General features: G+C 43.5%; 4 protein-coding genes across 4 annotated transcripts in view; 2 read left to right on the top strand and 2 right to left on the bottom strand.

Moving 5' to 3' along the window:
- The window catches only part of txnrd3 (thioredoxin reductase 3), an 18,088-nt gene extending 15,347 nt beyond the window's left edge, over positions 1-2,741 (bottom strand). Inside the window, exons 1-3 of the mRNA XM_079242311.1 lie at positions 2,421-2,741; positions 1,444-1,504; positions 275-384 (exon numbers count right to left, since the gene is read on the bottom strand). Of these exons, the coding sequence (XP_079098437.1) occupies positions 275-384; positions 1,444-1,504; positions 2,421-2,531 (282 nt within the window). The 5' untranslated portion in view covers positions 2,532-2,741. The remainder of the gene's footprint in view (positions 1-274; positions 385-1,443; positions 1,505-2,420) is intronic.
- Positions 2,742-18,591: 15,850 nt separating this feature from the next.
- bin2b (bridging integrator 2b) lies at positions 18,592-35,427 on the top strand. The gene is made up of 11 exons (XM_079241898.1): positions 18,592-18,701; positions 23,774-23,854; positions 27,619-27,673; positions 28,008-28,102; positions 31,732-31,827; positions 31,925-32,032; positions 32,114-32,199; positions 32,278-32,353; positions 32,447-32,529; positions 33,380-33,983; positions 35,049-35,427. The coding sequence occupies exons 1-11, from the start codon at positions 18,609-18,611 to the stop codon at positions 35,160-35,162; spliced, it is 1,491 nt and encodes a 496-aa protein (XP_079098024.1). The 5' UTR covers positions 18,592-18,608; the 3' UTR covers positions 35,163-35,427.
- Positions 35,428-38,223: 2,796 nt separating this feature from the next.
- On the top strand, positions 38,224-40,042 carry svbp (small vasohibin binding protein). Its single transcript, XM_079242820.1, has 3 exons — positions 38,224-38,354; positions 39,064-39,201; positions 39,287-40,042. Exons 2-3 carry the CDS (start codon positions 39,088-39,090, stop codon positions 39,371-39,373), a joined length of 201 nt encoding a protein of 66 aa, XP_079098946.1. The 5' UTR covers positions 38,224-38,354; positions 39,064-39,087; the 3' UTR covers positions 39,374-40,042.
- A 1,724-nt stretch (positions 40,043-41,766) lies between these two features.
- On the bottom strand, positions 41,767-52,475 carry fbxo2 (F-box protein 2). Its single transcript, XM_079242721.1, has 6 exons — positions 52,363-52,475; positions 49,980-50,039; positions 43,459-43,585; positions 42,621-42,713; positions 42,409-42,547; positions 41,767-42,296 (listed from the first exon to the last, which is right to left on the bottom strand). The coding sequence occupies exons 2-6, from the start codon at positions 50,014-50,016 to the stop codon at positions 42,162-42,164; spliced, it is 531 nt and encodes a 176-aa protein (XP_079098847.1). The 5' UTR covers positions 50,017-50,039; positions 52,363-52,475; the 3' UTR covers positions 41,767-42,161.
- Positions 52,476-71,199: the final 18,724 nt, after the last annotated feature.

Below are 71,199 nucleotides of genomic sequence, written 5' to 3'. Positions count from 1 at the left end.
TCCGTCCACCGTAACAACCCGACGCGGCGTCTAGCGCAGGTCCGTCCACCGTAACAACCCGACGCGGCGTCTAGCGCAGGTCCGTCCACCGTAACAACCCGACGCGGCGTCTAGCGCAGGTCCGTCCACCGTAACAACCCGACGCGGCGTCTAGCGCAGGTCCGTCCACCGTAACAACCCGACGCAGCGTCCGTTTCACCGTAACAGCACTGGGGCGTTTCATCGCATGGTTCTGGGTCAAATGCTGAAAGAAAAAACGAGGTTTCATTGTCACCTGCAACGTTTTGTCACAGCCACCCAGATGCATCTTGTTGATGAAGACGTTAGGAACGGTTTTCTGCCCGGTCATCTCCAGCAGCATCTCCTGGTAGGTTGTTCCATTCTCTGGACAGCAACGCACAGTTTCAACCACAGACTTTCTTTTCAGTACACACCAACTAAACAACAATACTAGGACGCATTTAATCCACTTAGAAGAGGAGGGGGGCTCAAAAAGTCAAATCAGAATTTATCCTGTAGCTAAATGTGCTCAGCTAGTGCAGCTACCTGCACGGTGGTGTTTTGCTCACATACCGCCTCTAGAAAAGAAAACCTGTACAAATACAGCTCTATTTTATTTTCAGAGCTCAGCCAGTCTGACTAAATAAGCAATCGGATCGGATCAATAGTAACCTGTTCAACATTTACGGAGCAACGGGTGGCAAACAGCTGTTTTCAGATGCAGCATCATGGCCGGCTAGAAGGTTTAACTATAAACCAAGCAGGAAGATAAGTCCGTTTTCATTTAACAGAGCGAGTCTGTTAGTGATCGATCACAAAGCGGCATCAGATCGAGTCACACCGTCACCAAGACAACAATATTCTGCCATCAAGCTAAATCCTCTCAAGTTCCCATGTCAAAGCCACGGTTTAAAGAAACAAAGCCGAACGGTGATGTTTGTGGAAGCACATTAAGCTCTTTCCTTATCTGATATTTCCTGGTCGGTATAAGTTACAGTTTCATACTTTGTATTACCGTCCATCACTGTTTAACCAACACGCAACCTTGAAGGAAACATCTGACATCAGAGATACAGAGATATGTGTTGCTGCAAGGGAAGGCTAAACAACAAAACAAGCCTGAATATATGCACACTGCACCATAAAAACATTAACAATAACGTCCAGATTTACTTAATATTAAAATTCACACCCAAACAAACAAACAAAAGCAAAAGAAATGCAAAATGAGGGAAAAGGAGGAAAGAACTGCCAGTAACAGGAAGAATGACTCATCGAAATTCACATAACCTCTAAGGAGCTGGATAAACTGACAGCAGCTTAATGCAATTCATCTGAATTGCCTGGATAACTAGGTATTTCTCCACCTCATCAGCCAACACTGGTCAGACATGAACTGTGTCTTTTAGTTGACATAAGATATAAACATGATGTCTGTCTTACCCATGAGATCCAGCTCCACCACATTACAGTCGACTTGCAGCTCTCTGAACAAGTCTTTCACCTGCAGACAACACAATTTAACCAGTTAGTTAACATCTTGGCTGTAGAATTTAACCATATAAAGTTATTTAATCTCCTAGACGGCTGCACGGTGGCGCAGTGGTTAGCACTGTGGCCTCACAGCAAGGTCGCTGGTTCGATCCTTGGCTGGTTTGGTCAGTGCCCTTTCTGTGTGGAGTTTGCATGTTCTCCCCGTGTATGCGTGGGTTCTCTCCGGGTACTCCGGCTTCCTCCCACCATCCAAAAGACATGCATGATAGGTTAATTGGTCACTCTAAATCCCCCCTAGGAGTGAGTGTGAGCGTGAGTGTGGTTGTTTGTCTCTCTGTGTGGCCCTGCGGTGGACTGGCGAGCTGTCCAGGGTGTACCCTGCCTGTCGCCCGGGGCCAGCTGGGATGGGCTCCAGGTTCGGAAAATGAATGAATAATCTCCTAGACATGCAGATTGTAGACATGCAGACTATGGGTTAGGGTTATAGTCAGACTATTCCCTGCTGCTGCTAACAAAACATTTTAACATGTTTTCTCCCACAGATAATCCCTCCGTGACTAATGATGTGCAGGACATGAATAATGGAACCTTAATATAGTAAAATACTGTGTATTTTAACCAGTTTTATCAGAATAATGTCTCGGTATGTAATAAAATAAAGTTTAAGTTAGCAACTGGTAAGCTAACTTTTTACACAGCTTCAGGTTTGCCTCCTAAATACAGCACAGGGTCTATAAACAGACTGTGGTTTTATATAATGAAACTTATGATTGAATTAAATGTGTATTTCGGCTTAAATGACGAGGCTAGATGGAGTTTAGCGAGGACGGACTAGAAAATAGTCGGGCTGTTCACTTGGCGGAAGGAGACTAGTTTCCACCCCGCTAAAGGAAGGCCTGACGTGCTCAGCAGAACCAACACCTCACCTTAATGCAGTACGGACAGTAGCTTTTGCTGAAAACAATCACTTGATTGGAGTCAATAAGCTGCTGAATCTGGGATTTCAGCTCAGTCTTCCCGGTGTCGATGGGAGGCATTTTAAGCGCTCCAGTTTGCCTGCGCGGAGCGAACGCAGATCCACGGCTCTCCAAAGAGAAGAAAACTAATAACTTCACCAGCACAGACTTTTCCTTCTTGTCTAGTGAAACTTAAGAGAAACCCTTGGCTGTTTGTTCAGAAGGAAATAACAACACAGACGTGCTCTGCGCTCCGCTGTAGCCTCCTGCAGTCTGAAACGCGCCAAACGCCTCCCGTCCTTTTCTTGTCTGGGTGCGCTCGATATGTTCACAGACTTCACCGTAGAACCATAGCGTAGTAGAACCTATCGCGAACAACCATGATCAGGATAGGCCCCGCCCACACGGCAAGCGTCGTATCACAAAATTTGCCAACCAGTGCCATACGTAGCAAGCGTAGGATGCACGTAAAAAGACGCGTTTTATAAAGTCTGTGGTAAAAAAAAAAAAAAGTCGCGTTTTATAAACAGTCTGTGGTAAAAAGTCGCGTTTTGCAAACAGTCTGAGGTAACAAAAAAAAATTGCGTTTTATAAACAGTCTGTGGTTAAAAAAAATCGCGTTCATAAACAGTCTGTGGTAAAAATTCGCGTTTTATAAAGAGTCTGTGGTAAAAAAAAAAAAAAAAAAAAAAAAGTTACATTTTATAAACAGTCTGTGGAAAAAAAGTCGCGTTTTACAAACAGTGTGGTAAAAAAACAAACAAACAAACAAAAAAAAGTTGCATTTTATAAACAGTCTGTGGGAAAAAAAAGTCGCGTTTTACAAACAGTCTGTGGTAAAAAAAAAAAAAAAAAAAAGTCGCATTTTATAAACAGTCTGTGGAAAAAAGTCGCGTTTTATAAACAGTCTGTGGTAAAAAAAAAAAAAACAAAAAAAAAAAAAACCAAACAAACAAAAAAAAGTTGCTTTTATAAACAGTCTGGTTAAAAAAAAAAAAAAAGTCGTGTTTTCTAAACAGTCTGTGGTTAAAAAAATAAAACGTCGCGTTTTATAAATAGTCTGTGGTAAAAAAAAAAAATTAAAAAAAAAAAGTTGCGTTTTATAAATAGCCTGGTAAAAAAAAAAGCGTTTTATAAACAGTCTGTGGTAAAAAAAAGAAAAAAGTTGCATTTTATAAACAGTCTGTGGAAAAAAAGTCGCGTTTTACAAACAGTCTGTGGTAAAAAGTCGCGTTTTATAAACAGTCTGTGGTAAAAAAAAAAAAAAAAAAAAAAAAAAAAAAAAATTCGCGTTTTATAAGCAGTTTGTGGTTAAAAAATAATTGCTTTCATAAACAGTCTGTGGTAAAAATTTGCGTTTTATTATGGAAGCCCATTCCGCCGCTTGAAATAAAAGAAATCTTACAAACAATCTCATAATTATGAGATTGAAAGTCATTATTATGAGATTGAATGTCATAATTATGAGATATAAAGTCATAATTACGAAATGAAAACTCATTATTATAGGATAAAAAGTCATAATTATGAGATAAAAAGTCATTATTATGAGATCCCTTAGCACTTGGACACAGTCCCCTTCAGAGGCCCTAGTGTGCTGTTGCTCTTGGACGATCTTGAAGTGTTTTCGAAAAGGTCAGTATTATAATGAAGTGTAATAACATATTGTACAGATTATGATTGAGCGATTCAGTTTGCATTAGAGGTGACATTTCCCAGTTCGGCTTCCGTACATGTGAATAAGTATCCAGGTGTCTTGGTTAACTAGCTTCATCAATTAGCATGTGACTTGTGAGTATAATAACAGCATTTGGAGGTTCTTGGGCTTTTTGTATTCATATTCATATTCTGAGGAAAACGCCTGATTAAAGAGCAGTGATTTGTAAAAGCTAACGTGAGCTGGATGCTTGTCATCAAGCTCGTTTTATTCTTCTACAATTTGCGGAGGATTTATAGATGTATAAACCGTTGTCTGTGTCAGTGTGAATTTATATCGTTTTAAAACTAAATAAAAAGATTAGGGGCCGTGTCCATCAAGTGTCTCAGGGGGACATTTTACTCGTAAGTGCTGAGAATTTGTGGATTTTAGTCTTTTTTTTCCCAACTCAAGAATAAAAGCTATTCATCATAGTTCCCAAACCTACGTATTACTTCTCCTCCTTCTAATGTTTAGTGTTTAGTGGTGATGAGTTCCTGTAGAGGATGGAACTGAATATCTGTTAAATATCAAACATGAAAGTTTACCTCGGTGAACGGAGGAAAGCGAGATCTGCGCTGATGTTCCGGAATCTTTTGGCTTTATGTCATGACAAGCAGCTGATCAAGCTGTATTGTTTGAACAATGCGGATATCAGGTATGTTAGAGGTTTTAGGGACCAGGAAGGAACCGTAGAGAGTTCCTCTCATAAGATCCGGGACCTTATCTCCTCATAGCGTCATCATTTATTGTAAAAACGTGAAACGTATCGCGTTCTTATTCCGATCAATTTTATTTTAAAAACATGAAGTTCTGGATGTTTCGACCCAGAAGTATCGGATCAACATAATTTGTCTGGGATTAGTATTCCACTCTGGAATACTAATCAGGAATGTGGATAAATCTGAGCAACAGGTCACCTGTGGGGAATGACTTTAAGGTGCCTTACCTACACCATGATTATGGTCAGCAGGAGTGGGAAAGCATTGGTGGAATGGTTGCCTTTGGTTGGCAGAAAGAGAAGGACTTGTCCCTGTAATCCTGGAGCCAGCAGTTCTGTATTCAGAGTCCTCTTGTTACCAGCTTTCTCAAGTACACGGTCAGATCCAATGGTCTTTGAAGCTTGCTGTTCAGATGTTGCGAGCGTGGACCATGAAGAACTGCTGGAAGTCATGGATCTTCACAGCTGCAGAAGAATTCCAACAGCTGATAACATCAAACTAATGTTGGAGGAGCTCGCCCACCAACAGCTGCTTCAGGAACCTGCCTTTGTTACTGAGCAGTGGAGCAAAGTTCTCAGAACTGGAAGGCGTTACAGCTGCATATGGAAACCTACGGCCAACTTTAAGAAAGGTCATGAAATCAGTTATATATCCTGATACTCAGCAGAAACACATTAGCAAGTATCTGGGCTCATATCTCAGGGAATGTGAGGCAGCAGTCCCTTTTCCTGCCGTTTTGCACTGGATCTGATCTGTTTCTTGGAAAGAGCATCAGCGTCAGCTTCACACAGCGACGTCCAGTTGCCCACATGTGGCTGCTTCTTGGAGTTGCCAGTTAACTGTGAAAACTGCCCTGACTTCCAGCATGAAATGAAGAACGTTTTGGAAAGCAGTGTTTGGGTGATGGACATAGTGTAGCAAGCTTCATCTGGAGGAAGAGATCGTGCCAGTTCTGGGTTAACAGTGAAACGTTTCTTTAGTCTAAATACTAGACCTTAGATGATTTTTATTAGACATGCTAAACATGTCTGCAGTTTTCTTCTCCTATATCAGTACTACATTACTTGACACAACATATTGGTCTGTACAGCATCAGCAGTAGGTGTTCTGCTGTTCCTGTTTCCTCCAAATCAACATACAAGTACAAATACTCTTGGGAAAAGTTCATATTTGGTATGATAAATATGATAGTAAATATGATTAATTTTGTTCAAAGTTACAGAAAAATAAAACCTTCTCATGTCTTTGTGGCTGATATGAAGAAAAGTGCAGGTAACAAATATTTAATTGTAAATTTTGGTTCTGATTTTGTTCAGAGTTTTGTCATATTGTTGTGACTATAAGGCAGTGTAGCTCAGATATGTTCTGGGTGCTGTTGTCCGTACAAACCTTTAGTTTTTTCACTGCTATTTCTCTTTAAGCTTTGCTTTGCTTTGAGCTCCAACTCCTTAATTGTGTTCAACTTAGTGTCAGCAAACAAAATGAAAATACAAAGACTTGATGTAAACAACATTATGTGGAAAGGCAGTGATAACGCGGCTCATTTAATTATAATTTAGACTCATAATTAGATCTGAGGAAGAATTCAGTGTTTTTGCTTTGGAGTGCATCAAGCACCTCATTTTCATGCTGTTTCTTCAAATAATTGTTTTGGCTCCTTCCATAATGGTTTTACATATACTTTGGAGAAAATGCTTGAACATTCATCACAGTTTATGATTTATGTTACATGAAGCTACTGAAGCACTTTAATTCTCACTTTATACTTGTTTCAAGAAACTGTTCAAGACTTGTTGAGTTTGAGTGTAAAGACTGCATTAAAGTCAGAAAATAATAAAACACCTGTTGAATTAATCAGATTTTCTTTCTTCATAAGCCATGAATCAACATTACAACTTATTGATCAAAAGGTAGCTTTTTGTATTGGTGACCTAACATAACCTAGTTAAAATAAATCATACTTTAATACTTTACAAGTATGACAAAAAACAAATGTTTTGTTGATTGCTTAGAAATCCGATGATTTTGTCTCCCTAACAATGTTTCCTTCAACCAGTAAGACTCTGGCTTTGCCACAAGTTTAAAGTTCATTCAGTTAGTTTAAAGAAAAGATGCAAAGCTCAGTTTGGGTGAAAATTATCCACTGCTGCAACCAGTCACTCCAAAATACAAATGTTAAACAGTTTGTCAATCTAACAGGAACTCAAATGTTTGACTTTAAGGCTCCAGCTGACTGGTAATAAGATTTCTAAGTCTTATGGAAAGATCAACCTTTGCATACACATCATCTGTTACCTGCAGATTATGCTCTGAAATGAGGTCCACACACATGCTAAACATCTTCATCACATGGGAAGTCTTTAAATCCACAGTGTTCCAAGCAGATTCCAACCTTCTTCACATCGACACCATGCAGATATTCTCTGGATCCATACTGAGCTGTATGGATCCATGCATGATAAATGGACGGCCATGAGGGCTTCGTGAGTTGTGCGCTGGGCGTATCCTGTGCTTATTCCATGCTGAAGCAACCTCGTTTAGATTTTCCTAGAAAGCAAGAAATACTCAAACTTAATGTAGACAAAAAATGAAAAGATTGAATAAAACCTGCATATAAAAGCTAAACAAAAAAAGCGAGGTGCAAACTAGCTCACAGGTTATGTCCAATCACATCATAGGTATTCATGTATAAAAAATTAAAACGCTATCAGATATTACAGTGAATGCAAATGCTAAATGGATCCATCTGATAATCATTTTGAAACTCACCTAAACTCGGTTCATATCAAATTAATTTCAGAAAGATTCAGATTCATTTCAGCTTGAACATTTTGCGTTTTAATAAACCATGGGAAAACCAGAAAAGTGCTGGGAGAACCGACCTGGTATGGCCCAAAGGATAAAGCTATTTAGTACTAAAGAGTTAAAAGTTATAAAAACATTTTACATTTTAATTAGTTCTGTGAACTGTTTGCTATTCAGGAATGTATTCTGAAAATCATATGATCACACACCATTTTGTGGCATTTATACTTTAAAGAAATGTACAACCTTAAAAATTCTGCTGTGATTTCAATAAAAGGAAGAAATTCCATGTAAGTCAAATTACCCAAGCAGTTATGCTTACCTGTATTGTGTGAAGAAAACAGAACTGGACCAGTGCTTTGTCTAAGAAGGTGTCAGAGAAGTAGCCGTCCGCTTTCAGTTTATCAAACAGGTCCATCCATAATTGGATACATTCACTTCGAAGGATCAGCCACCATCTTTCAATTCGCTGATTTCCAGTGCTTGGACCAAAGGTTACACGTCCGTTTCAGGTGGATTATCTGAAATATGCAGAAATCTTTGCATGTCAGCTACGTGAACATTTTCTGTCCCAAAATCCAGTCTTAATCTTTGAGGGCAACCCTCAGCCTTAATAACTGCATCCATGAAGTAGCCAGCAATAATTCTCGGATCATTATTTGTTTTGTAAGCCTCAAGCCATAAAATGCTCCGAGAAAAGCCATCAATACAACCGTTAATTCCAGTTCCAAATGGCTTCAGCTTATCATAGCCATCAATGTGCCAAATGTAGTTGGGACCGCAGCTGTAATAAATTCCTTGACCTCAGGTCAACTCCCTCACCATCTGCGAGACGTAGCAGAACCCTAACAGTTTCCCTGTCTGTTCCAAAACCATCCATCCAGCATTTTTGGTGCATCCACCGATATCCGTGACACTGTCCAGAGGTTTCAAGTTGCTGTTGTATGAAAGCTGCCACTTCAGCCACATCACTCTTGTTCTTCCTGCGCCAAAGTTTCTTATTTCTTAGAATCCTTTCCAGAGTCCTCTTGCTTAGAACAATCCCATGCACTTCAGCCAGTAAAGCAAAGATTTCATCATTAGTTAAGCCACGTCTGAAATACTCCTCAATGAGTTCACAATCCATTAGAAAGAGAAAAAGGCACAATATTCACGTGTTAAATGAAACCAAACACTTGTTTGTCTTATCCCTAGACATATAAACATGGAACATTTCTCTTTTCTATTTCACAGTTATAACTTTTTATCTCATAATATTGACTTTTTATCTCAGAATAATGACTTTTTTTTATCTCATAATTATGACTTTTCATCACATAATTATGACTTTAAATCTCATAATTATGAGATTTTATCATAATTATGAGTTTTTATCCCATAATAATGAGTTTTCATTTTGTAATTATGACTTTATATCTCATAATTATGACTTTCAATCTCATAATAATGACTTTTAATCTCATAATTATGATTTTCAATCACATAATTATTAGATTGTTTGTCTTTTTTTTATTTTTTATTTCAAGTGGCGGGAATGGGCTTCCATAACAGTCTGTGGTAAAAAAAAAAAAAAGAAAAAGAAAAGGAAAAGTCACGTTTTATAAACAGTCTGTGGTTTTAAGGAGCCATAAAAAGAGAAAATACTTTACCCACTTTAAATATTCTCATCTAGGCCAACATAGTTTATTATAAAACAAGGGAAATTAACATCTCTCAAAAGTTAGAGCTCCAGGCTTACATTTAAGGCAGAAATAACAGTATGGCATACAGAGGTGTATTAACTCATTTATTTCTGATAGCAATGTGATGTTACGTCATTAACTAATAATCCATACTTGGTTATACTTTAGTTCCCTTAAGTTCGGACTAAATGCTGGTCTTTGGCACAGTGAAGTTCACAGCTTGGTGTCTTCCGCCGTCCTCTGGTGAAAATGGGCCACAACAACTGCAGAATGAAACCCAGAACTATTCATGCTCTCCAATAATCTGTCATTATTCCAACTTCTCCATTCTTTATGTCTTCGTCTTTTGTTCTTGTAAAAGGTCAAGTTTGCAGACAAAAGACTGCGCCTCCAGTTCAGTAACAAATTTTAATTCAGACCTATGGAGCACTTATATATTAAAAATATGTTATTAAAAAAAACTGACTCTCCATTAATTTACTATTACACTTGTCTTGAGTTGTATGATTCACAGTAGACAAGTTATATAGAAAATAAAGCATAGATTTTATTAAACTGACTTTTAAGAAGTATAATCGGATGTCCAGAACAGATGAGAAATATAATTAAATCCATTTCAGATCACGTACCTGAAAACAGCATACAGACAGCATTTCACCTTGTGTTTTAATGTAGCTTTTTAGGCTGCTTCTAAATACTTTAGAAATGACATAAAGTGGTGAAATATTGCTGTGGTTTTCATAAGTAAAGGTGGAGACGAGTTCTGGTCTTAAATACTAGGTAGGCAAATAGGTGTCAATAAGGATTGGGACATAAAGGATCACAACATAAAACTTTGGTTTGTGATTTCATTATATGTGCAACAAAACGTGATTAAAAGATTTAGAGATGTTTTAATGACATTCTGAGTCACATGACCTGTTCCAGTACTGCCTCATTTCCTGGTGGCAGAGATTCATAAGGTGTTGAACCTTTCTTTAGACACTTTGCTCCATTAACAAGAAGAAAAGAAGAAGCACATTTTTCTAATATCCAACACACTCAAAACTAGAGGTACCAGCTTGTACCTAAAAAGGTACAAATGCTTGTCGCTGGGGGTGTACTCTTTTGAGAGACATTTCCGTACCCTTCAGTTCTGGTCTATTTTGTACCTTATCAAGTTCAACTTCACCTTATCAAGTTATGTTTTTTTATGTTTTCCACAGCATTAGACCTGGTCCATGCAACTTTGCAATATTATTTTATCTTTAATCTAGAAATAATCTTCAAAAACTCAAAATACTGACCAGACATACACTTAGTTTGCAGCACCTGACCTTCACTGTCTGGTGTAGGAAATGACTGTTCAGTAGTTCTACTGCCATCACTCAGCTCTGCTCTAGTTGGTAACATTACAGCCATTAACATTTTTCAATGCTGCAGGTACCCTTATGGTCAAAATGGTACAAATTTGTACTTTATGTCACTTTGAACCCTTTTTCATACTCTGAAGGTGCTTCTGGTCTCTTAAAGACCAGTATTGTACTTTTGAGAGAACATTTCTTTAAAATGTACCTATAGGTACAGAAATGTCCTTATCTTGGACCTCTATTTTTGTGAACTGTAGTATTTTTCTAACCAGAAAATATCTGTTCACATATACCATATGTCTATGTTTATCTAGAATGAAGATTTACAGCACCGTCTGATCAGGAAAAAAACAATCAGGAGAAAAAGACGGTACCAGTGGAACAGTAGGTTACGTCTAAATGCTTTGAAATCACTTCAGCCTTTTAAGTTATTCCAGAAATCAACTCTACTATTGAAAGGCTGTGAAGCTTCACCTTTTCATATTGCGCCGTCTGATGGCAGCAAATTGTAGTAGCTCTGACTTGCTATCTTGATTTTTTTTAAGTACAATGTCTTCTTGCATAGATATTACCTCAAATTAGGTATTTTCTTTTCTGAGGATTTCATGCCGGTTCGGAGGGTGTGCTGCAAGGAAGATTTTTCTGCATATTTTTGGCTCTTTCAAGACTTGTTATGATGAGTCTCCATGGCAACGAAAGACTTGTTTACAATCGGGATCAACTAATTAAACTCTCCCAAATCAGGAATATCAGCGAAACAACACATCAAATCCCGATGGAGTTGAAAAGAAAGAGAAGAGGATGCAGAGAGGGAGTCAAACAGAGGAGAAAGCGATGGAGATTTAAACCATTTCTCCCGACCGTCGTCATGGGTAATGTGAGATCACTAGCTAACAAAACGGACGAGCTCGAGATGCTAACAAGGTCTCAGAAAGAATACAGAGAGTGCAGTATTATGTGCTTCACCGAGACATGGCTGCATGAACACATCCCTGACTGTAATGTGTCTGTACCGGGCTTTAAAACGGTCCGTGCAGACCGCAGTAGACAACACAGCGGAAAGCTAAAGGGTGGTGGAATTGCAGTGCTGGTTAACCAGCGTTGGTGTCATCCTGGACATGTTACTGTCAAGGAGAAGATATGCACAAGGGACATGGAACTGTTAGCTGTGAGCTTCCGTCCATATTATTTACCCAGAGAGTTTACCTGTGTTATTCTGGTAGCGGTTTATATAATACCTGGTACCGCACCAGACACAGCCTGTGACGTCATCAGCTCCGTCGTTGCTCGGCTACAAACACAGCATCCAAACTCATTCATGGCGATCTCCGGAGACTTCAACAACGTCTCCCTCTCTGCAACTCTACCAACATTCCAGCAGTTTGTCAGCTGCTCCACCAGAGAAAATAAGATGTTGGACTTATTTTATGCAAATATGAATAATGGATCCAGTTGTTCTGCCCTGCCTCCTTTAGGAAGATCTGACCATAATCTGGTTCTTCTCACCTCCACCTACAAGCCCATCGTTCAGCAGCAACCAGTCATCACAAAGACGATCAAAATCTGGTCTGCTGAAGCTGAAGATGCTCTTAGAGGAGGCTTTGAGGCTACAGACTGGAACGTCCTCTGTGAACCTCATGGAGACGACATCAACGCCATGACTGAGTGTGTGACAGATTACATAAACTTCTGTGTGGACGGCATCGTCCCAACAAGAACAGTGAGGTGCTTCCCCAATAACAAACCCTGGATCACCAGTGATCTGAAAAAGCTGCTGAACATCAAAAAGAAAGCCTTCAGGGATGGAGACAGGGAGTTATTGAGGGCAACACAAAAACAACTTAAAACACAAACTAAGAAGTGCAAGGAGGACTACAGGAAGAAGTTAGAAAGTCAGCTCCAGCAGAATAACCTGAGGGATGTGTGGTCTGGAATGAAGAAGATCACCGGCTTCAAGTTAAAGGGGGACCAGCCTGATGGAGGTCTGGACAGAGCTAATGAGCTGAACATATTCTTCAACAGGTTCAGTTCACCCCCTACCTCCAGCCCAACAGACCACACACCCTCCATAAGCCCACTGCTTTCCTGTCACGCCTCCAATCTGTCACCCTGCAGCTCAGTCATGGACCAGAACACAGCTTCATCTCCCTCCACATCAGGACATCCTGAGACCTCCACCTTGTTTGTCTCCTGCAATCAGGTTAAGAAGCAACTTGAGAAACTGAACCAGAACAAGGCTGCAGGTCCAGATGGTGTCAGTCCCAGAGTTCTCAAGACCTGCTCAGAACAACTATGTCCGATTCTCCAGCACCTTTTCAACACCAGTCTGAGACAAAATAGAGTCCCAGTGCTGTGGAAAACCTCCTGCCTTGTTCCAGTGCCTACAAAAACACAACCAGCTGAACCAAGTGACTACAGACCAGTTGCCCTGACATCTCACATCATGAAAGTCCTGGAGAGACTCTTACTGGCTCACCTCAACAAGCAAGTAAACACCTTTCAGGACCCATTCCAGTTTGCATATCGTAATGGACTTGGGGTTGAAGATGCCATCATATACCTGCTCCAGAGAGCACACTCTCATCTGGACCATTCAGGCAGCACTCTGAGGGTCATGTTCTTTCATTTCTCAGTGCTTTTAATACCATTCAGCCTGCTTTGTTATGTGAGAAGCTCCATAAATTCCAGGTGGATACCTCCACAACCACCTGGATCTATGACTACCTCACAAACAGACCCCAGTTTGTGAGACTGAAAGGTTGTGTGTCTGAGATGGAGGTCAGCAGCACTGGTGCACCACAAGGAACTGTACTCTGGCCATTCCTCTTCACTCTGTACACCTCAGACTTCCAGTACAACTCTGAGTCCTGTCATCTGCAGAAATACTCTGATGACTCTGCAGTTGTGGGGTGTATCAGGGATGGACAAGAAGCAGAGTACAGAGAACTGGTCAGTCAGTTTGTTAAATGGTGCGGTGACAATCATCTCATATTAAATAGCAGCAAAACAAAAGAGATGATTGTTGACTTCAGGAGGAAGAAGAATAAACAAAGCACTGTTTCCATCCTGGGAGAGGAGGTGGAGGTGGTGGAGGAATACAAGTATCTTGGAGTTCAGCTGGACAACAAACTGGACTGGAAATGCAACACTGACTACATCTACAAGAAAGGTCAGAGCAGACTGTACTTCTTAAGGAAGCTGAGATGGTTTAACGTCTGCACCAAGATGTTGCATATCTTCTAGAAGTCTGTTGTGGAGAGTGCAGTCAGCTTTGCAGCATCTGCTGGGGTAGTAGCATCAGAACCAGAGACTTGAAGAGAATCAACAAACTGATCCAGAAAGCTGCTTCTGTGCTTGGAGTAACTCTGGAGCCGCTGGAGCTGATTGTCCAAAGAAGAATGCTGCACAAGCTGATGAAGATGATGGAGGATTCTTCACACCCTCTCCACAACACAGTGATGAAACAACAAAGTGTGTTCAGTGAGAGGCTTCTTCAGGTCCGATGTAAGACTGAAAGATACAGAAGATCATTCCTGCCAGCAGCCATCAGCCTCCGGAACAAGACCTCCTCTAGTTATTATTATTATATACTACAATATTTCCCTTTGGGGATTAATAAAGTATTTTTCATTCATTTCATTTGTTTTTTAAACATGTATAATCTGGCAGAACAAATTCTCTCACCTGAAACAAGCCCTGCTTTTGGTTTCACATTGCTTTTTCTTTTTAAGGGATGAATACTGGATCTGTGTTTACTTCCTGTGTTTCCGCAGTGGGAAGTGTGAAGGAGCATTACGGGGAAGGTAAACAGAGGAGGTTATTGGGTGAGTGTAATCAGAAACCATCGTCAGGAGTTTTTCTAATCTGTGAGTTCTGCAGTGAACACGTCTCCAGATCTGCTTGGTGCCGGATTGTTCTGATCTGATCCAGTTAGATTTCTGCTGGAGCAGGGAGTTCTAACAAAAGCAGATCTGGTTCATATCCAGGCTGGTTTGTCAGGAAGGACTGCTGGATTACAGTTTAAGATCAGGTCCTAACTCCTCCTTTCTGTCTTGCAGTGTTGAATATTTCTGTGAAACCTCTTCCTTTACACACCATTGAGGGATAACTGATGTTAATCTCCTGTTCTCGTAGTTTTATGAATGAATATAAATGAATTTATGCATTTCATATCGAAAAAACAAACATGAAAATAAACATCAACATGACTTAAATAACTGTTTTCCTTCCCAGCAGCAAGTACTTCTTTTACACATGTTTTCCCCGTATCTCCTCTTCATCACTCTGAGGAAGGACACAAGCCATTTCCATGTAATTTATAAAGGGGTGTGTTGTCGCCATTTAAGGTAAACTGAGGACATTTCTGAATGCAAATGACCAGGAACGGCAGGACGATGTTTTATTTGTGTAAAACTAGTTGATGTGTGTTTGATAAACGGGATCTTATTCAAAATGTGGAGGAAAATGAGGACCGTTGTTCCTTCTTGTTGTGCAAACCCCCAGCTGAACTATTCTAAAGTTTTATAAATATAAACTTCAGGGAATTTTTACCAACAATTTCTCATAGTTCCACCACACTAATCTTAAAGTCCCTTTTCTGCAAATATTAATCCATTAAACCCCGAAAAACTCCTGTTTACCTAAAATGGCACATTTGAAAGTTTGTGTCGTGACAAAAACTCAGATTTTTTTAAAAATAAAGGATGAAAAAACACATTTTTAATTCTTAATCACACTACTGTTCAGGTACTTTCTTTGCATGAATAGTTTGAGATAAAGGACTTTGCAGTTTTAGAACAGCTGCATTGGCTTCTCCTGCGTTACAGGGTTGATTCTAACCTTCTTCTAGTGGTTGATAAATATCCTAATGGTCCTGGGCCTTCTTATCTATTTGACCAGCTGATAAATGATGAGCCCTCATGGACCCTCAGGTCACTCTGCAGGTCAGAACTAAAATGTACGGTGAGGCCTCTTTCCATACAACCCTCGACTCTGCAACGTCCTGCCGGAGGGCATGGATGAACTGGGACGCATCATCAGCGATGTATCCTGGCATCATCAGGCATTTCGGGTCTCGCAACTTTACAGAGGCATTACAGAGATTTTACAGAGATTTTAGAGACTTTACAGAGATTTTAGAGACTTTACAGAGACTTTACAGAGATTTTAGAGACTTTACAGAGACATTACAGAGACTTTACAGAGATTTTACAGAGACTTTACAGAGACTTTACTGAGACTTTACAGAGATTTTACAGAGACTTTACAGAGACTTTACTGAGACTTTACAGAGATTTTACAGAGACTTTACAGAGACTTTACTGAGACTTTACTGAGACTTTACAGAGATTTTACAGAGACTTTACAGAGGCATTACAGAGATTTTACAGAGATTTTAGAGACTTTACAGAGACTTTACAGAGACATTACAGAGACTTTACAGAGACATTACAGAGACTTTACTGAGACTTTACAGAGATTTTACAGAGACTTTACAGAGGCATTACAGAGATTTTACAGAGATTTTAGAGACTTTACAGAGACTTTACAGAGACATTACAGAGACTTTACAGAGATTTTACAGAGACTTTACAGAGGCATTACAGAGACTTTACAGAGACTTTACAGAGACTTTACCGAGACTTTACAGAGATTTTACAGAGACATTACAGAGACTTTACACAGACTTTACAGAGATTTTACAGAGACTTTACAGAGACATTACAGAGACTTTACAGAGACTTTACAGAGACTTTACAGAGGCATTACAGAGACTTTACAGAGACTTTACAGAGGCATTACAGAGACTTTACAGAGACTTTACAGAGATTTTACAGAGACATTACAGAGACTTTACACAGACTTTACAGAGACTTTACAGAGACATTACAGAGACTTTACAGAGATTTTACAGAGACATTACAGAGACTTTACAGAGGCATTACAGAGACTTTACAGAGATTTTACAGAGACATTACAGAGACTTTACACAGACTTTACAGAGATTTTACAGAGACTTTACAGAGACATTACAGAGACTTTACAGAGATTTTACAGAGACTTTACAGAGACTTTACAGAGGCATTACAGAGACTTTACAGAGATTTTACAGAGACATTACAGAGACTTTACAGAGGCATTACAGAGACTTTACAGAGATTTTACAGAGACATTACAGAGACTTTACACAGACTTTACAGAGATTTTACAGAGACTTTACAGAGACATTACAGAGACTTTACAGAGACTTTACAGAGACTTTACAGAGGCATTACAGAGACTTTACAGAGACTTTACAGAGGCATTACAGAGACTTTACAGAGACTTTACAGAGATTTTACAGAGACATTACAGAGACTTTACACAGACTTTACAGAGACTTTACAGAGACATTACAGAGACTTTACAGAGATTTTACAGAGACATTACAGAGACTTTACAGAGACATTACAGAGACTTTACAGAGATTTTACAGAGACATTACAGAGACTTTACAGAGGCATTACAGAGACTTTACAGAGATTTTACAGAGACATTACAGAGACTTTACACAGACTTTACAGAGATTTTACAGAGACTTTACAGAGACATTACAGAGACTTTACAGAGGCATTACAGAGACTTTACAGAGATTTTACAGAGGCATTACAGAGACTTTACAGAGATTTTACAGAGACTTTACAGAGCTGTGGTGTCATGTGAGTTGGTGAAAGAGGCTGTAATGAGGATGTTTCTAAATTATTATGTTATCCATTTTGGTGTGTAGAGTCTTGTTTTATTTCTAATATGCATTGATTTTATATTGTAAATTGTATTTATATTGTGTTTTGCTGCTTTGGCATGAAATGTGTTTTTCAGAGCAACATGAACATAAAAGGAATAAAATCAAAGGATTAAAACAACTGAAATAAACACAAAAACAATCAAATGGAAATTACAATAATCAAATAAATGAAGCTTGACTTCCTACCTCAGACCGGTGACCTGTCCAGGGTGTACCCTGTCTCTCCAGCAGGGTACTTGTCCAGGGTGTACCCTGTCTCTCCAGCAGGGTACTTGTCCAGGGTGTACCCTGTCTCTCCAGCAGGGTACTTGTCCAGGGTGTACCCTGTCTCTCCAGCAGGGTACTTGTCCAGGGTGTACCCTGTCTCTCCAGCAGGGTACTTGTCCAGGGTGTACCCTGTCTCTCCAGCGGGGTAACTGTCCAGGGTGTATCTCTCTGGGCACAGACCCAGGAGCCCACGCCCACTTGGGGCCCATGTGTGGCCATTAGGGGCCCATGTGGGGCCCATGTGGGGCCCATGTGGGGCAAACACCAGCAGTTTGGACAAACAAAATGTACAGATATTTATAAAACGCCAGATAGTTCCACCACAGTGTCTACTGTGTTGCTCCTGGTACCACTGGCTGGGAGATGTTAGAAATGTTGTTTAATAGTGTATCATTCACTATTTTCACAATGTTGCGGTGGGGAAGGGGCCCCTGGAACATTCTGGGCCCAGGGACCTGCACACTTTTAACCCCGCCCTGCCAGTGAGCGTCGCGCGCCCTTCAGGGTAGAACATCAGGCTTAATGTTGCGCAATCCTGTCTGAAAGCAGCATCTGCTTCTGATGCACGAGCTGCTGACGTCACGGTAACGTAATTTACGCACATCGTTTTCAGGTGAGTGTTGTTGGCGTGAATGCAGGTGGAGTTTCTCAACACCGTCATGTTCCTAACCAACAGCCGACAAGTTTGAACAGGACGCACACACCCGCTGATGATGATGATGATGATAACGGCCTGCTCTCTCCCTGCGTCTTGCAGACGTTGCTCCACCTCCACGCCTTGAATTGGGGCCACGGGGAGCGCGCGGAGGAAGCAGACGGCGTTTGGCTGAGCGCGCGCAGAGACGCAGTAACGATGGCGGAGAACAAGATGGGTCCGAACCTCCAGGCCGGGGCGGGGTTCCTCGCCAAACGGGTCCAGAAGTCTCTGAATCGAGCCCAGGAGAAGGTGAGTCTGAAACCTCCCGAACTGCCTCCATTTAACTCTTCAGGCGGTGTCATGAGTCTGGTGGCGCACGAGACGGATTTGTTTGCGTCCGGATCAGGTAAACGTCCCATTAGACCCCCCCCCCCCCCCCCCCACACACACAGGGGTCGACAACACCTGAAGAAGAGCTCATGTCAAGCTCAGCAGTTTTATTGAAGCTTTAGGGAAAAGGAGAAAGTTTCTGTCGGTGAATCAGGTCTTCTGCTGCTGCTTCTACCTTCCTGGATGTGGTCCTGCTCTTTAAATCTGGCTCAAGAGGCTGAAAATGATGCAAACCCACTAAGAAGACCTCATAAAAACCCTTTCATTAGTATCATAAGAAGAGACAAAGCTGTGTGTGTCAGCCCGGATCATGAGAGGAACATGTTGATGTGTGTAGGAGCAGTGCTGGTTCTGGGCTGTGCAGAGCCGCCACTTCCTGACTGCTCACTTCCTCTTGTTGCTCTGCTTGTCTCACTAAGTCTGCTTCACTTGTCTGATTTCACTGCACAGCCTTGAACTGGCCAGTTTTCCAACAGGGCTATAATATCAGAAACATAAATTTGACAGCAGCATTTGGACACATTTGTAGTTTTATGTGCTCCAGATATCTGATAGTTGTGATTAATCGCTGTATTTCTATATTATTCTGCTCCAGAAACTGACAAAATGTTGACAAGATCATTTCTTTACTCTGCAAAAAGAGTCAAATGTAAGATTCAGCTGAGTCAGCTGATCGGAGCAGCTCAGAACAAGACAACTTTATATGCAAAGCACTGACTGAACAACATTTTAAAGACCTAAAAACTCATCAGATCAGACCAAAATAAAGTTAAACTTCTGTCTGTCGCTGCTTGTGTTGCTAGATTTGTTCGGTGCTGAAATAAACAGACATTTTATTAACCTCAGAAAGCACAACACATTTCTTAACCCAGCAGCTGCCTACAAAACACTCCAGATTATTAAAAAACTATATTACTAAGTATAACTCACAAAATGTAGATGTTGGTACATAAATCCATGTATTCTTCTATCATGAAATGTTTTCATGTAAACAACTAGTTCAGAGTGAGAGATGATTAAATAAAGACGATATTTTTGACCTCATGCTGCTTCCACCTAATAATTAGAATGTTGTGTAAGAAGTGACAACATCGCTGTTTCATTGCATGTTTAACACATTTATCTTTCCTTCTTCTCTTCCTGAACTGCTCCTGATGCTTTATGTTCCGTCCTTCGTCCAGAACCAGACCCAACCAACAACCTGGTTTCTCTGGCGCCATCGGCGAGCATCTTCTGCATGTTTTACACGTTGCAACGACAATGCAGACAGATTATTACAGAAACATGACGAAGCTGTCACTAGATGTGCTCTAGATCCAATCGAAGGTCAAGTCAGAATAGAGATGTGCCGTGGAAACGCCTCGGTGTATCTGACTTTTCTGTCTGATCGGAGCCACGGCTGCAACCATTTTCCCATCAGTTCAGCAGAGAAAAGGAAGCATGTTTCCAGTCTTTCTGATGGTTTCTGTGGGGGATGTTTGCTCATGCTTGGACCTCAGTGGGATTATGGTGCATTCCAGTTCTGTTTGGAATTCATTTCCCCAAGGAGCTTTTCTTTTTGCTCGAATTGACGAAGTGAAGCTGCGCCCAGTACGACCTGGTCTGTAGTCCATTGTTGTCTCATTAAATGTCTTTCTAGGGGGATATATGTCCACTAAGTTCATGGTGGAAATGTGGTTGAGCCTCTGAGACGTTTCTGAAAAGCTGTCGCCATCCTGGCGGCTTCGCTTGTGCCGTCACTCCCAGAATGGGGGGAGGGGCTTTGAATGGATGATTGACACCTGTCAAACTCGGACCTGCCTGTAAGAACTAAACATACTAACCCGGAGTTAACTAACCCAGAGTTAACTAGAGCTAACCAGCTAACCGAGGCAGGCAGGCTAAAGCTAAGTTGCACTGTTAGCCGGCTACAAACGGCAGTTGCCATAAACTCTGGTTTCTTGTAGCCAGATATCGGGTACCTGTCAATCAAAAGGCATTAATTATGCACAATTTTGAGATTAAATTACTTTCAAATGGAGTTAAACACCCCCCCCCCCCCCCCCCCCCCCCCCCCCCCAGTTAAACCTGACCTGTTAAACCTAAAATGCTAAAAAGAATCAAGCTGCGGCTGTAAACGGGTTTGTTCCTGCGGCTGTAAACGGGTTTGCTGCGGCTGTAAACGGGTTTGTTGCTGCGGCTGTAAACGGGTTTGTTCCGGCTGTAAACGGGTTTGCTGCTGCGGCTGTAAACGGGTTTGCTGCGGCTGTAAACGGGTTTGTTGCTGCGGCTGTAAACGGGTTTGCTGCTGCGGCTGTAAACGGGTTTGTTGCTGCGGCTGTAGACGGGTTTGTTGCTCCGGCTGTAAACGGGTTTGCTGCTCCGGCTGTAAACGGGTTTGTTCCGGCTGTAAACGGGTTTGTTCCTGCGGCTGTAAACGGGTTTGTTCCTGCGGCTGTAAACGGGTTTGCTGCTGCGGCTGTAAACGGGTTTGCTGCTGCGGCTGTAAACGGGTTTGTTCCTGCGGCTGTAAACGGGTTTGTTCCTGCGGCTGTAAACGGGTTTGTTCCTGCGGCTGTAAACGGGTTTGTTCCTGCGGCTGTAAACGGGTTTGTTCCTGCGGCTGTAAACGGGTTTGTTCCTGCGGCTGTAAACGGGTTTGTTCCTGCGGCTGTAAACGGGTTTGTTCCTGCGGCTGTAAACGGGTTTGTTCCTGCGGCTGTAAACGGGTTTGTTCCTGCGGCTGTAAACGGGTTTGTTCCTGCGGCTGTAAACGGGTTTGTTCCTGCGGCTGTAAACGGGTTTGTTCCTCCGGTTGTAAACGGGTTTGTTCCTCCGGCTGTAAACGGGTTTGTTCCTGCGGCGGTAAACGGGTTTGTTCCTGCGGCGGTAAACGGGTTTGTTCCTGCGGCTGTAAACGGGTTTGTTCCTGCGGCTGTAAACGGGTTTGTTCCTGCGGCTGTAAACGGGTTTGTTCCTGCGGCTGTAAACGGGTTTGTTCCTGCGGCGGTAAACGGGTTTGTTCCTGCGGCGGTAAACGGGTTTGTTCCTGCGGCTGTAAACGGGTTTGTTCCTGCGGCTGTAAACGGGTTTGTTCCTGCGGCGGTAAACGGGTTTGTTCCTGCGGCGGTAAACGGGTTTGTTCCTGCGGCTGTAAACGGGTTTGTTCCTGCGGCTGTAAACGGGTTTGTTCCTCCGGCTGTAAACGGGTTTGTTCCTGCGGCTGTAAACGGGTTTGTTCCTGCGGCGGTAAAAGGGTTTGTTCCTGCGGCGGTAAACGGGTTTGTTCCTGCGGCGGTAAACGGGTTTGTTCCTGCGGCGGTAAACGGGTTTGTTCCGGCGGCTGTAAACGGGTTTGTTCCTGCGGCTGTAAACGGGTTTGTTCCTGCGGCTGTAAACGGGTTTGTTCCTGCGGCTGTAAACGGGTTTGTTCCTGCGGCTGTAAACGGGTTTGTTCCTGCGGCTGTAAACGGGTTTGTTCCTGCGGCTGTAAACGGGTTTGTTCCTGCGGCTGTAAACGGGTTTGTTCCTGCGGCTGTAAACGGGTTTGTTCCTGCGGCTGTAAACGGGTTTGTTCCTGCGGCTGTAAACGGGTTTGTTCCTGCGGCTGTAAACGGGTTTGTTCCTGCGGCTGTAAACGGGTTTGCTGCGGCGGCTGTAAACGGGTTTGCTGCGGCGGCTGTAAACGGGTTTGCTGCGGCGGCTGTAAACGGGTTTGTTCCGGCTGTAAACGGGTTTGTTCCGGCTGTAAACGGGTTTGTTCCGGCTGTAAACGGGTTTGTTCCGGCTGTAAACGGGTTTGTTCCGGCTGTAAACGGGTTTGTTCCGGCTGTAAACGGGTTTGTTCCGGCTGTAAACGGGTTTGTTCCTCCGGCTGTAAACGGGTTTGCTGCGGCTGTAAACGGGTTTGTTCCTGCGGCTGTAAACGGGTTTGTTCCTGCGGCTGTAAACGGGTTTGCTCCTGCGGCTGTAAACGGGTTTGCTCCTGCGGCTGTAAACGGGTTTGTTCCTGCGGCTGTAAACGGGTTTGTTCCTGCGGCTGTAAACGGGTTTGTTCCTCCGGCTGTAAACGGGTTTGTTCCTGCGGCTGTAAACGGGTTTGTTCCTGCGGCTGTAAACGGGTTTGCTGCGGCTGTAAACGGGTTTGTTCCTGCGGCTGTAAACGGGTTTGTTCCTCCGGCTGTAAACGGGTTTGTTCCTGCGGCTGTAAACGGGTTTGTTCCTGCGGCTGTAAACGGGTTTGCTCCTGCGGCTGTAAACGGGTTTGTTCCTGCGGCTGTAAACGGGTTTGTTCCTGCGGCTGTAAACGGGTTTGTTCCTGCGGCTGTAAACGGGTTTGTTCCTGCGGCGGTAAACGGGTTTGTTCCTCCGGCTGTAAACGGGTTTGTTCCTGCGGCTGTAAACGGGTTTGTTCCTGCGGCTGTAAACGGGTTTGCTCCTGCGGCTGTAAACGGGTTTGTTCCTGCGGCTGTAAACGGGTTTGTTCCTGCGGCTGTAAACGGGTTTGTTCCTGCGGCTGTAAACGGGTTTGTTCCTGCGGCTGTAAACGGGTTTGTTCCTGCGGCTGTAAACGGGTTTGTTCCTGCGGCTGTAAACGGGTTTGTTCCTGCGGCTGTAAACGGGTTTGTTCCTGCGGCTGTAAACGGGTTTGCTCCTGCGGCTGTAAACGGGTTTGTTCCTGCGGCTGTAAACGGGTTTGTTCCTGCGGCTGTAAACGGGTTTGCTCCTGCGGCTGTAAACGGGTTTGTTCCTGCGGCTGTAAACGGGTTTGTTCCTGCGGCGGTAAACGGGTTTGTTCCTGCGGCGGTAAACGGGTTTGTTCCTGCGGCTGTAAACGGGTTTGTTCCTGCGGCTGTAAACGGGTTTGTTCCGGCGGCTGTAAACGGGTTTGCTGCGGCGGTAAACGGGTTTGTTCCTGCGGCTGTAAACGGGTTTGTTCCGGCTGTGAAGTTGGGGTTGACAAGCTTTTTGTTGAATATAACCTGCGACTCCTCTGCTTGTTTTCCCCTCAGGTCCTGCAGAAACTGGGTAAAACCATGGAGACCAAGGATGAACAGTTTGAGCTCTGTTTCCAGAACCTCAACAAACAGCAGGTACAACAGCAGCTTTAGTCCAACAAGCTCTTCATACTCGGCTTTAATCCACTTTTACAGTGAAACACTTTGCCTTACATCCTGGCACCAGCAGTCTCAACACAATTAGTTCTGTTGAGACGGAGAAAAGTGTTTTGTTTCTGATTGCGTAAGCGAAACGGCAACTCACATGCTGAGAAAATCAGCTCGACCCTGAGATAGGGAAACAAAACTTTATCTTTTATTTGTTCTGCATAAATACTGGTTATTGTGTCTCCAGTGAAGCTCTCTGCCAGCTTTAGCCTGGACTGAGAAAGGAATGAGAGAGGGAGAAAAATATTTAATCTCAGAAACTATGGCTGGGCGATGCGACCGAAACCTCATATCCTGATATTGCTCCTCTTACATTCCCGCAACAATATCCATAACCATATAAACTGTGTAATGTTGTGTCGGTCATCAGTTATGTATCAGGTGTTGCTAGGCAACAGCAGCAGGGATCTCCTTCCATCTGGGGGAACTATGGCCGTATGACGTTCCACAGGTAAATACCTGCTGCAGCGTCTGGAGTTTATTCTGAGCTTTCTCCTCCACTAGACGCTGCTTTTATTGACTCTATTCTTTATTCTGGATTCTTTATCCTGATTCCTGCAGGTGATAAAAGGAGTTAGTTGTGTCGGAGTCCGTTGTTGGGACTGTGAGCTGGTCGGTTGTCGGTTCCATGTCGGTCTTTTTACATCCAAACTGCATCCAGACAGAAATTTCCCTCTTTTAGGAACAAGCTCATCAGTTTGGGTTGGCTGCTCATCTTTTAGTGAATTATCCTCTGAAACACGTCTGCTACCGTCTTCCTCCATGTTTATGTATTGCAGCGTGCCGTAAAGCGGATCTTGACATAAAATACTACAGTAAAGCAGCTTATTGTGGCATAAACGATAGAGCCTCGTATGAAACGATAGATATTTTCTACTCTAGACGATACATATTGTCACATCGCCCAGCCCTATAAGAAACTAGTGCTCTTCATGACTTTTCTCTTTTAAAGGGTTTAAAGACTTTGTAGACAGAAGAAACTAAACAACTGTGGGAGTTTGCAGCTGCTGTCTCATTCAGCATGGTTTCACTGTTAGCTTAATTGCTAATGTTAGCCAGATGATAACGTGTGTACAATTATCCTACCACCATGTTTCTGTTGTGTTTTTAGAGGGCTTATTAAATGCAAATAAGAAAACATGAGTTAAAACTGTTGGAACAGAATAAATATATCAACACAAAGCCGTTCTGCGTCCTGATGCTGGATTTTACCAGTTTGAAAAACTCTGGATGCTCCTTTGGAGGAATGGAAACAGTCTGAAGGGTGATGCGCGTCTTGTCAAAGACAACAGAGGGATGTCATGCACCAGCTGGTTCTGCTTTGGGCTGGCAGCCAATGATCCTAATTAGTTATTCTAGATGTCATTCCAGATTTTCCAGGAGATTAATTCCTGAATAAGGGCTATCTCCATTTTCATGGTGGAGGTCCAACATAACTGCCCTTGTTTAGTTTAGCTGACTAGGATCTGGTCAGATTGTGTAGTGCTGGACTGAAGTCCCTTTCTCCACCAAAACCGCCTCAGTTCATCCCAAAGCTGCTCTGCTGGATGTAGATCTGGTGACTGTGGAGGCCGTTGGAGGACAGTGAACTCATCGTCATGGTGGAGATGATGTGAGCTTTGTGACATGGTGCATCATCCTGCTGGAAGTTTCCATCAGAAGATGCTACACTGTGCTCAGAAAGGGATGGACATGGTCAGCAGCAGGACTCAGGTAGGCTGTGGAGGTTAAACCATGTTGGTGATCCTACCGTGTGGATGTGGAGCTGAACTGGAGACTCATCAGACCAGCAACGTTTCTCCATCTTCTATTGTCCAGTTCTGGTGAGTCTGTGTGAATTGTAGCCTCAGTTTCCTGTTCTTACTGACAGGAGGGAACCCGCTGTGGTCTTCTGCTGCTGGAGACCATCTGCTTCCAGGCTGGACCTGGTGTGTGTTCAGAGATGATGTTCTGGTTGGAACCAGTTCTTACTGGACTTCCTGTTGTCTTTCCATCATCTCCAACCAGTCTGTCCAGTCTCCTCTGACCTCTGACCCCAACCAGACCTTCTGGTCCAGACAACTGCTGCTGCTGGATGTTTTCTCTTCTTCAGACCTTCTCTGGAAACCCTGGAGATGGTTGTGTGTGGAGATCCCAGTAAATCCTCAGACCAGGAAAGTGACGTGTTTAAAGTCACATAAATCTCCTTTCTCCTTCATCCTGATGCTCCGTCTGAACTTCAGCACATCGTCTTCATCATGTCTACATGACTGCAGGTGTTGTTGCTGCCTTGCGATTGGCTGGTTTCAGGTCAAGCTGATAAAGTGGCTGGTGAGTTTAGTCTTCATAACATTTTGATCAGACTCAATCAGATTGAAAAAATCTGATTTTAAAATGCTTTATGTCAGTGATCCTCACTGTTAATTCAACAAGAGCCGGACTCAACACACTCAGACAAGAGGAGAGCTGCCAACCACTAACAAACAGCGTTCCCACGCTACGTGTCCTGCTACGTTGCCAAATCAGTAACATTCAGCTTTTCAGCAAGGAATGGTTATCCTAAATGTTGCACGGAGTAACGGCGTTCTTATGCAGCAGTATGTGGTGAAAATACAACAATGCCTCCAGAATGTGGGCGTTTCTTTTTCATCATACATACGGAGCTACCGACGGAGCAGCTCTTTGGTGGAGTTCACTGCAGCTGAAATCAGCCAGAACTGGCAACTCTGACAGGGTCAGTTAGGACCGTGAGGACAGCAGAGTTTCTGCAAGCAGCCTGCAGCTCTTGCAGCGTTGAGGATCATTATGACTTGTTTAGATGCATCTTCAGAAAGCCGGCGGCTGCTTCACGAGTCAGCGCATTGCATGCGATGAGGAACACGGCTCTGCAGACAGCAGAATGCACGGATCACTCCTTGCATGGAGGAGAGGATGTTCCTGGGATGCTCTTTAGTTTAGGGATCCAAGTAGAACTTATGGAACAAGATCTGAGGCACTGCAGAGGGTGACGATGAAAAAGCCTGTCCTGGAACGTGTCTAGTTTAATAAAAACGTGCCAGTGTGTTTTGTCACGGCGAGGAGCCGCTTCCTGTGGGATATTTATCCAACATCTGCATGTTTCAGTACTTTAAAATGTGCAGCCCAGCAGAAGTCTGGTCAGGTTCTTATTCCAGTGCGGTTTCCTGCTTTTGGTCGTGACAAGCATGTAGGAAAAGACATAAGCAGGTAAATGTTTTTTTTTTTAAAAAAAGCTTCTGCTGATAAATTAACATCAACATTCTGGTGAAATGAACAGTCTAGTCCTTCACTTCACACCAGTTTATTGTAACATTCTGATTTGTTGCTACAACCTCTCTACAAATAACCAGAAGTCTATTTTTAAGCTGCTCAGAGCTCATTTAATGTTCCACCCAGTTTGGTCTTCATGGGAGGGAAAGTGCTGAGGAACCACAGGAAGGAAGTTTCTCTGCTGACAAAACCTTCTTTCACTTCACTGCTGCCACATCAGATGTTCTGCTTTCTGATCTCTGAACAGGTGGTCAGAGAATAACGCAACTTCAGTGAAGTGATGCAGAAAATGTTGCAAAGATAAATTGAACCTGTTGGTCTTCCCTCACCGAGGCACAAAGACTTAATGATCTGTCCTGACGCGAAGCTCAGACCACAGTGATATCTTTAGAAATAACTTTTTTCTCCTGTTTGTTTGTGCACAGATGGATGGAAACAGATTGTTTAAAGATGTCAAAGCCCATTATGCAGCAGTAAAGGGTAAGTGTTGGAAGCACACGAGGCGTTTACAGGGAATGATTCCTGTCTTGGTGAAAATAGGAGAAGTGAGTTTCTTCTTCTGTTGGATGCTGCGTTGTCTTTTGCAATCCTGTCTGTGTTGCCAGGTTTGACAAGCAGTGAAAAGAGCAGACGCAGCATTGGATGTACGATTCATCATTTCTGCATTTTCAGCTGTGTTTGTTCGCTTTAGTCAGGAAACCAGAGTTGTTGGGACCTTTTAGTGCAGCAACAGCATCAACATTCAGTAACAATACCACAACTGGCTGCTACTGATAACCAGATGGAGTCATTTTACTCTTCATTTTCCCTGTAGCTGTGCACGAGACGTCCAAGCGGCTGTCCCAGACTCTGAGAGACCTCTACGAGTCCGACTGGAACGGAGCAGAAGATCTGGCTGTTATTACAGAAGTAAGATTTCCCTCCAAAACCACATTAAGCCAGAATTTAATGGAATTTGGTTTGCGATACAAATCCTGCTTTACCCTGGTCTTCATGAGAACCTTGACTACAAGAATCAGAATGAGATCCTGCAGTGGAGAAGATGTTTGCACACACCAGGAAGCAGCAAATCTAACATGCAGCTTGGCAACGTGGTGGAAAAACGGGCTCAAAGACTCTGCCAAGCAAACTACCCAAACCAAACACAGGAAAAACACTAGGGCCCGACCCATATGGATTTTTTGCTACCGATACAAAGACTTTAGAGCCGATAGCCGATATGATGGCCGATAAATCCATCCACCAGGAAAAAATTTAAAAATATGACTCAAAGCTAAAACACTACATTCTAAGCTCATTCTTAAACTCATGTCTACCTGTTAGACACCATGAACGATCTGAATTATTCACTGATTTAAAAACTGTAAATCCGGTTTTCTTATTCCACAGTGCCGACACACCGTCATGTTTTATCAGCTGACCTCTTTCCTTCTTCATCGTGTCTGACAGGGAAACCAAAGTGTTCCCACACATGAACCGGGCGTTCAAGTTCCTCCGCTCGCCATGACCACGCTGCACTTGTGTGGAACGATTATGCACGCAGCTTTCTTTTATTTTCATATCAATCCGCGGATCCCGTGTGTGCCGAACCGTAGATACTGATCCGAACGGATCGCGGATCAATGATGATCCGTTCCACCACTAATAATAATAAGTATTCAGAAGTTGTGTAAATGGCACGCAGCCACCAACTTTCACACACGTTCACCAGGCTAAACACTAAGCACGGCTTTCCTCGCTGTAAAACATCAAGTTTTCCTCCCTCTGATGACTTTCCTCATGACTACGGGGGTTTTGGGGGCGCCTCTATAACATGTAAAGTCGTCATTTTTAAAGACACTGTTGGAAAAAACAGCCGTCAGATTGTGGCTATTTTTAGAGATGGTGACGATAGTCGCTATTTAACTTCAGCATAGTCTGTCCTGTCTGTCTATCCGTCACAAAACACCAATATCTTTCTGATTGTATATAATATTAATCATGCTTGGGCCTGAAAATGTTGCATGGTGGGATGTACTGCACTACTATTGCAGTAACAGTAGAACCCAGCGTGTGGATGGATGTATTAACACAGCAGGTTGCTACATGTTTTTACGATGACAAAGAGCCGTTTAATGAAGACTAGACTTATTTTAAGAAAGAGAAAGAAACACAATAACTTTATGTCACTAAAAACACTCCAGTTATGATGCTTTTATGCACTTAGACAGCTATGCTTCACATTTTATTTGTACATGCTTAACTTTTAGCAAGGTAAAAATCATCGTAGCTTTAAATGCAGCGCGACCACGAGGCACGCAATGACCAGTCTGTAGAGAATGTAAGAGGGAAAACATAACTGTTTGTTTATTTCAACTTACCAGTGACAAAATATAAAATGCTGGTGAGCAGACTTGACTTTACTTGGCTCAGCGTTTATATAATATCTGTTTCACCGTCCGGTGTGCTCTGTCTCGGCTTCCACGGTAGGCAGCCATGAGCAAGGATGACCCCGCCCCGCTACTTATCCAGCAGATGGCGCCCATGTGTAGCCCAATTACATTTTTAACTGGGCAGTCTCATTAATGGAGATGCAGAAACAAATATATCACTAAAATAAATCAATAAAAAATCGGCAATTTTTTTACCGATAGCCGATATCCTTGACCCCCATATCGGGCGATATCGGCCGATATATCGACCAGGCCCTAAAAACATGACTACATCACTGCAGAGCTTCTGATCTTTTCTCCACACAAACGTCGTTACAAAGACGTCTGCCTCGCCACTGTGGGAACAGAAACTCTGACGGCTCGCAGCCACAATCACACATCAGCTCTTACTTTCGCCGTTTTGTGCCAAAAAGTTTTATTCCTGCTCTAAAAACTCTGTGTCTCCTGACCTTTGCAGTATGAAACAGAGTCAAAGGTCATGTTTTCAACCGTGTGTCTGATGGACAAACTTAACACCTTTGTCAGATAGGAGCTAGTCACTGTTTTGGGAAAAGTAACACGTTAAAAGGACCACAGAAGAAGACAATCCACACGTACACAGCAGGTTCTGCTAGACAGACTGAAACTCTCGGTTGGGGTCTCTGGATCTGCACTTTCTCTATTACTATGGGAGATTATTCTCTGGCTGCTGCAAAGTTCAAGTCGTCCTCTTCCGCTCTTGATCAAGGCGTTCCACAGGGGTCCGTTCTGGGTCCGTTACTGTTCATTTTATATTCGCTGCCTTTGCAGGATGTTATAGACCCTTTTAAAGATATTTCCTGTCATTGCTATGCTGATGATATCCAGCTGTATTTCTTTTAAACCCCAGGATGTTTTTAAGATTCAGTTTTTACTTCGGTGTCTGGATGCTGTCAAGACTTGGTTGAGCAAAAATTTTCAACTAAAGGAAGCTAAAACTGCAGTTCTCGTTTGCTCCACAGACTAAAATATCTGAGAGTCTTGGCCCGTCTTATTAGGCCGAGAGTGAAGAACCTTGGTGTGATCATGGACCTGCACTTTCCTTAGACGCCCACATAAAGTCTCTTCTCTGTTCCTGTTTTTATCATGTGAGGAACGTTGCCAAGCTGAGACCAGTTGTTTCTCCATCTGAGCTGGAGATGATCGTTCATTCCTTCATCTCCACCCAGCTCGACTTCTGCAACGCCACCTTTACTTGCCTAAACAAAAGATCTCTGGGCTGTCTTCAGGTGGTACCGAAAGCCGCTGCAAGGCGACTTACTGGATCATGAAAATCCACCTCTGTCACCCCGCTACTGACCCTCCCGGCTCTCCGTCAGAGTACACTTCAAAGTCCTGCTTCTACCCTAAAGAGCCCTGCGTAACCAGTCACCTGGCTCGGGACGTTTTAAAGCCTTACGTTCCCTGTGGACCCCTCTTTATGCAACTCTTCAGCCTGAGATCATCTGAGTCTGTGATCTCATTCAAAAAGCAGCTTAAGACACATCTTTCTAAATTTCCTTTTACTTAGTTTTATTGTTTTTATGTTAATGTTTTGTTTTGAAATGTTTTTTTGGGAAGCGCTTTGTGATATATATTTTTTTATCTTGAAAGGCGCTTTATAAATAAATATTTACTTACTTTACCTAATTACTGATATTGAAGTGCAGTCATGGCTGCACCTGAGGCGAGCGGAGACACTAGCAGATGAAAACATTTTGGTCTGGAAGAATTTTGGCCACTGATGGCCACTGTACATTCATGACTGCTTTGCATATGCACGTCTTTACCTCTGTATGGCAGTAATTCTTTACCCTGGACTTTTCAAGTGAAACTGAGATTTGATGTTAATAATGAAGAAAAAAATCAAGACTAAGAAATCCAACCTCCCACCTGCAGGACTGAGCAAATGTAGAACCATCTGCAAAGGAAGAAAGATGGAGAAAATGAGGAAGGAGGCAGGAAAGCTTCGCATCGTGATCTACCCTGCAACTGTGACTGTCTCACTGAGGGACACTTTCTCAGATGGGAGGATTGGGAGTTGTTGAATAGTTGTGACTTCAGACGTCCAGAAATGTTTAACATAATGATCTGAATATTGTCTCATAGAGCGAAGACTTGCTGTGGAACGACTATGAAGAGAAACTAAGTGACCAGATTGTCCGCACCATGGAGAACTATACCAGCCAATTCCCTGAAGTCAAGGTGTTTTTTCCCTGAAAACCTACAGATGCTGTTTAAATGGCTGTTCTCTTCCTGCTGCATGGGGATGTTTATTGGTAATTTACATAAACCTTTTCAGGAGCGAGTTGCGAAGCGTGGCCGCAAACTGGTGGACTATGACTCGGCACGGCACCACCTGGAAGCTCTGCAGAGCGCCAAGAAAAAAGACGAAGTCAGAATTACCAAGGTCACTATTAAAGGTCGGAGATCAGAGTGGCTTCATGTGTCGGGCTTTTTCCTTAAAGTGGTTTTAATTCCTCTTCAACAGGCAGAAGAGGAGTTCAACAAATCCCAGAATGTGTTTGAGGAAATAAATAACGAGCTGCGAGAGGAGCTACCGGTTCTCTATCAGAGGTAAGACCAGCAGCAGGGGTCAGAGGCCAAGCGCTTTGTTTTACCTGGATGCATTTTAACCCCTGTTGGTCTCTGCAGTCGGATCGGATGCTACGTGACCGTTTTCCAAAACTTGTCCAACCTGAGAGACGTCTTCTACAAGGAAATGAGTGTGGTAAGGGTTGCGTCATGCTCCCCTCGCTGCTGGGAAGTGCAGCGAGCTTGTTTTAAAGCTTCTGTGTGGTGATGTTGCACTTTTATTCTGCAGCTGAATCGTGAACTGTACAATGTTATGAAGAAAGTGGAGACGCAGCATTCGGGCAAAGCTTTCATCATCAAGGGCTTGAACAGGTGAGATGCTGAGGTGCTTTTCAGCTCCGTCTTGTTGCATGTTACTGTGGAGTGAAACCGGAACCCTGTTCTTCCTGGGAAAAATCTTTTTGTTTGGGATTAGTCCACTTCTGGAACATAATCTTTACACAGTAAACTGGGATTTCAGCTGCTGACAAGTCTCAATGTTTCTGAGAACCAGCAAACACACTTGTCTATTATCTCTGTGTGGATAAAACATGATTATCCTCCTCACTGCCAGACATTCAGGTTAGCTCTGCAGGATGAAATGATGTCAGAAAATCGAGGCTAAATAAAGTGTCGGAACAGAATCACCTTTAATCCATTCTAACATTCATTTTTAGATCCTTTCTCTGCAGTTCTGGCAAATGGTTTAATTCTTTATCACCAGGATAACAAACTCCAGGACGGTTTTCTGCAGGTTTCAGATGTTACCCTGCTGCAACACACCTGATTCCGATAAAACGCCTCCCAACAGCTTGTCAAGCTCTGCAAAAGCAGCCGGGAAACATCTAAAACCTGCAGGACCCTGGCCTAAGAGGTCCAGGATTCCCTGCTCTGTTGGGACGATGTGCAGAGACGTACTCGGTTGCAGTGTTGTGCAAGTTCACGCTTGTCAGCTAGTCTGGTTCTAGCAGGTTAAGATGCATAGTTCACATTCAGCGGTCACCATTTCAGTTGTGAACTAGTTAAAGCACCGGTGTGTGACAAACTCCCACCTCTAATCGAATGCAAACAGAGTAGCGCTCTCTGGCGCCTCGCCGTTAAAGTCACCACCACTGAAACGGCGGAGACTCACGCTTTATCAGCTTTATTGTTTTTATTGACCTCATGTTTACTTTTCATCCAGCTCATCAAGCAAGTCTAAGAAGAGGAAGTCTCTGGTCATCTCCAACCCCATCCCCTGTAACACAGCTTTCCCAGCTGACCACGTCTCCATCCATTCATCCACCCAAAACGGCGACGACGCTGCTCCCTCTTCGCCCGTCCAACAGACTGAAAGAATCTCTGAAGAGAGCGGCGCACCAGAAGAGGGTAGCATTGCATCCAGTCAGGTCAGCTCATCAGACTCCGACCTCAGCTCCACCGGCACCAACACGCCCAAGAGGCAGTCCGTGTTCGACCACAGCGACGGCGGCGCCCAGAGTCCGGAAGAGAAGGAGGCGGAGCTAGCTGCACACCATTCGGATGACTCTGGCGTAGGCGTTCCCAAGTCAGAGGTTGTGAGTCAGGAAGTGGCGTCTGAATCCTCTGAGGCCACACAGGGTCTGGAACAGGTCTCTGAGGGTGGTCCACCGTCGGAGGAGACCAAACCCGGACCAGTTCCAGCTCCCCGTGTTTCCTCCCGATCCGTTTTATCTGCAGAGGAGATGGAGGAAGATTCGCTCAGCGGGGTGACGCTGGCACCGAGCGGCGACTCCAGTTCCCAGGATCCACCGGGATTTCTGTACAAGGTAGCAACAGCGCTCCCTGGTGGCCATGGGGTTTTCTTTTTCAGACTGCCAGACATCCCAGCTTCTGCACCCTAAAACTCCCATTTGACTCCTTATTAAGCTTGTAATTACAACTATTAGTACAATATTTCAACATGAAAAATATCCATGAAACATAAAAACCCCACATCTGTACAGATGAACCCGGTTTCTATCACGTACATCTCCGCCTCCCGGAGATTTAACACGTCTTGCAGTTTGCTTTCGCCAGTATATGTTAGTCCTTTTGGACCAAAACAGTCTGCAAGTCGGAGGCGTAGGAGGCGGCATTGTGCAGAACTTATTAGGCTGCTGAATCAGTTTAATTTGATCAGGTGTGTTGAAGCAGGGAAACTTTGAAAAGCATTGAAGTCCTCCTAGGAGCAGAATTAAGTAGCCCTGCAGTAGATGCTTGTTTTTCTTTTCAACATTTAGTGCAGGTGTCCCTGACAGTTTTATCATTTACATCCTCATCAGCTACTTCAGTTGCTGTAGTTTTATCCGTTGTTTCTCCGTCTTGTTTACCTAGTAAACTTGTTTAACCCTGGTCTCAGAAGACAGGTGGGATTATACAGATATGTCCAGATCCAACACACCTGATCTGTAACAACATCTAGCCATCGATCTGACTGATCTGAAGCACATGTAAAACCTGCTGGACAGCGGGCCTCAGTGACGTTGGACACCCCTGGACCAAACATTTGTCTCAGCTGTGTTCTGCTGCTTGTAACTAATGGTGGATTTCTCCGTCATTCTCAAACATGGTACATGGTCTGCTCGTAGGGTTCTATTCATGCAAGCGCCTTCAGTTCATCAGATTCATTTGTCACCAAGACTCCAAAAGAAAACTTTGATTATTTATGATTTTAAACACTGTTTTAAATCTTTTCTAATCTGTTTTACTGGTCGAGCTGTCATTGTGTTTGTTCCTTTAGTTTAACAGTTAATGAGCCGGACAGGACGAGCAGTTGTCTCTGTTTCAGTCTGAAACCCAACAACACTCATGTTTCTCTGTATCTTACACGTGCTTGTGGTTGGTTTTGGCAGCTGGACGGCATGGTGAAGGGGGTCCGGGAGGAGACCTGGAACCAGAACCACAGCCTAGAAAATCACTCGGGGATCTTCTCAGAAAAACTCCTCCAGCGTGTTGAGGCGGAGTGAAGCAACAAGCTCTCGGTCTGGAGACTGTTCCTCCATGGAGCCGGCAGGGATCCCACACTGCAGAAGCTGAGCAAGCAAAGGAGACGTGGTGCCCCCCCACCCCCATGCTATGGTGTATCTTCTTGAACAAAGGCAACTGAGCTGGACATTTTATAGGTATTTTTTGGAAGTGTTACAGTATTTAGCTGTTTTCTTTATATTTTTAACCTTTTTTTTGTAATGTTGTAACCTTTTTAAACTGCGTTTTCAATTTTTCTTTTTAAAATCCCAATAAAGTTCTACATAAACAAGAAGCAGCTGTTGTTGCAACGTTTGATGGGGTTGGTGGATTTCCAGCTTTAGAGGAAAAAATGTACTTGGAGAGTAAATGTGAGAGCAAATAAACCAGATGATTTCAGATCAACAGCGTTGGCTTGATAAGGGACATGAATGTCAACCTGTTGGTAATATACCGTAATATAATTATTATATTACGGTATATTACCAACAGATTGATGTTAAACTTAATATACTTAACAAATACTTGTGTATATAATGTAATAAACTGCTGACTGCAAGGCGATTATAGAACCTAATCAGCCAACCACATGGCAGCAACTAAACACATGTAGGCATAATGAAGACGACTCGCCCATATTCAAACAAAATATTAGACTGAGAGGCAATACTATCTCTGAACACACACCAGGTCCAGCCTGGAAGCAGATGGTCTCCAGCAGCAGAAGACCACAGCGGGTTCCCTCCTGTCAGTAAGAACAGGAAACTGAGGCTACAATTCCCACAGACTCACCAGAACTGGACAATAGAAGATGGAGAAACGTTGCTGGTCTGATGAGTCTCCAGTTCAGCTCCACATCCACATGGTAGGATCGCCAACATGGTTTAACCTCCACAGCCTACCTGAGTCCTGCTGCTGACCATGTCCATCCCTTTCTGAGCACAGTGTAGCATCTTCTGATGGAAACTTCCAGCAGGATGATGCACCACGTCACAAAGCTCACATCATCTCCACCATGACGATGAGTTCACTGTCCTCCAACGGCTCCACAGTCACCAGATCTACATCCAGCAGAGCAGCTTTGGGATGAACTGAGGCGGTTTTGGTGGAGAAAGGGACTTCAGTCCAGCACTACACAATCTGACCAGATCCTAGTCAGCTAAACTAAACAAGGGCAGTTATGTTGGACGTCCACCATGAAAATGGTGGTAGGATAATTGTACACACGTTATCATCTGGCTAACATTAGCAATTAAGCCAACAGTGAAACCATGCTGAATGAGACAGCAGCTGCAAACTCAATCCAGGCTAAAGCGGGCAGAGAGCTTCACTGGAGACACAACAACCAGTATTTATGCAGAGCAACTAAGATAAAGTTAGATTTTCTTTCCCTGTCTCAGGGTCAAGCTGATTTTCTCAACCTGTGGGTTGGTGTCTCACTGACGCAGTCAGAAAAGCTGGTTACGTACTGTAACCCCAGATATATGAGGATAGGCTTCGCCCTTTAAGGCTGTTGTTGGTGTGTTTATCCCTCTGGGCATGCGCGTAGCACTGAAAACTTTAGTCTGCACACACCTACTGGCTGGGCCCTACAATCGGCTCCCAAGTAGCAGCTTTTCTTTAGCAGGTCCAGCAACCAGTGAGGCCCAGTGCTTAAAAGGTGAAGCCTAAATTCATAGAATCTGGTGTTACCATACATAAATAATGTACATGTTCTGTTTCATATTGTCTTTGCCCTTTAAAGCTATCGCTAGTGGAATCAGGGCGAATCCTCACTGGGCCTGTGTAGTACTGTAAGCATAAAACACACTTACTCAGGTCCAACTGCATTGATGCAGCGAGTAGCCAGTGGTAGCAGAAAGGTGCTGCGATGATCTGAAGCTGGCGAATGGAAGGGAAGGAATCTGCTCTCATCACCACAAGAGAAAAGGGAGCATGTCAGTGTGAGAAGGCAGTCAAGACAGAGTGGCTCAGACAGAAACTGGAAACATCCTGTCAGTAAAAGCAGACAAAGGAGCATGACAAATATCTTGTCATGGGGGGCTTGTGCTCTCTGGACTGTCAGATTCTTGAAGACAGCCGCCTTCTCAATGGCTGGAAGTTCCCGTAGAAGCTGTCCAATAGCGGGCAGGTTGGTCGAAACAGAGAAAGGGACCTTGGACAGAGTAGGGTGGACATCCAGGACTCTTCTGACTCTGGAAGCTCAGGCTCTTCTGACACGAAAGAGTCCCGAGCATTGTTCCAAAACCTTGATACAGCATGCCAAAGGTCCGGGGACCACCGAAGACCTCGTTATACACCATCAGTGCGTGTCAAGCCGCATGCGGGAAGGGGCCGTGTTTGTCCACTCTGTCAATAATTTAAAAGGTGTTTCAAACTTGTAGGAGATCGTGGTTTTTGAGAGGAAGAGATACTGCTCGCGACTGTGCAACTTTATAATTTGTAAACAGATCTAGGGTAGGAATCCTCAGTATCAGCTTACACAGGTTCACATTTAGCATACTTACGTATGTATGGACACGCTTAGTGCCACGAAGAAGCAATAGGCTCCTACATATATAAACACCACACAGCATGGGCGCAGATGGCACTGGGACAGTGGGCAGTGAAAAAAGAATCCACGAGGAGATCATATATATGTATATATATGTGTATATATATGTATATATATATATATATATATATATATATATAAAATACATATGAATGTATGTATGTATGTACAAGGACCTCTTTCTCAGTACAATCAAGTTTAAAATTGTTTCTATGAAATCTACCTGCCAAAATAAGAACACAGCCTGAGGGTTCATGCTGACTTTTTATCTCCTCAGAAATATACTAACTTTTTTTCCCCCTCATTTTTATTTATGTTTTGTTTGGTATGATTTATGTTTCTTCTGAATGCTTTAGAACAGTGCTGTGTCAGTGAAGACAATGTAAGCAAACTACTCCTACTTTTGATTTCATTAAATAATTGAGGTATTAAGCCTAAAAAGAGCCGTTGTCACACTTCCAGGCCGGAACCTTTGGATAAACGTTCTGTTGATCTGGTCGGACTTGTTTGTTGAGAACACATTAGCACCAGCTGTTTTTGCCAGCAGCTAGCTGCTGCTAGTTTATAGAATCGGATAAATCCAAGTTCCTCTTACATGTCCCTACTTTCCCGGCTTGTTATATGTGTTATATGATTGCGGGTAGGTGTTCTGTTATCCCAACTTAAAAAGCCAAAGTTGCCGGAGCGGAGCGAGAAACTACTAGTCAGCTAGCATTAGCCAGCTAGCATTAGCCAGCTAGCATTAGCCAGCTAGCATTAGCTAGCTAGCGTTAGCCAGCCAGCATTAGCCAGCTAGCATTAGCTAGCTAGCATTAGCTGACCTGCCAAACACGTGACTTTAACTTGAAAAAGGTTACCTTTAAAGTAATGTGTTTTGGTTGGCTGTCGGCGTTATAAACCTGTTAAGTCATGGCGTTAAATACCGTTTATCGGCATTACCATCAGTTTCAGAATGAATATACTGGACGTGGTAGATCCGCACAGTGATCACTCTGATTACTGATCAATGCCATATCATCAATGTTTTCCAGGTAGAGATCAGCCTTTCAATCACTGTGATTACTGATCAATGTTTTCCAGGTGACCTGCTAAAGTATGATTTTCCTCAGCTGAAAGATGCCTTTAGATATGCAGAACAATGTCACATTTTAGAAGCTTTGATAATGAATTTATTATTCCAACAGTTGCTAATTAATCTTCTATCACCTGGTTAATGCTGCAAGCGAGCTTAGATGTTAACTAGTAGTCACTCCTCAGTTAAACTCTTCATTGGAAACAACAGTTCCATGTATGTTGTCTACACATCTAGCACGAGATAATATAAATATTAATTCTTTACTTTTGCCAAGCGGACTGAATCAGACGTCGTCACCATGGAGCCTGCCTGCCGGAAGGACAAGCCGAAGCTGAACTCGACCCCGACCAGAGGAGACCGGTCCAGGCAGAAGTCTGCACAGCAGGAGCTCAAACAGCGACAGAGAGCAGAGGTGGACATTTCTGTCCCCTGGCTTTATTTTCTGGACACATCTTCTCATTCACATGGCAACTGTGTCCATTTTGTGTTGTTTGCAGATATATGCTTTGAACAAAGTGATGACGGAGTTGGAGCAGCAGCAGTTTGAGGCGTTTTGTAAACAGATGCAGTCCCAAGGAGAATGATGATGAAGATGCCTCTGCACGACAGGGCTCTGTTACAGTCTCTCCACCTTGTCCTGGATTCAGCCGTGGCGCTGGGTTGAGGCAAGCAGAGGTTGCCTCGTCTTACGGACTCATGTTCCCGACTGTTTTCCTGGATCTGCCAGGCTGACCTGATGATCTAAACCACTGTGCAGCCATTTTACTCCATAAATGTTTAAACTGAGTTGTTAAAGCTGTTGGCAATCCGTTTACTTTGGTTGCAGAAAAAAAAGACTTTGATTTAATTTTTAAGTGATTCAGTAACTAAAAAACCCATTTTAAGAAAGTGTGGGAATAGCTTTCACCAGCCAGTCTTATTTACAGAAACCAGACTAGAACAACAGCTGGAGCCTTTCAGCAGAGTCCCTGGTCCACTTCTAATTTATAGGAAGTCTCTAAATGGTAGACTGCTCGAACTGGTTCCTTTTGGACCAAAACAACCAACAACAAACCAAATATTTGAACTGAGAAAATCTGGATTGGAGACAGATTTTCATTTATTTTTTTATTTAATTGAAAATGAGATGATTAAAAGATACTCTTTAGACAAAAACTTGATTATTTTAAATAGTTCATGTACTTGTGACTGACTTTGTGAGGCAGGATTTACTAAATTCTGATGTTGAAATATTCAATAAAGAAAAAACAAGTTTTGGTCTGACTGTAAATGAATCATTAAGTTTATTTTCTTCTGTTAGAGATGACTATTTATCTTCTTGCCAGATGCCTCCGGCTTTGTTTGACCAGAAATGGCTCTTTTCATGCAGCAGGTCACACCAAACCTTCAGGATTAAAGCTACTGTTTGCACATATGTATTTTTGAAAACCAGATAAATTTTCCCTTTATTTAACTGAGGAAACCAGTTAAGAAGAACAGATTTAGTTATTTTCAGTACCAGGCTGGGATTTAGGGTGTATGAATAATATTGTCACAGTATCAAGTTGTTTATCAGTGCAGGCACAAAGCTTTATGTTTTCTTGGTCAGAAGTTGCTGAAGGAAAAGCTGTTTCGAACAAAGTGCAGCTGTTTTTATCGGACTTCTCGCTCTGGTAATTCCCTCTGTTTACATGCATACCAAGTATCCGACATGATTAAAAATCAGATAATGCCGGTTATGTAATTATGAATAATCAGGTTGGCAGACCGAGATGTCTCCCAAATCAAAGTTTTGGTGCTTGTAGGCCTGTATATTTAATTTATTTAGTATTTTCACATGTGCCGAAACGGGGTCTTTTTAACGTCTTCCATTAAAAAGACATGTTGCAATGTGAGCAGAATGCAGGATGGAGAGTCGGCGCCGGATTATAGACGCAGTCTATTAGCAGCTGACGCAGGCTCCGCCGTGTTCAGTCAACAACAGACGTTTTTAACAGGATTTTGAAAGCAGGATGTTGGATCTGACCACATGTAAGGGTTGTCCTGGATGACATGATGCTTTATTAAACCCAAATAAAGAAAAGAGTGAAATATTTGGCTGCTTTAAGCATCCTACCAGCTATGTTTAAGGATTCAGACTGAGGGAAGCAACTCCTGAAGGAGCATCTGTCTGGATACGTCACTCTGTCATCACAGTTTTATGGAAATGATGTGGCGTTACCAGTCATGTCGACCGGCCGCCAGGTCATAGTTTGAGGCTCCAGAGTCAACGGCTCACATCCATTTGCCAACCTGGAGCAAGCCAGGTGTGTGGAAACCCCCACAGCCCTCCAGACCCTGAAATCCTGCTGCCAACCTTCTGGGGTGATGGAGCTAAATTATGTCATGCTGGAAAGTCTGACCATCTGATCAATACTAATATTCCACGGAGCTGATCAGTTGGACAAAACTGAAGGGCCGAGACTGAAACCGGAGAAGGAGAGGTCTAAATCGGAGACCTGCGGTGAGAGTTTCTGCTTTTAATATGTGAACATGTTTAGTCTCAGTATTCATGTTCACTTGTTTGTGATGCACAAAAAGAGTGTGATGGGAATGAAAGTTGATTTCTGATCATTCTCTTGGTTTTTACCGACTGCACTGTTTGAGAGCTGCTGTCACTCTTCTAAACAACTAAAACTGAAGTTTGCAGTGAAGCTGTTGGAGCAGAAGCACATCTCCACATCCACCCTGACCTCCACCTCCACTTCCACCAGCTGCTTCCTGATGCTTCTCAGTCCCATTTATCCTCCCCTCTCATCCACTCATCCTCTTTCACCCTCTACGTTCTCAGTCTTTCTTCCATCTCCAATCTGTTCATCCTTCCTTCCCTTATTCCTCATCTGTCTATCCTTGAAAACGGTTTCTCCTAATATTAACTAAATATTCTAACCAACAGATGGGAGAGAAAAGTGGACACACCTTTCATATAAACTTTATTTCCTTCTTGACATGCGTGCCCTCATCACCCAAAACAAACCCAGTGTGACCACACGCCTCGCCACTAAAGCGGCTAAACAGCTGAGGACAAGTCACTCAGCACTAAGTTTTATCAACAAGGTTATTTTTGTTTATTTAATCGTTTTTATTCTTATGGGACTAATTGATCAATGAAGAGGTTAAAGCTCAAGGAGGCTGACAGAGCAGAGGTAGTTAACAGACTGTGATTAATGATGATGCATGATGTTATTTTAAGAAGTATAACTAAGAGCTAGAATCTCAGCAGTAAGTTTAGTCAGTTAAACACACACACACACACACACCTTTATCTCTCAGAAACTCTGATGTTGCTCCACTTCCCTGATCTCCACACTGTAATATGTTATGATTCCCTTCTCCTCTTCCCTCCCTGCTTGTTCACACTTTGATAGACACAGAGCTTCCAGTAACTCGGACTCCAAACCAGCCGTCCCAGAACCTGGTATCCTGTCCTCCGTGCTCAAAGCAGACGAAACGGAGTCCTGGACCGTAGTCTGAAAACACATGGTTGACCTGAGATCCCAAAGCAGAGAGAGAAACGTGATCAGGGCTGCTGTTAATAAGTTTTACAGTTTAGGTCACATTATCACCATGTTAAAGATGCTTTGGCTTAAAGTAGAGGAACCTGTTTCCATGAGCAGTCATCGCAGTCGGGGTCCAGAGTCACCGGCTCGTGTTTGAACTCCTGCATGACTTGGTGATTCTCGTCCAGAAGGCTTGCAGTCATCTGGTAGGTGCAGCCACAGTCCGTCCTGCCACTGTACCTGCAGGACGAGCTTGTCTTTAGTGTGTAATTCTCCTCATCACAGAGAGTCTGCCTGTTGAGCTGTTTCTCACCAGTCTTCCACGCTGACGACAGGCTGGGCATCCAGTTGTTCAGAGGAGTAACCCTCTGCTAACAGGTCGATCAGCTGTCTCTTCAGACATAGCCTGGGAAAGAGGACTTTCATAAACCAGGGTGATGTTATAGACCAATTCATTCTCAGAGAGACACACTTTCGGACTGCAGAGGTGCCGAAACATTAGAAAACCAGATTAACACAAAGACACTAATGGCTTTCAGGGGTGTCCAAAGTCAATCCTTCAAGTTTTTTCTTGGAGCAGGTGACTGCCCTCCTGGTTCTGATGGAGGTTTTATTACTTTAATGCATTTTCTGAGGACATTTTTATCACATTTTACTAAAAATTATGCTTCTTTTGCTTGCTTCTGTCTCTTATGGACACAAGGAGCCAGAAGACTGTACTAAAATTGTTTTGACCTATCGTGCAATAATTAAAGGTAAATATATGAAAAAAAAAAGTGTCAAATATTTTTTTTATATTTTGTTAAAAGGCCGAAAAAATTTCAGATTGAAAGATTATAGGCTCCTTTCCCCATTTTTCTTGGGTTGGGCTTTACAGGGTTAAAAATGTGAGGTTTCTCTCTCCACTGTCTGCTTGTACCGCTCAGCATAGGGATTTAAATTTAATAAAAGTAGAGCTTATTTTGCCACATAATTCTGAACTGCCAAATCATTAGACTCCATCTGTAAAGATGGGAGGTTCTGTCAAAACATATTTGAGATTGTCTGAGATCAGTTTCCTCCCAGTCCCAAGGCATACAACTTAAGTTGAAAAATAGCTTTGAACTGGACAGTTGTGGTCAAAATGTAACACAAACAGCATAAAGACTCACTCAAAGGAAGTCACGAAGTACTTAGTAACTCCATCGTGGCAGAAGTCATAACCACAGTCTCCAGGCATTTCCTCCACTTTCCACTGGCTGCCACCATTTTCTGTCAGCTCCCAGAATTCCAGCAGTTCTACAGGAAAAGTCAGTTTCAGGCTGGCCATGCTGCTACTTACAGTTTCTTCCTCATCAAGTCCGAGCAATGTTCCACATTAAATGGCCTCCAGACCAGAAATGAACATGTTTTTACGGAAAAAAAAAAAAGCAAACATCAATTATTTTCAAATCCCCTTAAACGTTTGTTGACGACAGATCATATAAAACTTCATATGTAAAACATTTTACAACCTTCCGACTACAACTGGCTCATCCAGCCATCTTTAACAGCAGTAAGATTTCCCAGTAAAGTTATGACGGGGAAACCAAAGCCTGGAAAAGTAAGTAGTTGTACAAAGAAACATCTGGAAAAAGCTGCAAAGAAATCGGTAATGTGATTGGGAACTCAAACATCACCTAAGAGAGGCAGAGTCTCAGAAAAAACTTTGCATTTAGGTTCAGCAAGCTTAACTCAACTCAACCCAGTTTTAAAGCACTTTGCACCAAAGGGCTGAGCAGACGTACGTTAAAGACCTGCAGAGAGAGATCTGAATAACAGAAGTCAAAGGAATAAAAGATAAAACAATAAAAATCAATCAAAAGGAAAAAGGAAATAAAAACATTAAAACAGTAAAAACAATCAATAAGAGAACATAAGAAGCAGAGTCTCATACTGGAGGAAAGGCCAGGTCATAAAAATGGGTCTTTAGGCAGGTTTTCAAAATCGTCAGCAATGTGGCTTCTCTTCCCTGTAGCAGGTTAAATAAATACACAATAAATTAAATAAATACAACTTGTGGAAGCAGTTTGGAAATGACAAAGTTGTTGAAAATAAATGATTAGATTATATGTTTAAATAATCTACAATAAACTGTAAGCAGGATACCAGTCTTGGTCATTTGGCCTAGGTCCCGGAGCTGGTCCGCATGCTATGGACTCAAGGCCGAGGGCAAATTGTTTTCCTCACCTGGAACCCAAACAACAATCATATCTGGATTCGGCTTCCCATCGGCCTTGGGCCGGTGCAACCCCCCCTGAGAACGGAAGAAGAGATGTTCATAGACACTCTGTCCCCCATCCTCATTCAGCCCCGGTCCCCTCCCACATGACCCACCGCCTCGCTGGACTTTGTGTGTCTTGTTTGAGTTTGTGCTTAAGTGTATGAGTTATTTTTCTCTGTCTCTTCGGACTGCGTCATCTAGTGGTGCGGCCGGAGTTACATGACCTTTTTGCCCTCGACCCCCTACTATCCTAATGTATCTCTGTTCCTACCTGTTATAAGGCAGTGCTGGTAAAACTGGCCGCGTGGCCTGAGCTTAGTATTCTGAACGCTAAGTATTCTTAGAGTTCTGTAATATTCTTTTGTCATTAATGTTACACGTCTGTATGTCAAACCTTGGACGAGCTGGTTTGAACTTTGAATTTCCCCTCGGGGGTGAATAAAATATCTTTGATTTGATTTGATAAATCCTGTCATATCACTCTGTTGGGAAACAACAACCCCCCCCCCCCCCACAAATTCATCCTTTATACCTAAAAAACAAGTAATTAGAATAATCATGATCATGACCTTATCATTAAAACAACTAACACATTACTCAAATTTAGAAAAGTTATAAATTGGATAGGAACCCAGATACTCTGCAACTCTAAGAAGAAATACCTCCAGATGTCCAGAAACTGTTCAGAATGAAAGGAAAGAAAGATTTAAGCAAAACCCATTAGACCCAACATTAAATTTCTTTAAGTTATCCTGAAAATATTAAAAGGTGTTTTTCATGCTTGTTGCAAATATGTCTAGAAATTATTGTTCTTTTCAATGATGTTTGAGATACTTTGACAAATTATATAACTGATATTAGTACAATTTATTTATTTCCTTCTGAAATATATAGTTGATTCAGTTTTTGCCTGTTGTGCTGATTTTCCTCTGTCAGTAAAAAAAAAGGAAAGGTTTTCTGTAAGTACTTGTTCCAGCCTGCAGGCTTTTGGTTTTATCTGTAATCTGTAATCTTTTGTACTTGCCACTACTGGAAGAACCAACAGACCTCGAACTTGTTGTATTATGGAAATGTTCAAAGATACTTATGATGTTCAACTCCTCAAGTAACACTCCAAAAACATAAACCCCTTAGCACCTGAATGTATTGAAAATTAAACTAATATTATTAAAATAAATACATGGGAGGGAGGGTGGGGGGTGGTCATGAAAAAATAACAAAAAAACCAAAATAAAGCATAATTTGATATTAAATTAACTAATAAAGATTCTATCCATCCATCCATCCATCTTCTGCTGCTTATCCAGGGTCGGGTCGCGGGGGCAGCAGCCTAAGCAAGGAAGCCCAGCCTTCCCTCTCCCCAGCCACATTTGCCAACTCTGCAGGGGATCCCGAGGCGTTCCCAGGCCAGCCGAGAGATATAATCCCTCCAGCGTGTCCTGGGTCTTCCCCGGGGTCTCCTCCCAGAGGGACGTGCCTGGAACACCTCACCAGGGAGGTCCAGGAGGCATCCTGACCAGATGCCCGAGCCACCTCAACTGGTTCCTCTCGATGTGGAGGAGCAGCGGCTCTACTCTGATCTCCTCCCGGATGACCGAGCTCCTCACCCTATCTCTAAGGGAGAGCCCGGCCACCCTGCGGAGGAAACCCATTTCAGCCGCCTGTATACGAGATCTGGTTCTTTCGGTCACGACCCACAGCTTATGACCATAGGTGAGGGTAGGAACGTAGATTGACTGGTAAATCGAGAGCTTCGCCTTCTGGCTCAGCTCCTTCTTCACCACGACAGACCGGCGCAGAGTCCGCATTACTGCAGACGCCGCACCGATCCATCTGTCGATCTCACGCTCCATCCTTCCCTCACTCGTGCACAAGACCCCGAGATATTTAAACTCCTCCACTTGAGGCAGGACCTGACTCCCGACCCGGAGAGGGCAATCCACCCTATTCCGGCTGAGGACCATGGTCTCAGATTTGGAGGTGCTGATTCTCATCCCAGCCGCTTCACACTCGGCCGCGAATCGCTCAAGCGAGAGCTGGAGATCACAACCAGATGAAGCCAACAGGACCACGTCATCTGCAAAAAGCAGGGACCCAATCCTGAGGCCACCAAGCCAGATCCACTCAACACCCCGGCTGTGCCTAGAAATTCTGTCCATATAAGTTATGAACAGAATCGGTGATAAAGGGCAGCCTTGGCGGAGTCCAGCCCTCACTGGAAACTAATCCAACTTTCTGCCGACAATGCGGACCAAGCTCTGACACCTGTCGTACAGGGACCGGACAGCTCGCACAAGGGGGTCCGGTACCCCATACTCCCGGAGTACCCCCCACAGGAGCCCCCGGGGGACACGGTCGAATGCCTTCTCCAGGTCCACAAAGCACATGTAGACTGGTTGGGCAAACTCCCATGCCCCCCCAGGACCCCAAAGAGGGTATAGAGCTGGTCCACTGTTCTGCGACCAGGACGAAAACCACACTGCTCCTCCTCAATCCGGGATTCGACTATCCGGCGGACCCTCCTCTCCAGGACCCCTGAATAGACCTTACCAGGGAGGCTGAGGAGTGTGATTCCCCTGTAATTGGAACACACCCTCCGGTCCCCCTTCTTAAAAAGGGGGACCACCACCCCAGTCTGCCAATCCAGCGGTACTGCCCCCGATGTCCACGTGATGCTGCAGAGATGTGTCAGCCAGGACAGCCCCACAGCATCCAGAGCCTTAAGGAACTCCGGGCGGATCTCATCCACCCCCGGGGCCTTGCCGCCAAGGAGCTTTTTGACCACCTCAGCGACTTCAGCCCCAGAGATAGGAGAGTCCACCCCTGAGTCCGCCAGCTCTGCTTCCTCATCGGAAGACGTGTTGGTAGGATTGAGGAGGTCTTCGAAGTATTCCTTCCACCGACCCACTACATCCCGAGTTGAGGTCAGCAGCTCCCCACCTCCACTGTACACAGTATTGATGGAGCACTGCTTCCCCCTCCTGAGCCGCCGGATGGTGGACCAGAATCGCCTCGAAGCCATCCGGAAGTCATTCTCCATGGCCTGCCCATGAGACAGCCGAAGCTGCATGCTGTTTAGCCTGTCGGTACCCATCAGCTGCCTCCAGAGTCCCACAGGCCAAGAAAGCCCGATAGGACTCCTTCTTCAGCTTGACGGCATCCCTCACTGCTGGTTTCCACCAACGAGTCCTGGGATTACCGCCACGACAGGCACCAACGACCTTACAGCCACAGCTCCGGCCGGCCGCCTCAGCAATAGAGGCACGGAACACAGTCCATTCAGACTCAATGTCCCCCGCCTCACTCGGGACATGGTTGAAGCTCTGCTGAAGGTGGGAGTTGAAGGTGGCTCGACAGGGGACTCAGCCAGACGTTCCCAGCAGACCCTCATGACACGTTTGGGTCTGCCAGATCTGACTGGTGTCCTCAACCCTCCTCTGAACCAAATCACCACCAGGTGGTGATCAGTTGACAGCTCCGCCCCCCCCCTCTTCACCTGAGTGTCCAAGGCACATGGCTGAAGGTCCGATGATACTCGTCGATCATCATCCTGAAGGCCAGAGAGTCCTGATGCCAGGTGTACATATGGACACTCTTATGTTGGAACATGGTGTTCGTTATGGACAATCCATGACGAGCACAGAAGTCCAACAACAAAACACCATTTTGCTTCAGAGCGGCGGTGGGGGGGGGGGACCATGCCTCCCAATCACTCCCCTCCAGGTCTCACTGTCATTGCCCACGTGAGCATTGATGTCCCCCAGCAGAACAATGGAGTCCCCAGAAGGAGCACCCTCCAGCACTCCCTCCAAGGACCCCAGAAAGGGTGGGTACTCTGAACTGCTGTTTGGTGCATAAGCACAGACAACAGTCAGGACCCGTCCCCCCACCCGGAGGCAGAGGGAAACTACCCTTTCATCCACCGGGGTAAATCCCAATGTGCAGGCACCAAGCTGGGGGCTGATGAGAATGCCCACACCTGCTCGGCACCTCTCACCATGAGCAACTCCAGAGTGGAAGAAGGTCCAGCCCCTTTCGAGGGTTCTGGTTCCAGAGCCCAAGCCATGCGTCGAGGTGAGTCCAGCTATATCTAGTCGGAACCGCTCAACCTCGTGCACAAGCTCAGGCTCCTTCCCCACCAGAGAGGTGACGTTCCACCTTCTACAGCCGGGAATCAGACCGCCAGGGTCCCCGCCTCTTGCTGCCCGTCTAACTCACACTGCACCCAACAACAAAGGCTCCTCCCGCAGATGGTGAGCCCACGGGAGGTGGGGCCCATGTAACCCTTTCGGGCTGAGCTCGACCGGGCTCAACAGGCAAAGGCCTGACAGGCAAAGACCCGGTCACCAGACGCTCTCTCTCGTGCCCCACCCCAGGCCTGGCTCCAGAGGGGGCCCCACAGTCACCCGCGCTCAGGCAAGGGATTACTTCCGTCGTCATCATAGGGGTCTTTGAATAAAGATTAATATAAGTAAATAATGTAGAAATACTAGATGTGAAGAAAAAAGTCTCTGGGTTCTCCGGCTTCCTCCCACTGTCCAAAGACATGCATGTTAGGCTAATTGGTGAATCTAAATTGTCCTCAGGAGTTAGTGTGAGCGTGCTTTGTTGTTTGTCTCTGTGTTGGCCCTGCAATGGACTAGTGACCTGTCCAGGGTGTACCCCGCCTCTTGCTGGGGTAGGCTCCAGCTCCACTGTGACCCTTGATTGGATCAGATAATGAATAAAAAGGATTAAGAAAAAAGTCCATTTTCTGTGTTTTAATGTGAAAATAATACCAGATCTGGAATGAAGCAAAGACAAAGGAAAGCTACCAACATTAAGTAAATTGAGTTTATAGGACTGGTCAGGTCTTTGAACCCACAAACAGCTGCCCCAAAGGCATGTGCTTAAATCACAATACTACTAACTATAAAAGGATGTCACCACTGTGCCACTTCCAGTGTTTGAGACCCTCCCTTTCCGTGTAAAGCTGCCTCTTGTTCATTTGTTTTGAGATTTGTAAAAGTGTTCTGCCAATTGTAGATTGTATCGGCTCTTTTAAAAGTCTTTCTTGAAATATAAATTTGTTTCCTCAAATTGGAATTTGTTTTACTTATTTTACCTATATAGTATATTTGTTTCCTAAAAATGTTTCTTGAAATATACATTTGTTTTTAAAAATATATATATTTGTTTCCTAAAAAGGGAATTTGTACTTTTTTAATTTAAATTTGTTTTTTAAAATTGACACTTGGATTTTGAAATTGAAATTAGTTTTTTATTTTGTGAATTGTTTTTCAAAATGCAATTTTGTTTTTTTTAAAAAAATGTGTTTTTTGAAATATTATTGTGTTTTGCACTTCCCAGCCACCGTAGGTTTTGCAAACACACTCACTTAAAATGAATGGATTGTTACGAGCTTCTCAGAGGAAAGAAAGGGTGTCTTACCTTCTCCACTAGGATTCTTCAGTAGGTTTCTGGCCATCACTGTAGGGAGGTCTGTCCAGGCTGAAAGAGAAGTCACACTGCACAACGGAATTCTTTCAACAAGGTGTTAGAAACACTCCTATTGGAATTTGTTTTCCTTATTTTCCCTATAAAGTATATTTGTTTCCTAAAAATGTAAACAAGACAGCATCACTCAGTTGCTGCAGAAAGCATCTACAGATCTATGAGCTTTGTGACATGGTGCATCATCCTGCTGGAAGTTTCCATCTGAAGATGCTCCACTGTGCTCACATGGTCAGCAGCAGGACTCAGGTAGGCTGTGGTGGTCATCATCTCCAACCAGTCTGACCAGTCTCCTCTGACCTCTGACACCAACCAGACCTTCTGGTCCAGACAGCTGCTGCTGCTGGATGTTTTCTCTCTCTATACCTTCTCTGGAAACTCTTGTGTGTGAAAATCCCAGTAAATCCTCAGACCAGAAAAACATGCTGTGTTCAATTACTTAGTAACTAATGTGCAGAAGTTTATATAAGTTATTTTTAAAGAAAGATACAAGAGCTCAACCAAACTGGTCCTAATTAATATTGTCCCCAACACACCTTAACCCTAATATAGGAGCCAAATATGAAATGAATGAATTTAATGGGTTTCATGTACTGTGCACTGTGTGGCGCTGTCACCAAATCTATATTGGTAAGTGCCAATGAGGTGTCCGGCAGGTGTTGACTCGGAAGGGTGCACAGGTTTTTGACTGCTTCGGTGGAGTTTGTTACACATATGCTCTCCTAATTTATGGATTTTAACTTTGGATTATGGAATAAAGATTGCACTGTTTTTGATACCTTTCTAAATGGCCTCTGGATTTCCTGTTTGATGGACACGGAGAAGCAACAGGTAAACATAGCCGCCTGGCGCGTCAGACCTAGCATTACCAGCAACACTTCATTAGCCCAGCACTCGGCTGGCTATAATACCTAAAACATCAAGAAACATCTGAAGCAGGCTAAACCTAACATAAAAGATGTATCCCACTACTATTTGTAAGTAAGAGTCAGGCAGAGTTCACTGCAGCTGTGATGGTGTATCAAGATGCAGGAGACCTGTGCACCTGTGGCTGTTAGTGTCACACCACATAGCTAGAATCATCCAAACTATTGGATGATTCCTGCACTGTTACACCTGATCCATGCTCCTTCCTTCATGTCATCATGGGACCCCTTTCTTGTGTCACTTGTCCAATTTGTTCAGTCTGCTACTACTTTTGCAAATAATAGGTACTAATAATGTACTTTTCTTTTAAATAAAAATGAGATTTCAAAGATAAATGAAAATGAAAAGGCTGGATGGTAGGGCCTGACTTACCCACTGGGTGTAGTGGGTACATACCACAATAGCAGAGTTAAATTCTTTGCTGAGGTTAGTTTAATCCTAACTGCTGCATATGTCAGGATAAAATACACTTACACATTTTATCCTGAGGGCAAAAAATGTCACCTTCACAAAAACTGCTATAAACTGGTATCTACTAAAATTTTTCCACTTTTAGTTTATTAATAGCCATGTTTACATGGAGACTTTTACCCCATTCAGTTTGAAATCATCCCAATTTAAGATTTCAGGCAAGGTGTTATCATGGCAACTAATCCGTTGTTACGGATCAGGGTTTGGTATCAACACTTATTGTCATGCATAATTATTTTCATAAGGTGTTAAGTTTTTTTTTTTTAAACAAAACAAATTCATTCTGAGGATGAAAATGTCACCTGAACAAAAACTGCTGTAAAAATATTCTATATTTATTATTCTTGCCACTGTTAAATGAGGGTGGATGGGGACCTGGTGACGCCACAGACTGCAGACCTAAACACTAATGCCCAGTTTGCTGACTCACAGCACAGCAGACAGGGTGAAAGCCCAGCTCTTTACAGGCTGAATAGGAGGCATCACCGAGGATCAATCTGTCATAAAACAGACTTCTGTCTGCAGGAAAACAAGGCACGGCTGGGCACTTTACTAACCACTGACACTGTACATAATACACATACACACACACACACACACACTGACATTTGATATATATATATATAGTATATGTGTCTGTGTGTGTGTGCATGTATATATGTGTGTGTATATATATCTTTAGTTTTTTTTTGCTTTTCTAAAGGCGTGCTTTATCTGTAGCTCAGTAAGCAGTTGGTTTAACACATTAGTGGATAAAACACTGCATTTGCTTTTCATTTCAGTTTACACTGAATACAGCTGAGTCATCTACCCCTGCAGATATGAAGTCACACATAAAGAGAACAGATGCAGCGCATGTCAGACCCTTTCAGTAAAGAGGTCTATCTAATACAAAGTAGAATGTACTGTAGAAGCTACTCACAGCCAGTTTTCTGTTTCCTCCGTTTCTCTTATTGAAGTACAGTACAGCTCCTCTGCAAGGTGACACCAATGTGTGGCTGACTTTTTATACACCCACACACACACAGAAAGAGAATGGTGGAAAGTGCAGTAGGAGAGAAGAAAAACACCCTGTCTGCAGGAAGGTGGGTCCAGCCAGCAGAATTCAGCAGATCCATGCATGAATACACTTAGATCAAGTTATTTTCAGCTTATTTGTGGGTTTATTTGATCAAAATTTATCAATTTATGAAACTTTCTTTCAAAAAATATCATCCAGAAAACAATGATTTCTAAATTGTCTAATGTCACAAATATATCCCCAACAAAACACAAACATATCTGATGCTGAAAATGATCAAATCTGCTGTCATTAAAAGTTTTAATTTAGTCAAACACACAAACAAATGTTAGTAAAATAACTCTAATACAACCCCCTCCCATCTACACTTCATTTAATAAGTTACAGCATAACAGAAAACCCCTAGAACATATAACAAACGTTAACCATGAAAATATTAGAAGCACAGACATTCCTCCTGATTCTCTGACCTTTTGATTATCCACCAGTGGGATTTTCAAAACCTGATGATTTTTTCCTGAAATTGATGCTAAAAGGATGTGTTGCTGACTTGAGATTTAAAATGTGCCAACAATCTCAATCCCAACATCTAATACGTTGTTCATATCCCAGAAGAGGGTGGGAGGTCATGTTCATTGTGTTTTTCATGGAAAACACTTTGAGTTTCAGTTTATGTATGATCCTGCTCTGTAAATAAAGTTTGATTTAATTTAATATCGTGAATAAAAGATGGACTGATGACATTTAAAAATAAATACATTCTGTATTCTTCACATTTAATCACACAGCTTTTTTTTAATAGACAGACAGACAGCTTATAAATCCCTGAGGGGAAATTCCAGTAAATTCTGGCTGATATTCAGAAGAACATGAATGCTTGTTAGTTAAATACCCAATTTATGGTAAATTTATGCTATTCTACAGTCATTTAGCAGATGCTTTTATCCAAAGCAACTTACATACATGATCATACCACGATGGGCACACTGGGGGGCAACTTAGGGTTCAGTGTCTTGCCCAAGGACACTTTGGCACATAGTCAGGGAAGCCTGGAATTGAACTCCCAACTTCCCAGTTACAACCCGACTGCTCTTCCTCCTTAGCTACAGCTGCCCTTTTATTAACTATTATTAATATTTGTTAATAACTTTCAGGATTTACTGAGAAAGTAAATCCTGAGAAAGTCATAGAATAACTTTTAAAATATCTGATAAGTATTTATGATCATGTAAAGGATTTAATGTGTTCAGTAGGCAGTGTTTCTGCTGTTTTATTTTGAAAAGGCCAGACTGGAAGTCTGCACTGTGATGTTGGGGGTAAATGACGAATGAAGTCAGCACAGTTTCTGTTGACTTGTCTGTTGCTGCTGCATCCCAGCTCACTTTTCTGGTCTCAGAAATCCTGTTGTAGCTGCTAACATTTGAATATTCTGTTGTAGCTGCTAACGTTTGAATATTCTGTTGTAGCTGCTAACGTTTGAATATTCTGTTGTAGCTGCTAACGTTTGAATATTCTGTTGTAGCTGCTAACGTTTGAATATTCTGTTGTAGCTGCTAACGTTTGAATATTCTGTTGTAGCTGCTAACGTTTGAATATTCTGTTGTAGCTGCTAACGTTTGAATATTCTGTTGTAGCTGCTAACGTTTGAATATTCTGTTGTAGCTGCTCAAAACATAGGCTTAGTCTGATTTGCCCTATCTCACCTATTTTACCTTGGGTCTCCATGAGTCATAGAGTCAGGAACGAGGAGTCAGGAATCTCTTCTGACAAATTCTGCTTGTGATTGGAGTCCATTTCTGTGAATATGTTTTCCTATGTTTAAAGGCTCTTATTTTGGCCAGGTAACCCCACCTCCTTCGTGAAGCAGTTCTTAACTCTGGCCTAATGAAGAGTTGGTGACTGGATAGAACCAGTTTTGAGAGCCAGGATGGAAAAGGGGCTACAGAAAGCACTGCTGGACCTGTTGTATAATTGTGCCCTTTTGGACTTTGACTAAAACGTACAGCAACTAGGGGGCGCTGTTCTTCCATTTTTGAAGGACACAGACCTGAGTCTTGCCATGTTTCGAACACCTCCACTCTGAGGTGTGAGAAACCTCCAAGTGAAATTCCTGGATCCAAACAGTGATCCGTATCACCACCAAAATTAAAACTGCCACCCCTCAGTGAGATGCTGGTGCCTGTTAGCCTGATATCCATGGGGCCTGCTGAATAGCAATCTGATTTGGATCCTGATCAAACCGTTGACACATCTTGTCAATCTATCTATGAAAACCTGTAAACTTGCCTTGGGTTGGAAAGTAGCAGTAGTTAATACCAATATTTAAAGCAGGAAGTTAAGACTCAATATGTAATTACTGGCCCATATTAATTCTGTCTGTACTGTCAAAATTAGTCAAAAAAGCTCTTGCTATAGAGTTAGTTGACCATCTAGACACCTATCAGGTCCTCCATCCACAGCAGTTTGGCTGTAGATCTGGTTATTCGACTAAATTATCAACCGGCTGTTCAGTATTCTGTTCTGTGCTGGATAGAGATTAGGTAGTAAGACAGTTGATTTTAGACCCCCAAGTGAAATATGAAAAAAAAATACAATACAAAGCAATTTCAGTTCTTTTAAATTAATTGGGAACTATATACCAGATCAGGCTGCCTTCCTATACATGAATGCTTTAATGTTCACACACATCATACTGTTTGACAGCATGGGGCCAAGCTCCTCCCTCAGTCACAAAGTCAAAAGTACAACTGAGCAATAAAAGATATGGACAAATAGCAAGTCTACTACTAACACAGGAAAATTCTGTAGTATAAGTTGCTCAGTTTTTCAAGTTTTAGTGACTTGTCCTTTCTCAAAGTAATGTTTAAATGCACCAGTCTTTAAGCACCAGCGTCCATTCACATCAGGGTAGTCCTCCAGGCTCGATCGGATCGGGGACTTGGCTCAGTTGTAGGGGGGTGTATCCATGCGGACAGAGATCGTATTCACGCTGCAATTTTGGTCAAATGTGCCAAACCACTCGGAGAGCGCAAACTTCTGCAAAGCACAATGTTAAAGAATCCTTTAAAAAAATCCTGGATCCAAACAGTGATCCGGATCACCATCAAAATTAATTTAGTTCTTCCTTTTTACATTTCCAACAAGTTCTGAAAATTACATGAAAATCTGTCCATAACTCTTTTAGTTACCTTGAACACAAACAAAGAGAGAACAAATAAACAAACAAACAAACACCAGCGATAAACATAACCTCCTTGGCGGAGGTAAGTATATCCCATTCTCACCAAAAGTTGCGCTGCACTAGTATTGAGCTAAAGAGAGGTCAAGACCCACATGAAGACGAAAGCTGTTTCCTCTACCTGCGAGTTAAACATGGAGATGAAACTTTAGCTGTTTGGGGTTTTTTATGTTGTCTTATGCAAGTGTGAAGAATGCTTGCCTGTGTGAACGGCTGGAATCAGTGAAACCCACTCAAAAGACTCCAATCCAAAAGTTTGTGCAGGGGTACGTAATAGACTAGGGGATCACACCACATTGTTGTGGAGCAGCTTGGTCTCGCTGGTGGCCCCTGAGGGCCAAAAGGCATAACTTTGAACTGGTAAATACCAAATGATGTTTTAAATGCTGTCAGTTTCTTTGCCTCCAGTGCTAAGGTCACCTACAGATATCCTTTGCTCAGGTCCAATGTGATGATGTAGCTGGCTCTGCTGCTATGTCTTTATCTCTTTCCCCAACAGGTCGTCCACCCTGGGCATTGGATAGGGATCAAATTTGGAAATGGCATTCAAATACTTGAAGTATATATAAAACCTTAGCGAGCCGTCCTTTGGCACCAGTACAATTGGGCTTCACCGCTCTCTGCGTGAAACGTCAATAATCCCCATTTCCAACATCAGCTGAATTTCTTTCTAGGGCACTGGCACCAACCGCCCTGGTATCTGATAGCTCCTCTGTCAAACTGCAGCATCTTTAACCGTATTTTGTATTGCACAAGAGATGTGAACCACAGGCTCTCCTGGAAGAGTTCTGGTTCCAAAAGGGGTTCAATGGCTTCCTGTTCATGGGGGACAAATGTGAGAGGTCAATTGACACAGAACCTGCTGTGCAGGTTGGGAAGAATTTCTCTGGTACTTCCTCATCCTGAACAGCTCGAACAAACATCTGCCGGTGAGCAGGCTCGTCACGACTCTTTATGTGAACTCTTTCAATAAGTTCACATAAAACTTTTGATGCTTCTTAAGTTTGTCAGGCATATACAGTTCATATGTGACTTTACTCACTTGTCTGGTGATATCATGTGGTCAATGCCATTTCATCAGCAGCTTATTGTTACTGGTGGGAACCAACAACACCACCTTCTGGCCTGGTGTGAAAACTCACTCTTTTGCCTTCTGGTCATACCAGGACCTTTGATGTTGTTATGCTGCTCTCATGTTGTACTGTGCAAACGCTGTCATCTCCTCTAGTCTCTCCCTCATCCAAACCACACATGCCACGACGTTCTCCCCTTTGGACTTGGGATCCTCCCAGTAGTCCTTAAGAAGATCTAGAGGGCTGCAGACCTGGTGCTCATGGAGCAAGTCAAAGGGGGAGAAGGGTGTGTTGTCGGTCAACAAATGTCCCAAAATGGCACTGTCAAAAAAAAGAAAAGTGGACACGGAGTGCAGAGTTTTCCAGGAAAAATGGACTGAGAAGTATTTATTCACAGAAGTGAATACAAAACCAGTGTGCTTGGTATGTAATCAGCAAGTTGCAGCGTTCAAAGAGTTTAATATTTGACGACACTATGAGACTCATCATAAAGACAAGTACGACCACTTGAAAGGACAAATAAGGAAAGACGAGGTAAACAAATTGGTCGCTGGTCTGAAGAAACAGCAATATACTTTTACGCGCAGCAGCGATGTTCCTGATGGGGCTTGTTGTGGGTTGTGTGGCCAGAGTGGCTAACAAATGGCAGTCGCAGACGTCCTCCAACAAATTGAGACTTTATTATGCCATGGTGCATGTTGCCTGCACCCTGCTACATCAATAATGGTTCTGCCAGACAAACAAAATGGCCGCCTTAAATACCCTCACACCTGGATCCCAACATGGCCGCCCCCAGCATCTTCCACCTTCCAGGTATGCGCGCTAAATAATGTCTTAGCCATTCTTTTACCGCTGCCACAGATAGCTCTCCAAACTGTTTCCCCATCCCCAAACATCTGGCACAATACATATCCTATGAAAGACATACCAAATCCTGAAACACAATAAAACTCCCCCCCTTTCCCATACTTGGTACCATCCAGTGACATCACCAGTTGGGTAAAACCCTGTAAATACAGGACATGGGCAGCTCTTCCTCCTTTTGGTCCACTGAGAGGATAAAGGAAAATATCAATAACTCCAATACAAAATGGTTAGCTGTTTTTGTGTTAACAGTGACAAGTGGTGGCACCTTACCCACTTTGTCACAGGGCTGTAAGAGTTAGCTACATTATTGCCAACGAGCTGGTGCAAGCATCCAAGCCATTTTCTGATGGGGAGTTTGTAAACACATGCATGCTGAAGGCTGCAGAAGTCGTGTGCCCTGAAAAGCGACCTGCCTTTGCCAATATTAGTCTAACGAGGAACACTGTCGCAGATCGGGTGTAAGAAACTCTCAAGTGACTTGAGCAGCCAGCTGACAGAGAAAATCAAGTCATTTATCGCATTTTCAATTGCAATAGAAAATGCAATAAATGATGGATATTGCTCAACTGGCCATCTTCATTAGAGGTGTTGATGAGACTTTGACCATCACTGAGGAGCTGCTTGAATTGGTGCCCATGAATGACACAACAACAGCAGATGATCCTTTCCATTGAGTTTCATATTCACTGTGGTAAGAATCTACTTTCCACGATTGTCCTGCGCACTTACGTCTTAGTTTATAAACTTGTCTCTGCTGCTCTGGACTACTGTTGATGCAGTTCAAAGTGAGGGAGTCCTGCTCGGAGCCATCGCTTTCTTCAGTCTCCTGTATTTTGTGGGAATGGTAGCTTGAACTATGCTTTTTTGCTGTCTTTTCATGTCCAAGCCCAGGTTTAGTCTGGTTCGGTTTAGCTTTATTTCCACAAGCTTTTGCTATATGTCAAACTCTCCCACAGGTGTGACGTTTCTGTCATTTGTACTTGTGGCCCTTTTCCATTAGTATCAGCTTGTCTTGACTTAACTTGCCTCGGCTCAGTTTGGAGGGTTTTCCACTCAGCTTTTGTACCCGTTTACCGGTACCCAGCCGAGCTGAGTTGGGTTGTGTGTGACGTCATCAGACTGCATGCCGCTATTGGTCAGGGGCGCGGCCAATCAGGGCCTGGGCCTGGTGCACAGACTGACATCACTAGAAGAGCAACTTCAACTCGCAAGTTGTTGACATTACGTAACAAGCAGTGGCGCAAAAAAAAAAGTCTATTCCGAGGTGGGCAATGAGGTGAAGACATTTCTTTGCTTGGTTGCTGAAGAAAGGATACAGAGGGAACTAAATGGAGTGACACAAAATAAAAAAGTCTATCAAGAGCTTTCCGACTCAGTGGCTAGGGGTAGCAAAGGGGTTTTCAGCAGTGTCGAGAAAAGCTGAAAAACCTCAAAAGTGACTATCGGCAGGTCAAGGACCACAATGGTCGGAGTGGATCAAACAGACGAGACTGAAAGTGGTTTCAACAAATGGATGCTACTTATGGTCAGCGACCAGCATGCAATGGGAAGATAATTGGTGTTGATTTGGCCACTACTGTGTTGGAGAGTGTAATGGTGGAGGGTGAATGGATTTCCATTGTTTACATGAGTTATTATTTGGTGTAGAGTAGATAATACATAAATTTAAGTAATAATAACAATAATAACAGCTAGTTACAGATGGATGATGGCTTCATACTGTTCTGCATTTTGCGTGACCGTTAATGTTGGCTAATATCAGTTAGCGCCAACCACTTGTTCTGGCTGCTCTAACCACTCGCGATCTTTTTTTATTTTGTTGGTGAAAACTAGCCACAGATCACGTAGCAGATATAGTGCCTCTAGGTCCTCCATCTTGTGTTTGTCGCGTTGTTTTTTTTTTTTGTTTTTTTTTTCACGTTTGCAGGAAAAGAGAGGGGGGGGGAAAGGCGGAGCTTTCCTTCCGGTCAGTTTGAATGGCGGTGCAGTAGAGAGAGCGCCATGGTTTTATTTAATAAATAAAGTTAGAGAACGTCGTTGTAGGGCAGTGATAGTCACTGTGATAGTAGTACCCTCCCCAAAAAAGCGTTGTCATGTTGCCAAATCAGTAACATTCAGTTTTTCAGCAAGGAATGGTTATCCTAAATTTTGCGCAGAGTAATGGCATTCTTACGTTACAGTATATGGTAAAAATACAATAATGCCTCCAGAATGTGGGTGTTACTTTTTCAATATATATACGGAGCTACCGACGGAGCTGCTCTTTGGTGGAGTTCGGTGCAGCTGAAATCAGCCAAAACTGGCAACTTTGACAGGGTCAGTTAGGGCCGTTAGGACAGCAAAGTTTCTGCAAGCAGCCTGCAGCTCTTGTTTGTAGAGAGAACTGCTCTGTTGATGATCATTATGACTTGTTTAGATAGCATTTTCAGAAAACCAGAGGCTGCTTCATGAGCCGCAAGTCAAGTGAGCTGCATGCGATGAGGAACACTGTCGAAGGGCGTCTCAGCCCCTTGTCTGGGTTCACCACATAAATCGTAGGCGTGCTCCAGGAGCTGCGAGCTGATCGCTCTGATTGGTTGACGCCCTGCGTCAAGCGGCCAAAGTTCAGATTTTACATCTCTTGGCTTTTGACGCGCGTTCCCTTAAAAAACTTCTGAGACTTTCAGCGCGTGACATGCGTCACTCAAAATGCTCAAAACGTGACGTAAGAAAGCTCAATGCCTCCTTGATGCGCCTCGACAAAGACTTTACATGTAAACCTGCCACTCTTGATGCTCAAAACACGTTTGGTCTGAACACACCATTAGGAAACCCAGTCCAGTGCTGATTCAAGCCAGCATTCTGTTTATGGTACAGTAACTATATTTAGGATCAGAAACTTAATAAAAAAATTATTAATAAATTTAATTTATTACACATTTGAGTTTACTCTTTTTTAAGCCTACAATTTAGAATTAATGAATTTCCTGAACACAAAAAGGCACATTTATTATATCTACATTGACACATAAAGATTCATTTTATAATTAGATATAAAATACAAACGTTTTTAGCAGTATTCCTCCCCCTCACTTAGTTTTTGTAGTTTTCCTGACAGGGGTACTAAAGGAATTGGACGAAGCACTGGTCAACCTGACCTAATTGGACCCACAACCCTTTTTAATTGTGGATGTTGATCGTTTAGGGAATTTTGTGAAGAAATTTGACCCCAATTACATTATCACATCCAGAAATACACTGAAATTATGCAAAGTCCATACTTACATACTGAAATCTCTATAAACAAACAAAAGAAGTTACAACAGTCCAAATGCATCAGAACACAACAAAACATTCCATTTTATTGAGTTCAATAATTTGAAGTAATATTTTTGGCCACTAGGTGTCACTGTGGTAGTGTGTTCCGAACAATACAAAAAAATTAATTCTTGGAAGAATTGTTCCAAACGATTCGATCTTGCTCAAGTTCCATTTCTGCCATCAGTAGTGCAGGGGTAAGTCATAGACCAGGGGATCACACCACACTGTTGTGGAGCAGCTTAGGGTCCATGACCACCCCTCACCAATACGCCAAATTGCCCCAATTTATATCCTCTGCTGCTGATTGGGCCAAACTATCTTCCACCCAACAGAGATGCTTCCCATAAAGACAACAACAACAACAACATTCTAATGCATTCTAAAAACAATTCCCTAAATAGATTTGTCACATGGCCTCTCCTGGAACCTTTAATAAATAATAACCTTTAATAATATTCTAGATTGCACCATCTGTTGGCAGCAGATTGTAGTAGCTCTGACTTGCTATCGTGATTTTTTTTAAAAGTACAATGTCTTCTTGCATAGATATTACCTCAAATTAGGTATTTTTTCTGAGGAATTCATGCCGGTTCGGAGGGTGTGCTGCAAGGAAGATTTTTCTGCATATTTTTGGCTCTTTCAAGACTTATTATGATTCTCCATGGCAACGAAAGACTTGTTTACAATCGGGATCAACTGATTAACCTCTCCCAAATCAGGATCATCAGCGAAACAACACATCAAATCCCGATGGAGTTGAAAAGAAAGAGGTCTCAGAAAGAATACAGAGAGTGCAGTATTATGTGCTTCACCGAGACATGGCTGCATGAACACATCCCTGACTGTAATGTGTCTGTACCGGGCTTTAAAACGGTCCATGCAGACCGCAGTAGACAACACAGCGGAAAGCTAAAGGGTGGTGGAATTGCAGTGCTGGTTAACCAGCGTTGGTGTCATCCTGGACATGTTACTGTCAAGGAGAAGATATGCACAAGGGACATGGAACTGTTAGCTGTGAGCTTCCGTCCATATTATTAACCCAGAGAGTTTACCTGTGTTATTCTGGTAGCGGTTTATATAATACCTGGTACCGCACCAGACACAGCCTGTGATGTCATCAGCTCCGTCGTTGCTCGGCTACAAACACAGCATCCAAACTCATTTATGGCGATCTCCGGAGACTTCAACAACGTCTCCCTCTCTGAAACTCTCCCAACATTCCAGCAGTTTGTCAGCTGCTCAACCAGAGAAAATAAGATGTTGACCTTATTTTATGCAAATATGAATAATGTATACAGTTGTTCTGCCCTGCCTCCTTTAGGAAGATCTGACCATAATCTGGTTCTTCTCACCTCCACCTACAAGCCCATCGTTCAGCAACAACCAGTCATCACAAAGACTATCAACATCTGGTCTGCTGAAGCTGAAGATGCTCTTAGAGGAGGCTTTGAGGCTACAGACTGGAACGTCCTCTGTGAACCTCATGGAGACGACATCAACGCCATGACTGAGTGTGTGACAGATTACATAAACTTCTGTGTGGACGGCATCGTCCCAACAAGAACAGTGAGGTGCTTCCCCAATAACAAACCCTGGATCACCAGTGACCTGAAAAAGCTGCTGAACATCAAAAAGAAAGCCTTCAGGGATGGAGACAGGGAGTTATTGAGGGCAACACAAAAACAACTTAAAACACAAACTAAGAAGTGCAAGGAGGACTACAGGAAGAAGTTAGAAAGTCTGCTCCAGCAGAATAACCTTAGGGATGTGTGGTCTGGAATGAAGAAGATCACCGGCTTCAAGTTAAAGGGGGACCAGCCTGATGGAGGTCTGGACAGAGCTAATGAGCTGAACATATTCTTCAACAGGTTCAGTTCACCCCCTACCTCCAGCCCAACAGACCACACACCCTCCATAAGCCCACTGCTTTCCTGTCACGCCTCCAATCTGTCACCCTGCAGCTCAGTCATGGACCAGAACACAGCTTCATCTCCCTCCACATCAGGACATCCTGAGACCTCCACCTTGTTTGTCTCCTGCAATCAGGTTAAGAAGCAACTTGAGAAACTGAACCAGAACAAGGCTGCAGGTCCAGATGGTGTCAGTCCCAGAGTTCTCAAGACCTGCTCAGAACAACTATGTCCGATTCTCCAGCACCTTTTCAACACCAGTCTGAGACAAAATAGAGTCCCAGTGCTGTGGAAAACCTCCTGCCTTGTTCCAGTGCCTAAAAAAACACAACCAGCTGAACCAAGTGACTACAGACCAGTTGCCCTGACATCTCACATCATGAAAGTCCTGGAGAGACTCTTACTGGCTCACCTCAACAAGCAAGTAAACACCTTTCAGGACCCATTACAGTCTGCATATCGTAATGGACTTGGGGTTGAAGATGCCATCATATACCTGCTCCAGAGAGCACACTCTCATCTGGACCATTCAGGCAGCACTCTGAGGGTCATGTTCTTTCATTTCTCAGTGCTTTTAATACCATTCAGCCTGCTTTGTTATGTGAGAAGCTCCATAAATTCCAGGTGGATACCTCCACAACCACCTGGATCTATGACTACCTCACAAACAGACTGAAAGGTTGTGTGTCTGAGATGGAGGTCAGCAGCACTGGTGCACCACACGGAACTGTACTCTGGCCATTCCTCTTCACTCTGTACACCTCAGACTTCCAGTACAACTCTGAGTCCTGTCATCTGCAGAAATACTCTGATGACTCTGCAGTTGTGGGGTGTATCAGGGATGGACAAGAAGCAGAGTACAGAGAACTGGTCAGTCAGTTTGTTAAATGGTGCGGTGACAATCATCTCATATTAAATAGCAGCAAAACAAAAGAGATGATTGTTGACTTCAGGAGGAAGAAGAATAAACAAAGCACTGTTTCCATCCTGGGAGAGGAGGTGGAGGTGGTGGAGGAATACAAGTATCTTGGAGTTCAGCTGGACAACAAACTGGACTGGAAATGCAACACTGACTACATCTACAAGAAAGGTCAGAGCAGACTGTACTTCTTAAGGAAGCTGAGATGGTTTAACGTCTGCACCAAGACGTTGCATATCTTCTAGAAGTCTGTTGTGGAGGCACATAACTGTGAGACTGTGGAGGAATGGTGGTGTCTTTGTGCTCACCTTCTGGCTTCAGTGAACATTCAGAAGTGCCCTGAAGGGATGCAACCTTAAAGTGGGACCTGGGGAGTGACTGGGCTACTGTTGGTCCCCCATCAACAACCCCCTTCCCGTTTCCCTGGAAGCTTCTCTGTCTGCAGCCACGAGAGAGATGGCCCTCTTGTCCACATCTGAAGCAATGCCGACACATGTCACCAGTCCCAACTTCTCTGCATGCTTGGCATCCTTTAGCCCTTGTAGAGGTGTGCTTTGGTGCTGCTGCCCTATTCTCAGTATGAAGTCTCTTAATCTCCTGCATCTCTGCTTTAAGGCCCTCAATCAGCTTTACAGTCTCTGGATCTGGTCCTCTGTTTTGCGCTTTGATCTTCTTGCTACTTTTGTCACTCCCACTACTCTGTTGCTCATCCTGTGTTTCGATGTCAGTGTCTTGTAATCTGTGGTTGTGAATGGACTGTACCTCTGCTTGTATCTCATTCACTCTGGGTGGTTTAACTTGTACGTGTCTCTTAAGTTTGTTTTGTCGCTCTGTCTCCAGACTTGCAGCTTCATTTATCTTTTCAATTAAAACTTCATCTTTAACATTTGGACTGCTCAGGTATGGCTTTAACTGAAACTTCACTGCCTCACTTAACAAACCTGTCTCAAGAGACCCCAGGAACTTGCACTGGATCAGATGTGAGCTGAACTGCTCCCCCTCATCATCTTCCCCAGACTTGCAGAGCAGTTTCTCCCTCAGCTCTATTGCTCTGAACAGGAAGGCTTGAGAAGATTCTTTTGGATCTTGGGAAATGTTCATGAGCCTGTGCAGCAGATCTGATGATGAGTCCACTTTAAAATGTCCTCTTAAAATTACTTTAAGTGTGGGAAGTGTGAGGTCCCGCTTCACTTCCAGCAGATCTCTCAAATGAAGGCCAGGGCTGACAGCTTTGATGACGGCTTCAATTATCTCATCCTCAGAGTAGCCCTTCTTGACGCCTGACTCGATCTGATTGCTTAGACTGGTGAAGGAGAGTTTTTCCCTCTGCCCTGCTTCTCCAATCTGACCCCATATTTTAAAGTCTTTCTTTAATGTGACCTCAGGCACTCTGTGGGTCACAGGTGGATTTTCCTCTCTTCCACTGGCTACTGACATGCTGCTTAACTTTTCACCCAAAGCACCAATTCTCTCCTCCAGGAGGCGATGTTCTTCTGCCTGCACCCGCTGAAGTTGTTCATATTCCTGCCTGAGGGTTTCCATGGCAACATTTTTTTACTTTTGTGATTCACATTCGATGATTTCATGTGCCTCAAGCGACTTCACAAATGACTGGAGTTCACTAACAAACTGCTGGAACACCTGGAGATCTTCAGTATCTTCGATTTCATCAACTGTGGTTTCTACCATTTTCATTAGGGTGCGGCGGGTCTGTCCATTGAACCCTTCACCTGCTGGTTCACTGCACTTTATAAAATGGCACACTTTGATGAGATCTGGCTTCTCCAAGGTCCACAGTGCTGCGAGGGTCTCATCCAGTATTTGCTCCATGTCGCTTCTGTTGTCACTTCTAGGTTCGGCTTTTGGATGTTTCAAGATGCTTTATTTTAGCTCCTGGCTGGCTCGCCAAGATTATGTTAAACAGGGGGTGGATTTCTGAGTCAAGATCATCTTATTCATCTCCAATCGTCTGTGTGAGGAAAAAGTCAGGTGAACTGAGGCTGTGCTGTGACTATAGAGAACTCAACAGGAAATCAGTACCAGACAGGCACCCCATCCCGAGAATTCAGGACATGTTAGACTCTCTTCATGGCAGCTCCTGGTTCTCAGTGCTTGATCAGGGCAAAGCCTATCATCAGGGCTTTTTGGACCCAGAGAGTCGCCCCTTGACAGCTTTCATCACTCCCTGGGGCCTGTACCAGTGGAACCGCATACCATTTGGCCTTAGTTCAGCTCCAGCAGAGTTTCAACGGAGTATGGAGGACTGTTTAAAAGGACTGCGTGATGTCATCTGTCAACCCTATTTAGATGATAACTTGGTGCACTCCTCTTCCTTTGAAACTCATGTACAACATATTCGAGATGTGCTGCAGAGGTACCAAACACATGGTGTTAAGCTCACTCCTAACAAGTGTGATGTTTTCAAGAGGCAGGTCCGGTTCCTGGGTCGTATGGTGTCAGAGCAGGGGTACACAATGGATCCAGCTGAAATAGCCCCTGTCCAGGCACTCAAAGACAAACCTCCCACCACTGTAGGTGAGCTGAGCCGAGTCCTGGGTTTCCTCTCCTATTACCGGTCATACATCCCAAATTTTTCGAAGATTGCCAAGCCGCTCTACCAGCTCCTAACCTTGCCCGCAGACCAGCAGCCACCACCTGTACCCAAGAGAAAAGGGAGAAAGGTTAGTGCAAAACACAAAGGGCGACCACCACCTGGCACACCCATAACATGGACTGAAAGTCACCAAGAGACTCTAAACAAGCTCACAGACTGTTTAACAGAGCCACCAATTTTAGGCTATCCAGATTTTGCACAGCCCTTTATACTTCACTGTGATGCCTCCCAAGAGGGCCTAGGGGCAGTACTGTACCAGCACCAAGCAGGCAAGCTCAGGGTAATAGCCTACGGTTCACGCACACTAACACCCCCAGAAAAGAACTATCACATGCATTCTGGAAAGCTAGAATTCTTAGCTTTAAAGTGGGCGATATGTGAGCGTTTCCGTGACTACCTTTTCTATGCCCCTCATTTTGTTGTATACACAGACAATAACCCCTTAACATACGTTCTCACCACAGCGAAACTGAATGCAACTGGTCACCGCTGGGTAGGGGAATTGGCTGACTTCAACTTTACGATCAGATACAGACCTGGGAAGAGAAACGGTGATGCAGATGGCCTGTCCAGGTTACCTCTTGATATGGACCAGTACATGGCACAGTGCACGGCAGAAGTTAAACAGGATGTTATTAAGGCAGCTGCTGACAGTGTTTGCTTGAAGAAACATAGCATGGGTCCTGAGAACTACATCATCAATGAGGATGTCATCAGTCTAGTCCAAGACACTGCTGCACCCCCTGACAAAACTCTCTCCCAAGCTGAAATCAGGGCCAGTCAAGAGAAGGACATTGTTATTGGGCCTGTCCTGCACTATAAGACCAGTGAGTACCTCCCCAAGGGCCAAGCCTTTAAGAACGAGTCCCCTGATGTGAAGATCCTCCTGAGACAGTGGAAAAAACTTTATGTGAATGAGGACGGTGTTCTCTACAGGCGAGTAAATGGTAGAGACCAGCTCCTCCTGCCAAAAGAACACCACAGTACTGTCTTTAGAGAGCTGCACAAAGAGATGGGACACCTGGGGGCAGAAAGAACCTTGGGTCTGATCAGGGACAGATTTTATTGGCCGAGAATGCAAAAAGATGTTGAGCATTTTGTGATGCATGCCTGTGAGTGCTTGAAAAGAAAACGCCCCAGTAAACCAAACAGAGCCCCGCTGACATCGATTACGACAACCTATCCCTTTGAAATGGTGTCAATTGACTTTTTGCATTTAGAGACCTGCAAGCATGGGTATGAATACATCCTGGTGGTAATGGACCATTTCACACGCTTTGCTGAAGCCTACGCAACAAAGAACAAGTCAGCTAAAACAGTAGTGGATAAAATATTTAACCACTACGCTTTGAAGTACGGCTTTCCAGTGAGACTCCACCATGACATGGGCCGAGAATTTGAAAACCAACTGTTTGCCCAGCTCCAGAAAGTCAGTGGTCTCCGTGGCTCCCACACAACGCCTTACCATCCGCAGGGGAATGGGCAGGTGGAGCGTTTCAACAGAACCCTGCTCTCCATGCTGAGAACCCTCACAGACGCTGAAAAAGCAGACTGGAAAGAATCACTGGCAAAAGTAGTGCACGCCTATAATTGCACCAAGAGTGAAGCCACTGGGTTCTCACCATATTACCTTCTTTTTGGTCGCACTCCCAGGCTCCCAGTAGACATCCTATTCAACCTGCCCAACCAAGAACAACAAGTCAGCTATGAGGAGTATGTGCAAAAGTGGCAGTCACAGATGAAAGAGGCCTATCAGATCGCATCAAAAGCAGCTCAGAAAGAGGCATCAAGGGGCAAACACTATTATGACCAAAAGACACATGGTGTCCAGCTACACCCAGGCAACAGAGTCCTTCTTCGCAACTTCAAAGAAAGAGGGGGTCCAGGTAAACTTCGTTCGTACTGGGAAGATGGTGTGTATGTGGTAGTTGCACAGAAAAGCTCTGACATGCCTGTTTATGAAATAAGGCCAGAACAAGGGGGTACAAGTCGCACAGTACACAGAAACCTGCTCCTCCCATGTGACAGCTTACCTGTAGAAAAGCTAGACAACAAACAGATGAACAAACAAAAGAAGAAGACACAAACAAGAGAAAGGACACTACAAGAGAACTCAGACACTGACAGTGAGGAAGAAGGCACTCTTATCTGGAGATCACCTCGCCTGCAAGTTCGAGAGGAAAGCAGAGCTCAAGTGCACAACCTTAAACCTGAGCAGCAGGAGAGACTCCAGGAGGAGGACACTCATCACCTCAACCACCAGGCCACTGCAGCAGAAGAAGATGGTCCACAGGCAGCAGACGGTGAAGCAGGCCAGGAGCAGCTCAGCGACCTTCCTTCAGGCCAGGAGCAGCTCAACAATCTACCTTCAGATGAAGACATGCTCCAGCAGAGGGACAGAGACGCTAACGCTGTGCCATGGTCGACCTCTTCACATCACGTCTACCCACGGAGAGAGCAGCGGCGGCCCCAGGTCCTTTCCTATGACCAGCTCGGACACCCTACTACAAAACCAGTTGGTATGGACTGTATCGAGGTGAATGTCCCACCTACATGCTCACAGAGACTCTGGAGACCATGGGTGTCCGACACCATGCAAGCAGCTCATTAAAGACTGAGATTGAGAAAGTGATACAGACACTTTAAGACTGTAACAAGAAACACTAACGAATCAGAATATATTCAAGGTGCAACTCATAAAGACTTTAGCTGAGAATATTGCACAGGTTAACAGTGTCTAGTTTAAACAATGTGATGATATAGTACCAGACAAAGTGACAAAGTTGGCCGTTTATGTGTCTGGTTAGAAAAGTACAAGTATTGGTCACTATAAGGTGAACTTGTTTATTTATCTTGAGAACTAAGGTGGTTATTCTTACAGAAATTTTGGTATTGCTAGTATGGTATTCAAAACTGTCTACTACTAAAGGTAATTGCAAGCTTTCTTCCTGTAAGTAGTAACAAAAGTGTGATTTGCAACCACAATATAAGCTCAAGGGACACAGTAGAAGAGTGAAAAAAAAAAATGGCATAGCATTTTTTTAATTTTATTAAGCAGGGGAGGGTGTGGCACCCAGGACTTTTTTAATGATAAAAGACACCCCCCAACAATTTTTCATGCTATTTCTTATGTGTTTTACTTGTTTTTGCTGTTTGGCACACCCATATCTACCTGTGAAGGTTTTAACAGTAATTTGTGGCGTTATACCACTTTACACCAGTAGATGGCAGTGGTGGCGGAAGGGAAGTGACTGGGTTCCGTGCGTTGCCTAGAAACAGCTTAGTCCAAGCGCAACTCGCCAGCTGTTAAGTCAGAAAGACGTGCCATCTCTATAATATTGTATTTTCTGTGTTTACAGGTGGGTCTTGTGTGCAAAGTTTATATATGTAAGATATTTAGTTATATTTTAAGCTTTGGGAAATGTTTTGTGTAATCAGATTGTATTTTATTAAGTTGTATTCTGTGTTTAAAGTTTTTGTCAACTGCCTCTAGTTTTAGCAGAGTGAACCACTGGGCAGTTGGCAGTTACCATGGTTACTGTGCATTAGGAGTTATTACAGAGCACAACATGTATATATTGTAGCAACTTTGTAACTTTTTGAAATGTAAATGTTTTTCTTTTGTCTATATTTATATAATATGTAACAGTGTACTGACAGCTACAGCTACATTATATTAGTAGAAGTAGAAACGGCTTAGTCCAAGCGCAACTAGCCAGCTGTTAAGCCAGAAAGACGTGCCATCTCTAAAATATTGTATTTTCTGTGTTTACAGAATTAAAAAAAGTCATCCTGTTGCACACCAGTTCATGCTTCGTTCTTGAAGTGTGTAACAATACAAGTATCTTGGAGTTCAGCTGGACAACAAACTGGACTGGAAATGCAACACTGACTACATCTACAAGAAAGGTCAGAGCAGACTGTACTTCTTAAGGAAGCTGAGATGGTTTAACGTCTGCACCAAGATGTTGCATATCTTCTAGAAGTCTGTTGTGGAGAGTGCAGTCAGCTTTGCAGCATCTGCTGGGGTAGTAGCATCAGAACCAGAGACTTGAAGAGAATCAACAAACTGATCCAGAAAGCTGCTTCTGTGCTTGGAGTAACTCTGGAGCCGCTGGAGCTGATTGTCCAAAGAAGAATGCTGCACAAGCTGATGAAGATGATGGAGGATTCTTCACACCCTCTCCACAACACAGTGATGAAACAACAAAGTGTGTTCAGTGAGAGGCTTCTTCAGGTCCGATGTAAGACTGAAAGATACAAAAGATCATTCCTGCCAGCAGCCATCAGCCTCCGGAACAAGACCTCTAGTTATTATTATATACTACAATATTGAATTTGCCTTTGGAGATTAATAAAGTACTTTTCATTTCATTTCATTTCATATCCGAGCTGAAAACCTTCACCTTTAGGCTTAAAGACATGCTGCAGTACCTTTGTCATATTTCTGGTCACGCGCTCCTTTTTGATGACTAATTCAGTATCCATCTTAGACCCTACCTGACCTGTTAGCTCTCTCCAGCCAGCAAAAGACGATCTTACAATGACTCTTGTTTTGAGTCTTTCTCCTTCAACTTCTTGCATTTCTCTGCTGAATCAGCAATGATGTGTGTTCAAAGCAGCCAGTTCCTTTTTATATTGTGAAGCGAGACATCAAGGGGTGTCCGGGATGTAAAGGTTCTGTAGATCAATTTCTGAGCCCTGCTTGGTTTTGTAATGAATACAGGTTTTTTTTTTAAAAATTAGAATTTGAGTAATATAGCCAAAGTTTTGTAATTTATTGTTGTATTTTAAAGCAGTGTAGAACCAGAGACCCT

Source organism: Telmatherina bonti, assembly GCF_933228915.1.
Source record: "Telmatherina bonti genome assembly, chromosome: 6".
Classification (NCBI taxonomy): domain Eukaryota; kingdom Metazoa; phylum Chordata; class Actinopteri; order Atheriniformes; family Telmatherinidae; genus Telmatherina; species Telmatherina bonti.
Note: the sequence above shows the minus strand (reverse complement) of the source record. Positions and strands in the feature narration are given on the sequence as shown.

What these genes read in the sequence shown, in the direction of transcription:
- bin2b (XM_079241898.1), top strand. Translation starts at nt 18,609, where the DNA reads ATGGCGGAGAACAAGATGGGTCCGAACCTCCAGGCCGGGGCGGGGTTC. An exon ending in TCTACAAGGAAATGAGTGTG is followed by an intron (nt 32,354 to 32,446) that starts GTAAGGGTTGCG and finishes TTTATTCTGCAG; the next exon opens with CTGAATCGTGAACTGTACAA. An exon ending in CACCGGGATTTCTGTACAAG is followed by an intron (nt 33,984 to 35,048) that starts GTAGCAACAGCG and finishes TGGTTTTGGCAG; the next exon opens with CTGGACGGCATGGTGAAGGG.
- svbp (XM_079242820.1), top strand. Translation starts at nt 39,088, where the DNA reads ATGGAGCCTGCCTGCCGGAAGGACAAGCCGAAGCTGAACTCGACCCCG. An exon ending in AACAGCGACAGAGAGCAGAG is followed by an intron (nt 39,202 to 39,286) that starts GTGGACATTTCT and finishes TGTTGTTTGCAG; the next exon opens with ATATATGCTTTGAACAAAGT.
- fbxo2 (XM_079242721.1), bottom strand. Translation starts at nt 50,016, where the DNA reads ATGGCCAGAAACCTACTGAAGAATCCTAGTGGAGAAG. An exon ending in TACTTCGTGACTTCCTTTGA is followed by an intron (nt 42,714 to 43,458) that starts GTGAGTCTTTAT and finishes CCTCTTTCCCAG; the next exon opens with GCTATGTCTGAAGAGACAGC. An exon ending in GTCGTCAGCGTGGAAGACTG is followed by an intron (nt 42,548 to 42,620) that starts GTGAGAAACAGC and finishes CTCGTCCTGCAG; the next exon opens with GTACAGTGGCAGGACGGACT.